Source organism: Mercenaria mercenaria, chromosome 18 (assembly GCF_021730395.1).
Source record: "Mercenaria mercenaria strain notata chromosome 18, MADL_Memer_1, whole genome shotgun sequence".
NCBI classification, from domain to species: Eukaryota; Metazoa; Mollusca; class Bivalvia; order Venerida; family Veneridae; genus Mercenaria; species Mercenaria mercenaria.
The window spans coordinates 32437250-32509338 of record NC_069378.1 but is presented as its reverse complement, the minus strand read 5'-3'; the positions used below and the strand labels follow the sequence as shown (position 1 = coordinate 32509338).

Here is a 72089-nt window from a genome sequence, read left to right as displayed (position 1 = left end):
TTGATAAACTAAATAGACATGGTCAAATTACAGAAATTGACAAGGATAAATCAGTTTTGTAGCTTTTATTTATTTATTGTTTTTAATGAACAAGTCTCTTATAATTCATGCTTCTCTTTTATGTTGTATACTGTGTACATGAATGAGACTGAAATAAGAAAATATATATATATATATATATATATATGAATTGATTTAACATTACCGAAAGGTGGCATAAGCTGCATATGCGGTGATTTCCGCTTTATATGTTGTCCTTTTCATCTCTATGCGGTACTTTTAACTGCATATGCGGTGATTTCCGCTTTTTATGTTGTCCTTTTCATCTCTATGCGGTACTTTTAACTGCATATGCGGTGATTTCCACTTGATATGTTGTCCTTTCTATTTCTATGCGGTACTTTAAACTGCATATGCGGCGATTTCCGCTTTATATGTTGTCCTTTCTATTTTCATGCGATGCTTTTAATAGCATATGCGGTTGTTTCAGCGTTCAGTGGCAATCCTTTCATTATGATTGTGTAGTAGTTCGAATTTCATATAGAAGACTTTCAACTATATTTGCAGAGTTTTCAAGTGTATATGCGGTTCAAAATTATTATTATTAGAATTATTATAAGATTTAGTTTATTACGGAAAATTACGAGCATCGCAGAAAACATCTGATACAAGATTTAACAGAGTGCACTCGAAACATATTCTACAGCGGATGTATCCGTTAACTTTCGTAGAATTTTGATTTCGTAATGTAGTTTGCTCATAATATTAATTGCACCGCAAATACAATTGAAAGCACCGGATACAAATATAAAAGTACAGCAAATGAAATTCAAAGAGCCATTAAACAGTTGAAAGTAACGTATACACAATACGATGCGTCACATAAAACGCTAAAAGCATTTAAGGAAATTCACATACAAGTGCAGGTACCTCATATACAGATATAAGTACCGCACATATAGCTGAAAGGACCGCATATAAAGTTGTAAACGCCACAAATACAGATAAAAGCATCACATATAAAGATTACACCATAACATGTCAAGTTAAAACCTTAAAAAACACACACAAAATTATTCGGAACACTGTACATTATATGCATTTGAAAGCACAACATATACAATTGCAAGTTCCGCATATTTGAAAGAACTTCATGTAAAGTTTAATAGACCGCAAATACATATGGAATCACCGCACATATCGTTGAAAGCACCACTTAGACAGTAAAAACGACAGTATACACAACTATTGTCACCACGAATACAGATGAAAGCACCAAAGTAAATTCTTCTTTTATTATGTATAATCACTACATATGGGTAGAGGTACATGTACTTTGTATTCCAGTATAAGAACAGCATAAATTGTTATAGCAACACTAGTAGACAACTGGGACGTTCCATAATTTGTTCTGCATTTTCCTATGACTGACTTTTTATTTGCATTTACTTGCAAAATCAAAAACGTTTTAGGTATATGGCCTCTTTAATAACACAAACTGTGTTTTATACTCCTTGTTTTTAGGAATTTAATAAAATAATATATATATATATATAATAATATAATAAAACGTTCACATTAAACAATTCGTTGGGGTTGACGGCAGACTTTAAAACCCCCCAAATATTTAGCTCTTACCAAGCAGTGGGATGAAAGAGTAGTTTCATGACCATTTTGTACGCATGCTTGTACTAATGTTGAACTGAAGTCAAACGTTTAGACAATATCACAATTAAAACATACTCTCAGGCGTATTAACTTTGTAAATGACAATATATTAAATATACACAGACAAATCTTCTTAATTGTTTTTGTTTCCATTATTTTTATATTACAACACACAGTCTTTATAAGATATTAGAAAAGCACGTTTTGGTAATTCTGGAGTTCCTTTTTGTGGTATTTTCTTGAATTTGACATTTAAATAATTGCCAAACCGATGACAGTTTGGTCTTTAAACGTTTCAATTAATGTCTTATTATTTGAGTTATTTATGGTTTGTTAATCTAAAAAGTAAATGTCTGAAGAATTATTCGATCTATTCCAGGAAGGTAGTTAAGCGCTCCTTTAAGATGATGAGAGATTTGTCACACCTGTGCAACGTTGAACGACAAATATGCCCCGTCTTGTTCTTTCCAAATTTGCAAAACACCAAACAGACGTTTTGTAAGAACATCTTATAATTAAAGCGTACGAAGACAAAATCTATCTGTCTATATCACTTAAAACAGTTCGTTGTAGGCCTTCAGGAATATTTCACTATATCTCTTGAATACTTTGATCAATTGACAAATATTAAACAAAAACAGATAATTAAATATTAAATCAATTTCTATGTACAATGTGTTTTTTTTTTCGTTTACCGTAATGATCAATGTAAGATAAGGCCACAATGGTTTGATCAATTCATATTTAAATGTGAAACATCATACCACTAATATGTCTTTATAGAACAATATCAATATAGACGTGTATTGAATGAAATAATATCAAATGTCATGCAAGAAATTTTATGGAAAAAAAATGAATGTACAAACACATTTGTGGCATAATTACGGCATGGTAGATTAAATAACTTTGCCATTATTCGCATAGTCGAATTCTTGTAGGAATTGCAAATTTAATCATTACATTCCTATCGTTTTGAAATACCGAACATTTCTGCGAAAGGGTTTGAAATTATTGTGCGCCAACACGCAAAAACAAAACCTTTGTTAATGGCGCGCTTTCCAACATCGTTCTGTTTGCATTCTGTAATTCATTATGTCACGGTTAGTTCTATTTTGCTGCGTTGGCGAGCGTACCAAACCGACATAGAAAACCTTCATTGTTTCGTTATGGCGATTTCTCCCGCGCACCAGGACGACACAACGAAATGCGCACGCCAGCACGAAATGTTATATATCAGCCAACAATCGTCTTCTGAAAGGGAATTTGTTAGGTGTACTAAAATGAGTAAGTAATTTAAGATAGCTTCTCTTCTTGTACTGTTTATATCATTCAAGTAGTCAATAAAAGGAGATGGAGAGTACAGTAAAGTAAAGCCTGTTTTAGGCCTAGATCTGAACAAAGTTCAGCTGTTAACTATGATTATATTAAATAATTCTATATCTTTACGTCTCAAATAACTAGAAGTATCGTATAACAAGAGCTGTCTTTTGACGGCGCGCTCGATTATTCGAACAATTGATGGAAGTATGGGGGTCAAAATATTACCAGAGATTTTCAGAGAAAAGAAGAAAAATAGATAAGACAAACAATGCACCTGTGGATGTGGATTTAGATAGGTCTTGCACTATATGGCAACGTGTGTCCATGTTTGTAAGCAAGTGTTCAAAGTTTCAAAGCCATATATCAAACAGTTTAGACAAAATATGGAATGGTATACCAAACTTAATTTTAATTTCTATTTCCAAAATGGACCATAACTGAGCTGAAGTCATTGTGCTAGTTATGTAGTCTTGCCTACATATGTAGACTATGATGGTAAACAAGTTGTCAAAGTTTCAAAGCCATATGACAAACAGGTTAGGCAAAATATGGACTGTTATGAAAAATTTAATTGATTTCCAAGTACAAAAAGGGCCATAATTCAGTCAAAATAATTCACAGAGCCATGTACTCTTGTCGACAGATAGAAATCATGATGATAAACACAAGTGTTCAAAGTTTCAAAGTCACATGTCAAATAGATTTGACAAAACTTTGACTTGTACAAAGACTGAGCCAATTTCCAAGTCAAAAAAGGTCCATAATTCAGCAAAAATACTTGACAGAGTTATGTACTCTTGCCTACAGAGGGAAATCATGATGATAAACAAGCGTTCAAAGTTTCAAAGCCGCAAGACACAACATGAACTTGTACGATCATTGTACTAATTTCCAAGTCAAGAAATGGCCATAATTCAGCCAAAATAGTTGACAGAGTTATGTAATCTTGCCTACATTTAGAGAATGTTATAATTAACAAGTGATAAAAATTTCAAAGCCATATGTCAAACAGTTTACACAAAATATGAACTGGTACGAAAAACATAACTTAGATTTGTAAGTTAAAAGGGGCATAATTCAGCCAAAATCCTTGATGGAGCTATGTTCTCTTGCCTAAAATTGGACATGGTGATTGTACGCAAGTGTTGAAAGTTCCAAACTTTATCTCAAAAGGTTTTGTCAAAATGTTGACTGGTATGAAAAACTTAACCAAGGTGTGACGGCGACGCCGGCACTTACGCCGACGCCGTGGTGAGTAGGATAGCTCTGCTTATTCTTCGGATAGTCGAGCTTAAAATAATGAAATATCAATTTAAGAAAAATGCATGCCTCATATCAAGACTAATATCTTTATATTAATATGATCAAAATAATTTTGGTCTGGAAAAAAATATGTCATAATTTCAAATGGCTTTCAGAGATATCATTAAGTAAGAAATGAATATGATCCTTTTGAAAAGGGGGTTGGTGATTTAATTAAATTTTTTCAAATGCAGTATGGAGGACGTATCGTAAGATTTATACAACTTAACCAAATCAACTTTGAAATATTAACACACTGTTTGTGTTAAGAGTTTAGGAGTGTCTTAATAATGTACAAGCCTCAGTCGAGAATTCAATATAATTTGAAACTCAAGCGAAATGTACAACGCACATGTACACGCACAGCTTCTGTTCTGAAACGGAAAACAATTAATTTGTTCGTTTTTAGCGATCTTATTTAAGTTTAGCGGTAATCTGTAATAATACCAGAATTAAATGTTGTTTGTGATATTGCAAACGTTTTATTGAGACAACAAATATCCAATATTGAATAATTGTACATATTTCGATGGAAGTTACACGTGTCAGAATTGATATTTGATGAAACTGCCTAGAATAATGAACATTATGAACTGTTATAAGAACAATTATGACAAAAGTAAATCTTAGTTAAGAAAAAGTAACACTACTACTGTTAACCTCCCCTTTCTGGTAGTATGAACATATGCGCATCAGTGAAAGATTGTTAAAAATAACGACAGTGAGATAACGGAAAGCAGTTAAAAGTGTTAGACATACAGACAAGAGCAGTAAAGTCAGGTCAAAAACACACTTTGCTAAAACTAATTGCATGGTTACTCATACTGCATACATGAAACGTGGATAGGAGAACAATTACAGACAAACCAAACCAAAATGCACTGCAGTAGTTAGGCAGCAAAGTTATTTTTTCTAAGAAAAGAAAGAGCAATTAAAACATCTGTTGTTAGGCACAATGCGCGCACAAAAAGTTTGATGGACATGTCGCTCTCACCAGACAAATGTTCATGGTTTTAGATACGAAATGTGGTGTTATTAAAGCACCATCGTTTTTTCATATTTTTCGTTTTACTTATCTTCGAGGAGACAATAAATTTGTCATTCAGATAGTACTAGTATCTGTCTATCTAGTGAAATATGTGTGCCTTTCTAAAATAAAGACAGCCGTGCTGGAATATGATACATAGTCTGTGCACATACTTCAGATGTTTAGTTTATCCCTTCAAAGTGTTCGACACTTCAGCAGTCGACAAATCCAAGAGGGGAACGCTGCAGAGTAGTCTCACCTTGGTATGGTCTTATATAACTGAAAAAATCCATTATCAAATGCTTTATTCGATAAATATTAGCACCCAGTCAACATCGTTTTTCAGCCTCGGATAGAGGGAAAAGTCACAGGCCTAAGGACTTAGATCTGGTGAATAAGCGGAGTGATTGATTTGTTCCACTTTTTCATTTTCAGAACTTTTGAACGATGTCACTTTTGTGAGACGTATCGTTGTCATGGATCAACTGGGGAACACAAAGACCAGTTTTTGGACGTATTTTGTTTTGTATTTTCGTTTATTTAATAACAATTTTCATCATTTTGTCTGTATAAAACTGTCAAGTGACTAACTTTCCTGACGGTGCAGGAATTTAAACAACAGAACCCATTGAGTAAATGAAGATGGCATACAAAACGTTTTTGACACTTTTAATTCTTTCTGCAATAACTGGTCTACGGTCACCTTTTCTAGCCATAGAATGGTGTCAACGCGACGATGCGGATCATAAAAGTATATCTGTGACTCATCTCCTTTTAGGCCTGTGACATTGTTTGATCATCTGAATGTAAGACTTCAGCACATTTGACCATATCAATATTCTGCTCCTCGGTAAAAATGTAAGGCACCCATGGGGCACAAACCTTCCTTTAACCCAAGTGCTTGGTAAGAATTGCATAAGTTGTCCTTGTTTACATACCAGGAAATGACCCTATCTCTGACACTGTGAATCTGGCGTCTTCAACAATCAGACGTCTTATAGCAACAATGTTCCTTGCGTCACAGCTGTATGAGCCTGCCTGACAAGCACTGTCTTTCAAAACTGCCTGACCATTCTTAAATTTACGTACCCACCTCTAAATAGTTTTCACTGATACTGCAGACTTCCTATATGCAGTTTACTGAATGTCCGTCTTCCAGGTATTTCTAAAGAAAAACGTACTTTAATGTACGCTCTAATTTCAGATTTTGTTCGCTTTTCATAGCCATATGAGCCGTGCCATGGGAAAACCAACATAGTGGGTATGCGACCAGCATGGATCCAGACTAGCCTGCGCATCCGCGCAGTCTGGTCAGGATCCATGCTGTTCGCTAACAGTTTCTCCAATTCCAATAGGCTTTAAAAGTGAACAGCATGGATCCTGACCAGACTGCGCGGATGCGCAGGCTGGTCTGGATCCATGCTGGTCGCAAAGCCACTGTGTTGGTTTTCCCATGGCACGGCTCATATGTATTTGGCTTACTGTATATAACTACACCTGATATAAACAAAATATCTGTGACACGGTACGATATTTTTCAATAAATGTTTGCATGATTATAAAAGAGTCATTCGTGTATTGTGAATTTCTAAACAATTGTAATTCAATAGTTCTTTAAACAAAACATCACAAAGAACAAAAACATTCATTTTAACGATATGAATAATTAAATCAGTCACCGGAAGTGGTATGCGCTATAACGTATATCTTAACAAAACCCATTTGAAAATGATTGGTTTATGTTAACAGTAGCTTTGTAAGGTAAAAAATGTTACCTGTCAATATTATATTTTACTACATGATAGCTTTTATACACGCCCGTTCATAGTGTCTGCTTTATGACTGGTCTAAATTTCAGCACCATATTTTTTTTTGGCTAAAGTCAAAACTTGAAAATATAACTTTTCAAAATGTATTTCGTACATCACGTAATAAATCACTTACTGGATGGCTTGCTGGTAAACAACCATAACTGTTGACGTTTGGTCCTGCAGACCACGGGTAATAGCTTTTACTATTAACGCCAAACCATTCAATAATTTTTTAACATCTGCTACCAGTGTCAGACTGTAGTTTGTTAAAAACGAACACAATCACTAACCGTTTTTCTTCTTACTTTTTTACATTCTTATTTGTTTCTCTTTTTATAACGGTATTAAATGAATCTCCCTTGCCGTGAAAATAAATATGTTTGGACATTTATAATTATATGTCATTGTTCGATTTAAATGACATTTGTATAAGAATCTTATTCATATATATTCTAGCAAAACTGGTTAATTATTTTCAGACAAGAGTATTTGTTAGAAAGGCTAAAAAGAATATCATCACGGCAACCGAATAGCAGCCACTCTGATTCTACCCTTTCAATTATAAGTCATAAGATCAAAATAAAGATAGGAATGTGTTTTGTTAACAAAGAATGAGTTCAGAAAAAGGTTATTATGTTCAGTTTTAGTTTTGAAGTTTATACAGTTAAGTTTGCTGTTGACATATGAGCCGTGCCATGAGAAAACCAACATAGTGGGTTTGCGACCAGCATGGATCCAGACCAGCCTGCGCATCCGCGCAGTCTGGTCAGATTCCATGCTGATCGCTAACAGTTTCTCTAATTGCAATAGACTTTGAAAGCAAACAGCATGGATCCTGACCAGACTGCGCGGATGCGCAGGCTGGTCTGGATCCTTGCTGGTCGCAAACCCACTATGTTGGTTTTCTCATGGCACGGCTCATATGTGTTACAAAACTAATGTCATCAAAACATAATTGATAAATGACATGAAATGCGTAATAATTATTTACTAACTTAAAGGAACTCTCTTGTCTGATCTCTAGATTTAAGTAAGTTTAGTTGAAAATATTATAAAATTTTAATATATCTGTTTTTGAGATATATTTACATATAAGTGCATTTCAACGATATTTACCTTCATATCTATGACATGGAAAAAAATAGGTCCTGTCTCTACTGGCAACCTTTTTCATAGATTTATATCGCCTACATAATAGGGTAATTTTAACATTACCCTGATCTATGTAGGTGTTTTCTCTGCTCGAGAAGATTGTGCTAAGTCTGGATCCCTCGAGGCGCTTCCACGCGAACCGAATGTATCATTGCAAAGCGAGGTACTGCCGTAATGACCTTTTTTATTACATATACCAATGTTTTGTGTTATATCTGCCAGAATTGAGTATGATTGAAAACCCGTTTGAAATGGTGAACTCTTTGACTCAAGGAACGTCGAGAGGTCATCATTACGTCAACTAAAAGCAAGTTCCAACATCGAATGGTTTTCCTTATCCAGTAGGAGTTGAAAATAGAGTTTTGTATTCATTAGTGAAAATACAGTCTGCATTTCAGACAGGAAATTCATAAGAATATAAAAAAAATATTGATATTTTGCATTCCAAAAACTATGACAGAAGGGATTTTTCTACTTAGCATTACTGAAATTACCCTCATTTGAATGAGGACATCTTATTATTTCACAGCTGGTTACAGCTGTCAATAAACTCTTTCAGCAAGACAACAATATTTTAGGTAAATATGCTTGTTTTGATTTTTTCATAGCAATGTGGATTATCTTCTTTACATAATAAACACTTTTATTGTTGTTGGTTCTATATACATTTTGTTGTTCAGTCCTGTTATAGCTGGACTCCTCTATTTCTTCTTTGATAGACGGGATAGGTGCTTTGAGCTTTTGTTTGTTGTTTAACATATGAGCCGTGCCACGGGAAAACCAACATAGTGGGTTTGCGACCAGCATGGATCCAGACCAGCCTACGCATCCGCGCAGTCTGGTCAGGCTCCATGCTGTTCGCTTTTAAAGCCTATTGGAATTGGAGAAACTGTTAGCGAACAGCATGGATCCTGACCAGACTGCGCGGATGCGCAGGCTGGTCTGGATCCATGCTGGTCGCAAACCCACTATGTTGGTTTTCTCATGGTACGGCTCATATATGAAAAATAGGAACGCAAGTTCAATTCCAAAGTTAAAAAATGAATTATCTCTTCTGTTCTGTTCTGTTTCATGTTTAGCAAATTCAAATTTACTAGTGGATCGCTCCTTTAATTATGATCGAAATTCAACAAATTAATTGATTCTGTTATAAGACAATGTGTAAAACACACTCTTTCAAAGTATAAAAGGCTCTTGGGATGGTTTTAAAATTACAACCATCGTTGTGTTAATTTGTTTGCTCAACACTAGTTAACAAGTACCACTGTAAGGAAGTTACTTTTTGTGCTAAGTCTACTATATCTCAATCAAATATAATATGCGCGCATGCGTGTGTATGCATGCATATATATGTGTGCGCGTGTGCGTGCTGTGTACGTACGTGCGTGCGTGCTGCGTGCGTGCGCCATTATCAGGACAATGTACACCAATTATGAGTTTTGTAAATGAAAACAGTTGATCACGTTATATAAAGTGATGTAAAAATAGTTATGTTCATCTTTTATCTTTGTTCATGCATAAATAAGGCGTTCGAAAATCTGATCATATATTAAGACCGGATGTTTTAACATAAGCAGACTCCCTCAGAATATTTTAAATGATTATGTTAAATGGCTCTTCAAGAGTTGTAAAATAAAATATGGTGGACTATTTGTATTTCAAACTGTCTTTTTGAAAAACGTTCTAAATAACAAAGTCGAGTAGAAAATGGACACCACTAAGTTGTTAGTGATGAACTGTGGCAGCACACTGGACGCATACACCCTAGTTTAATATTCATTTGGCAAATACATATTTACATGACAGTAGTAGCGAGATTGCTTTCATCTTATGAGACCCTACTCGTCTTATATCCAGACATGATTTCTTCACATTCACATAGTTTAGATAATAATTTGAGGAAGATCACGATATATTTTTTTTTGTATTTAATTTTCTAAGCTATGATGTGGGAATTTAATTAAATGTTTAATGATATCTTATATTCTTTATGATAAAAGAATATATATGACGTACCACATTTTCGGAAAATGAAAATAAAGTTAATGAACTTTGACATATTAGAATACGATTTATATTAGTGACAGCTGCGTCTCAATATTGCGCAAGATAAAGCTTTTAAATGAATAATCCTACCAGGCGTATCTAGCAATTGGTACCAAAGCAGGAAGATTCCATTAAAATACTTAGCGCAATTAAAACAAGCATTTGCTTAATTAATTATTGGAATTCGTCATCCAATTTAATTGAATAATATTTTAACACTGCGTCAGTTTTTAATCACAATTTGTTTAAAATTTACCCTCAAGATTTCACAAACAATGATTGGTAGAAATCTGTATACGTTTTCTGTGAGGGATTTGTTTTCAAAATTATTTCGAATTATTTAATTGTTCAACACTTTAATGACTGTGTATAAAAAAGCGAATAAAATGTGTCACTGAGAATGCAAGACAATACTTGTCATAAATTTGTAAAAATATTGAGCTGTTTTTTTTTTTTTTTGCAGAACCTTTAATCAATGGATATAAATGTTTTACTAATATGCTAAAACTTCTAAACGTAGCTAAATCATTATTCAACTTGTAGTGATTAATATATTGTTATCCAATGCAACATACTCACACAGGAAATACTTGTAGAAATTATTCTGTTTGTAACTGCGCCAGTGGAATATGGAAGTTTCAGAAAATCTTTTCGTGCACACGATTTACAAAATGCCGGGCTGAAACTATTCTTGAGATAAGCTAACTGTCCTATAAAGCTATAAAAGTTTTCATTAATAAAATAATAATCTTTACCTCAATGCAGAAATTTTAACAGATTACAACATGGTTATTATAACGTATGAGTGGATTTGCCAGACACTGGCCACACGAAACTAGCAAACTTTTTTTTATAAAGCAGATCTTTTTATAAAGATTTTCTTGTATTTTGCTTTTTTTCTGATGCTGATATTGTGTAGAGCACGAGTTAACTGTCGGGGAGGATATGTCGATTAGTCAATCCTGGCATCCCAACAAAAATAGCTATATTAAGTCATTTTTATGAGCAAATGGTCATTGAAGCTAGTGGTTGAACAATGTCAATGTAGATAGAATATTTTAAATGTCAAAATACTAAAATAAGTACCAAATTACTATAAGAAATGTTTTGCAACTTTCTAATTACAAACATAATTTATCGCAACGACAGCCATTAAAGTATATGCCACGCTATTTGACACCCATAAATATCTTGTCCAAATGTTCTTGTGCAAGTATTATTTGTTATATTTCAAGTCCTAGCTGCACGAGTTATGTCAATGGGCGGCGTTCTAGTGCCACAATTATAGATGGCAGAAGACCCTAAGTGCCACTCCACAGTGGCAGATTTACCGGCATTCCACAAGTCAGTTTGATGGGTTCGTCGTATTTCGACCAGTATTGGTTTTGAACACCCAGAGATGAGGAGCAAATAAGCAACCTCAACCACTAAACCTTGCAGCATTTGTATGCATAAACCTTAGAGGCATCAGTCTTAATCCCGATGGGATTCATACTCCGCGTTAGTCGACAACAATGCTTCTTGTTAAAATATATAGGTCTAAATTTGCTATTGTATTACGTTAAATTGCCGATATCAAGAGTTCATGCTTAGCATCTGTTATACACTTAAATACCCTTAAACTTAGTAGAAAACCCCAACATTTGCCATAACAGTTAAACAATAAATCTATCATTTTTGACCTTAAATACATAGAAATACCATATTTCTTCAAACAAAACATCAAAAAGAACATACATTTCTATACCATTAATAATTAAAGCAGTTAGCAGAATGGGTCTCTCATCAATTGAAATTTCATAGCAATTACCATATTCACTTGGCCATAAATTCATCTATTGTAGCTTGATAGCGTAAAAAAGTGAAGTCGTTCAATAATGTATTATGTTTAAAGGCGTACGCTAGAATTCCCTGTATATGAGATGGGCGAAAATTTTCCCAGTAACAGAATTTCTTTAAACTTCGGATATAGAAGGACAATCATCTAAGAAACAAAAAAATGCAATAAAAATCATAGGTCACCGGATTCGAAAAAGAGTTATCTGCCCTTGAAAACGTCATTTTTGAGGGAAATGCCGTTTTCAAGGGCAGATAACTCTTTGTCGATACCGGTGACCTATGATTTTTATTGCATTTTTTTGTTTCTTAGATGATTGTACTTCAATATCCAAAGTTTGAAGAAATTCTGTTATTGGGAAAACGTTCGCACCAAATTCTAGCATACGTCCTTAACACAAATGTCAAGTTGTAAATTTTGTATTTATGTTTACCAACATAACAATTGATCGCTGTTCTAATAATTTTTGTAAAGTAAGTATAATTGATTGGTGTTTTTATCGTCAAATGCATAAATGTTAAACTTCCAACACACCCTTTTAAGTCTAATAATCTAATGGTGATGACAATTTACAAATATATACTGTTCAGTGTTCATTATGATTGAAACGTTTCCTGCTCAATAAGAACATGTACAACGATAAGTATTAACACTGTCCTAGAATTTCGGGACATGGTGGGAATAAAAAGTGAGGGTTTGCGTACATATAACAGGTTAAAGCTCCATAGTGCCCGACTTGCGTCAATAATTTACCTAGCACAGGAGCTATTGTATTTAACGAAAGTCGTAATCACTTTTTGAAAAGGCATTTAAAAGAAGTCATATGTATCTGTGCGCAAATTGGTAAAATGTGAATGAACTTGTCTGGCACTAGAAAGTAGTTTTTTACGAAATAAGCAACCAGGATATGTTGACCTTGGTTCAATAGGAATTCAATTATGGCCGGGTTGATTCTTTTTGATATCACTCTTATCCGGCGCGATCGATATGGGTTGGAAGGTGCGCAGCTAGAGTTTGATTCTTTTACAGAATGGTTCTGACACCATACTAGAAGTATATGGATTTCTTAAATATATACTATAAATTGTTTCACAACAGTAATGTAGACAATATCAGTATATCGATATTGCTTGAACTATCATATTACTAGGTACCAGTATTTTATATATTAAATCTTTTTTTTTTCTGGTAGATTTAAGCTATTCTATATGGGACAGAGAAAATGCTTTGAAAGTAAAAAAAAAAATAAAAAATAAAAAACAAAATAGCGTCGACACTGTAAGACAGGGAGCAGGGAAATGTTTATTTGAGAACCACACGCGTCAAGAGATGTTAGCATTGTAGTGTTATGTTACCTTTATTAGTCATGGAGTAAATCTAAAAAATAACACGCCCAACCTGTTAGCATTGTCAGCAGATAAGGTATGACCGAACATTTGCAGGAAGTAATGGCACCAGTATCCTATGGACATACATGTTGCGGTATAATATGTCTAATAATAATAATAGTAGTAATAATAATAGTAATAATTGTTTCTACTAGTACTACTACTGCTACCACTACTACAACAACTACTACTACTGCTACTACTACTACTCTTATTATTATTAGTAGTAGTAGTATCAACAGCATCATCATCATTATTATTATTATTTTTATTATTATTATTATTATTATTATTATTATCATAATTATTATTATTAATATTATTATTGATATAATATAAAATCTAATTTCTTATGACTTCACAATCTCCTTATCGCAGTAAAATTTGTAAAAAGATTCTTTGAGAGATTGCAACCAAACAAAATAATGGCAGACACGGATATGAGCGGTAATGGAACACCCCTCACGACCCCTAGAACCGGCACAAGCGGGATACTATTATGGACTCCGTGATCCAAAAGGACCAAAAAAATTTAGCAACACGTGCATGGCGTATTACTACAACCAGACATTTCAAAAATATGTTTTTACAATTTGGCATAGCGTTCAGTAACATTTAATTTCGCTTTGTTTTAAATTAATCTTTTATGGCTAAATAAAGGCTGTGTGTTAATTTATTTTTTGTATTGTGTTCAATTTTCTCCAAAGGAGCTTCTAATGGGCATTTGATAGTTGTCACGATTTTCATAAATACACACAATCATTGACTAGTGTTTGCATATCTCTATTATGCGAAACACCCAGTAATTAGGAATAACCTTCAAGGTATTAGATACATTGCATGAGATACGCAAATAAAAATACGCTAACGTAATGAATAATCAATGGATCGTTCTAAATATACACATATGAGATCCCTTTTCCACTATGGAGGTTAGTATACCACAGCTTCGTCTTCCGGAGCAGTATTTGAAGCTTGCCGATATCATCTTATCATTGTAATGGTTTTATAATAGCTCGTCTGACATTAAATCTAATAGCCTTGTCTAAATATCATTCAAGCATACTAAGATGCATTTCCTTTTATATCATAAAAGTATATTTGGAAGCTGCCAGCGATTCCGTATTGCAACTGGGATACCAATCCTCACTAAAGAACGAAACAGATAATACTTGACGCGATGATCTTAAAGACGTGCTTGTAGCACGTCTTTTCACAATCTATATTCTAAAAAGAAGAGAAAACTTCCGCTTCCTCAAGGAGGCAGTATACTTTGTAACCAGGGTGGATTCAAATTATTGAACCGTGGTAACTTATTTCATTTCGTGTAATTTAATGTTCGTGTAATTTAATGTTTTAACTGCTACAATCTCAAGTTCGTTTATGTGGTATTATCCAAGTACAGTTTTTTTTTTCCACGTTTGATATACATGTTCCTCCAAAGTTATTTTATATTGAAAGAAGAATGAAAATACGGTTATTTAACACTTTTAAATGTATGTTGTTTTCACTGTTATCCGTAGAAGTCTGTGTAGTTGATATTCCTTTTAGAATGCGCGTTATCTTTCCAAATCAACCTTAAAATGTTTATGTCGCGGGGCTAGTTTTTCAACGGTAAACGCATTTTATCTCATTTTTATAGAACTATGTATGATAACGGGTCCTTCGACAACTTCAGTGCCATCCTCTTTATGACAAGAATGGAATATTAGGTGTATTTTATTAGCAGAACAGCAAACACTTTAACTGGTATACTATTTATCTTAACTTTTGAAGTAACCATGGTAACAGAGATGTTTAAAATATATTATGAATTATCTGGTTTTGTACCGTAGTTTCTTAGAAAAAATATCAGATAAATCTATCTTTCTAGTTTAATGTAGCTTCAAGGCATTTCATTTTCAAAGTAATTAATATGTTCGTTTTATTTGCATTTATTCAAACAAATATCAAATCTCTTGTTCTACGGAAAAATCTTTGTGCTTACAATTATTAGTCTTGTGAAAAGTGTTGAGACATAGATAAAAAGCTGAATTTGTGTTCCTTTCATAGACCAGTGTCAGCGCTTTTAAATTTTACTTTTAGATATATAGGTCACGAGCCTCGTTTCCATGGTAACATTAACTTGGTTCAAGATATCACTATTGTCTACTGAAATATGAACAATTTTTAGAGCATGGTTTTAGTATAATATAAGAACCAAATTATCAATGGACGCGGAAACATTATGTAGTACAAATAAACCGACCAAATCTTTATTTGAAAATAAGTAACCTTAGCATCCAGCTATTTTCCAAATAACATCAGTTATCATCCATTTTCTTACATTTGCTTACATTCTGCATGACATTTCAATATAAGTCCATGAAAGCCGCTAAATACTAATCATTATTCAAAGCAAAAGACTCATAAAAATATTTGAGCAAATAATAGCTGTTTTAGAATTAGCTCAAATAAAATAAAATGCTCAGAATTGCGTACTTTCAAGATAAAATGTATCAATTTTGCGCGGTATCTGACACGTAACGTCGTGACGTCGATGACGTCATTTTAGCGCAACAATGTTTTGTAGCGTTCCAGTGGTAATTAATTCATTATTTCAAAATTGTTTTACCATTAAGCATCAAAACGGACACAGGTTAATGATTTTGTTTCAGAAGAATGAATTTACAAACACATTGATTTTGTCGTAAACGTTGTCGTAAATCCTCACGTTGGTTTCCGTTTGGGCATGCTCACATACAAATATTAAGGTATACTACCTCCTAAAGTGATTCCATTATAAAACACATTTGTTGATACATACGTGAAGGTCTCACATCACTGAAAAAAATGTCGTTTAAAAATGTCGCTGCGTAAAAATGTTGTTGTAGTTACCTGTCAAAAGTAAGATGCAAAGTTTTGAAAAAAAATAAGAAAAAGAAAACAACTAAAAATGAAGTCCGACAAATTTTCATTTCACCATTGACTTAATAAAGCATGAGATAGTGTACCCTTTTTGTTTGCCCTCTATTTCGCCTTTATTTAAGTTGTATAAGTTGTATTTAGTTTTGTCTCTAGTTATATTACATCTGGATTACTGCAATGTCATACTGTATGGTGTAGTTACCGGTGAGGTGCTTAAGATGCAACCTTCACAAAACATTTGTGCAAAACTTGTACTTAACAGGAGGAAATTTGACAGTGTCAAACAAGCATTGCATGAATTACATTGGTTGCCGGTGAAAGCAATGATTGAATTTAAGATCCTTTCTTTCATGTATATCTGTCACATTGGCAGAGCACCTATGTATTTAACAGAAAAGCTTACAGAGTATGTTCCGAGTAGACAAGGTTTGAGCTCGTCAGAAAATTCTGAATGTCGTTATGTTGTTCCAAACATCAAGTGAAAAACATTCATTGATAGATGTTTCTGTGCTATTGGTCCAAAACTGTGGAATGAACTGCCGTTAATATTACGCAAAAGTGAATCACTTGATACATTCAAACAAGAAACTGTATTTTAGAGACTTTATGGCATTAGTTTAAATATTTTGATAATTGTTTTAAATGCGATAGCAGCAGGTGTTAGTTTTTAAATTTTTGCGAGTTATTTCATTTTTTCATTTATATTTTTAGGGCTTGTTAAAATGTACAACACCATTGAATATGTCATTGTATAGAAATAGGTGTTTAATCAAATTAATCAGTTTCAGTTATTATACAAAATGGCTTATTAAATGATAAAAGCGGAGATAATGACGATTTCATATTATATGTGTTGGAACAACATCCAATTTCACTTCTATCTCATAAAAGTATATCGTTATTTAAAACTTTGTCTGGAGTCTTGAATTACTTGATATAGTTACTAAAAGGCTTCCATATCTAATTGTATCAAAGTCAGTCTGTATTGTGTTATATGATCTTCGCTTTGAAGCATTTATTCTTTAGGTTTGGTAAAATGATAGCTAAGACAACAATTTGGCAAACAATATTACATTGAACATGTTAATAATGTGTCTGTCGAGACAATTATGCCATTCCTTGAAACCGAATCATCATAAAGGTCTATGCTTTATAGAGGATTCTTGCATAAAAACTACTTTTTTTCACTGGATCCGCCCATGTATTAACGGAAGAAAAGTGTTGTGCAAACAAGGCAATTCACGTGCTGTTAAAACACGATTTTTTTTTTTTGAAATGCTTTCCCAGTGACGTAAATGTATTTCTGCGCAGACTGACATCTGGTATCTGCGTCTTGTTTCTTTCATAAAAACCTCTTCTTAAAGCATAAAAGATGCAATCTAAGCCATAAAATGTTTTGTTGTATCGGTAACTAACGCCAAATGCGCTGCCCCCAACAATGTTCGTACTCGTTTCGTCCCTTGTTTACTCCCCTTTTAGAACTCGGCGTCGATTCAGATTTTGTAGACAACCGTGAATGTTAAAGAATCGCTTGTAACCTGTGCGATTCTTTGTTTTTAGGAATCATATTTATAATTTTGGTAAGTATTAGTCAGTATGTTTTTACCTAATTTCTCGAAGAATTTATATAAACAGCTTGGAAGCTTGACACTACGTTCTTACTCATCCGTACTCCAACTGTGTCCGTACTCAATATAACTCGAATTTAAAGTTATCATTCTTGAAATTGTGCTCGAATGCACCAAATTGTGAAGTGATATGAACAATTATTGGTAATTGTATGTTTGTAATAACGAGAGATAAAAAAATCGTTTAAAAACCTTCAGGATGTGCTTTTGATAGTGTTGTTTATTTCTGAGGGAACGGAAAAAACTGTTACGGAAATATTTAAAAAATGTTACCGTTTCTCAAGAAACAAACAAAATGGTAAATAAAAAATAGGCATACCGGGGTAAAAATCGTTCCAAGTCATATCCACATTTTAGTGAAAACACATTACATAAAATACGGTCGTTTTACTCTTCTATCTGTATGCAAGAATTTAGCGACAATTATAAAAGTTTGTTTTCGGTTTTTGTTTCATAACATCCCGCGGGACTTCTCGATTAATCAAAGAAATGTGTTATCCTATTGTTAGTGATGAAGTAACACAATCCCTTCTCATTCATGACGGTTTGTTGCTGGCAACTTTTTATTCTGTGTAAGGATTAAATTATTTAATACGCATGTCTCTTTTTGTATTACATTCGAAAGTGTGCAGTTGTTTTCTTTCTTGTTTTAGTGACCGTATGATAGTTCCGCGAGACACATCTTTCTCAAATAATGTGCTGTTATGTTGTTCGTCAAGAAGCAAATTCACAATTTCTTCATTTCAGACCGCTAATTTTTACATGTCTAAACTATTTTTATACTTCGATTTTTGTTACAGGAGTCAATGTGGTAAAATGTTTGTAGGGTATTTACTGACCGTTTGTCGTCTAATTCTGTAGACATTCGTTTTGTACAAATACTGTATGCACTTGTTTTTCTTAATAAACTAAAAGTAGAAAAGGGATTAGGTCGCTCACCCGACTCACAAATGTGAGGTGTTGGTTGGGTGTCGCGTAAGAAGTCACGGCCTTATATTGTCACCCTACATTAATAGACGCATTAGTGACTGCATTTATTCATAAGAAGCGGACACAGAAGTGATACAACTTTCTGTTCTTGACAGGGGGTCCTAAATAAAGTTTGTACATAATGCTAAACCTGGTTTTTAGAAGGGTTTTAGGTTTGGTGTTACAGCTTTGAGGCATAAAAGGGGATTAAACGCTAAAGGGAGTACTCTCCATGATTTTACCAGTTTGTCGATAATAAATAAAGAAAATAAATGATTGATTACGGACTGTAACAGGAAAACATGACTGCTGTGATAATTGAAGTGAATTACTTCAGCCTAAAACAAACCTCGTTATCATTGCTGGACACGATTTATTCTGCTTTTGCGACCAGTGTAGATCAAGATCTGCACTGTTCGCCATTCAGTCAATATCTTTTTGGTAAGCACCCCTTTTGACAGTACTGTTATTGGTACTATCCAAATTGAAAGATAGACAAGTTTATTATATAAATATAGCAGGGTAAGGGTTAACGCTGTGAACCCGTTAAGACAATTGTAATTTCCATGCAGTTGCATTCTCGTATTTGGCTTCGGCACACTTCGGACGTTCATGTAGATCATACGTCGAGCAGATGGCTTCCCTTTCTTGTCGTAAATGCCGAACTTGCCTACAGAGAAGAAGAAACCAAACGAAAATGTCCGACCGCTATTACGAATCCACAGACTTTAGTGGGAAAGGTGTTGGGATGTTGACGTTTAAACACAGAAAACACTTTTTCTTGCAAAATATTAAACAACAGATTATGATGCAATTTCAACTTAATAAGTAGTCACTGTTCAGAAATGTTTTATTTAAACGATTGTGAATCAACTAATACCCTTCTTTAAAAACATTCAACCGTGTCAGTCCATTAAACTTACTGTCGACAAATATTACGCCTAAATCATGCATGCCATATACGGCCCATTGTTAGGAAACATGATATACTGGATTTTTAAAGTTACTCGCAACAATAACGGGGACTTACGACTTTATAACTTATTAGAATTACATTTGCTGACAACAGCAGCGAAATACCTCTAAAGAGTAAACAAAATACATGAAAACACCTGGAACACTTTTCTTACGCTTAAATGTAGGATCTGTTGTTTCAGGCCTGTATGACAGAATCATTCTCATGAAACTTCATGTTTACAAACTTTGCCATAAAATGTTGGAGAATAATTTCTTATAACTTCTTCCTCGGTGTACATTGTAATGTAGAACATCGTATTCATGAAATCGTATTCAACGTTACCTTAAGCATTTGTCGTTAATATTTGTTTCGCTCATTCACAAACTGATGCATTGTGTCAGGCTAACTGATCGAACTTCAAAGCCAATTTTTTACCCTTTAACGGTTTAATATGTGTGTCTGGCCAAAATCGGTTTCTTCAAAATTCAAAAAAAAGCAGAGACAATTTAACATGATGTTCAACTATATCAATAATTATACCACTTACCATGTTGAACTTAATATGTATGTCCCATTAAGTAGTCCCATATTATACACAGTATGTCTGTTGTGGTAAGTATTAGCTAAGAACTAGAAATGATTTACATTTGTTGAAAAAGCAAATTGTTTGTAAGAGGGATCGAGCATTATTTTTGGCCTTAAGTTCTATATTTATTTCCAGTTAGATTCGGTCAAAAAACCACACCATGGTTATTTCTTCAATTTTCTAGTATGCAAAGAGGATTTCCGCCTGATAAAATGTATCACGACAAAAATGGATTAATGTACATATTTCAAATTGTTTAACATTTGTTTATTGTTTCAGCATCAATTTCTGCACCGAGAGACAAAAACGTGAACAAAATTAACTGTGTAGACAAAAATGAATATTTACCTTATCTTTTCCATAATGTTGACGTTCATGTTGTATAAACCGTAAAAGGAAAGGCGCAAACTGTACGATAACGCTTTTAAATAAATGGAAAGGAAATATAACGTAAACATAAAATTCGAAATTTTTTTCTCGCAGTTAATGCTAGCACAATTCATGGTTTTACCAATCATATTCCGTCATTCTTTTCAAAAAACACATGAATAATTTAATTTCCAATACATCTCCGTAACGAAGACATACATATTTTATGCTGGAACATAAGGCAATTTATGAAAATTAAATACATTTTATTGGTTAATTTGTGAAAAAGCCAATGCATTTTAAAATGCTATGTAAATGTATTTCCTATACGATTGCTTTCACTGTATTTAACGCACAATTCTTCTTGACAAGGCAAAGTAAGATTGGCTTAGAGTTGAAAGTATTACTGAAATGAGTTTACACATCTTTAGTTGTTTGATTAGCTACTTTGTCTTCAGATCTATGTCATTCCACGGCTTACCTTTCCGGTGGCGTGTCTAATTCTTCATTATCTTAGAGAAGGCTTTAACGGGAAAATATGATGGCTGTATTCTGTGACAACTTGACAATTATAATAACAGAATATGAATGGATATCGTTTTTCATTACCTGGATACCAAGGTAATTACGTCAGATACACAATTACAACAAACATTGTGAAATTTATTTTTGGAAAATATCTTTGTTTTATCTAACCTGCATTTTTTTTTCAAATATAGAAATATAGCCTCTCCCACTTCTGTAAAACTGTTAGGTTTGTTTCTAGTGCAAGTTCAATGTATACCGCAAAGCAATAGTGCACGAAGTATAAAATTCCAAGATGAAAATTCACTTGATTGGGAGTTAACAAAATGAATGAATACAGTAAATGATTCACAGACTAAGCTCTTTAGAAGTTGCTAAGCCCTCATTCTTTTGCGTTCTTAGTAGTAAGCAGAGTCATAATATTAATTAAATTATATTCAATCCAAAGAGGTGTATATGAATGGTTCTACCTTGTTATTGACGATTCGGAATCTCAATTATAAGAATGACACGGGATTTGATAAAATAAGACAAAACATGAAACATATTGTTCCCTCCAGTATGTTTTAGGCTATTTGTATAATCTTGTTAGTTTCATTTACAGAATGTTTAAAAAAATATACACACTATAATCAAAGTAGTAGTAAGTTCAGGGTTAGAATTATTAAGTAAATCAATATGAAATTAATGGTGGTTGTCATTTCAGAATGCCAGAAAGAATGGCAATAGATAGGTCAGTAACTAGAATTGACGAGAAACAAACACGACGAAATGTGCACAGGGACATTTTTAGATTAAAGATTAAAACCAATTTACTCTTGTTAAAATTAAAAGAGCATGTTTTTTAATTTGCGCTGTCTCTCAATATTGTTGAAAAAATTCGTGTAATGAATTTGATACACTTGGTAGTTCGTATGAAAAGAGCGCATCTGTATGACTCTGTGGAATTAAATCTGCCATTTATGATATTCACATTATTCTTAACACCCTGATATTGACTGTAGAGTCGCTTTTTTATTTCGTTATTGATTGAAATTGTTTTGGGGTTAATTGTATCATTTTCCCAAGAGACATATAACCTGTGAAATGAAGTGAAACAATCCTCAAATAAGATTTAGACAGGTTCAGTTACTTTGGTCGCAGTAATTAAAGATAAAATCGAAGCGAACACATGCCTTCTGAATCAGTGACACAATTATCTCCCTTCCCTTTAACTAGATTTTTTTAATCGCACAATAAAATGATACTTATATTATGTAACTCGTAACATTGCCATTGAACAACAAGAAAACATACTGCTAAAAAGAGTATGCAGATTAAACCAACAATTCTTTAATGTTTATATGTCCGGCTTCAGTAAGACTGGCATCAGTCATTAAAGTATTTTTAAAATGAACCAGTCTGCCATAAAATCCCCTTTACTTTCTGAACTTTTGTTCTCAATCTTTGTTGCGATAAGTCACAAAAAGGGGAAGCCACATATTGGGCATATTGATATATTTTTTATGAAGTGGAATGGAGCATGTTTAATCTCAATAGACTTTGTATAAGTTTAGGTTTTAGGTCAATATTTCATTTCTATACCATTACATATTGTTCGAGGGCAACTGTTCGAAACCTATGTCAAACACCACCAGTAAACGGAGTAAATTGTGTTTCCCGGAATTCTGCTTAAAGTGTTTTAGGACCTTTGGCTGCGTTTTGCCTCAATACATGGCTTGTAAGGACACGTTTTAGTGTATACACTCACAGTTGTGTTGAGCAGCTACCCAAGGGAGCAACAAGATTTTTGCATAAGGCCGGCTAATGCTTAAGGCAAGTTAAAATGGCTGTTTACGGGAAGCTGTGGACTAATACAGGTGACTTCTAAGGCATCTTTAACTGTAAGGCTTATCAGCAGTCACAACATAAATGCTGAATGTAAGTTAAAAGATGGTGTTTATTCCAAGACCAAGACGCTCTCAAATAAATGTGATTTCGTAAAAATGTACGATCTGTCAATTTAAAGCTAACAAACGTATATTCTGAAGAAATCTCTACTTGCGTCGTGGGGAGACTAAGTGACTTTATATTGAAAAAGGATACACATTGGATCGATTAGTGCTGATAACTTTCAATACTTCTATACAGAAACCTAGAGGAGACTGTAAATCTTACATTATCAAAACTTCTCCAGGGTGACAAGACGTGATATAAACCTTAATGCCCCCATTATTTAAAAAGAAAGCAACAACATATTGTTTCTCGTTTTACAATTGATCCTCCTTCAACGACTTGACAACAACAAAAAAAAAAAACACTTATAATAAATCTGGTCAATTCTTAATTGCCTTCTCGTTTATTTATGTTTATTTTCAGGTTCTTTTTTAAATAACGTAGGCAAAAGACGAATACTCAACGTGCATTTTGGTATGCTATAATTAATGATATGCCACACTGTCGCTGACTTAGCGGCCAACTCCAGCCAGTCTGTTGCATGTTAAAGTAATATTATATATATACCAGAACTCGTACGTTTTGTATAAAACAAGTATTGTCAATAAATTCTACTTTCTTTCAATTTGTGAATACTAGAACAAAGCACTGCGTTCGTTATTTTGAAAATCAAATATTGTCAATAATTGATTGCAATTTAATATCCTCAAAGGACAATTGTTCTAGGGAAGACATTGGATGCTGTTCATGCAATTTATAATGAATGACTTTAAACAACTGTACTTAAACATTAAAGTGTAGACTTTCAGTTTAGTAATCATTATTTTGTACCAGTTTACTAGTGCACTGGTTGTTCTAGCTTTTTGAAATTCGAAGAACCGCAAATAATGGTCGCAGTTTTTAACCTCTAACCTGCTAAATTTCTATAACGGACTGGTCCATCATTCAGTTTGGGCAGTACCATTTATTATTTGAAGGGGAGTTTACTGAAAATGTACTGACTCAATAGCGAACACTGCACTGGTCGCAAAGGCAAAAACACTTGCCGCCAGCAGGCTAAAGGTTAATCAACAACTGAATATAAAAGCTATGTAAAATGTTGGGTATTTAACCGCTTGGGATCATTTTCTTTATAATCGGAGGGTTTAAATATAAAATAAAAATAATTGTTTTCCCAATATATATGTTCTTTGTATTATCAGCCATAGCTCAAACTCACGTGAATCCTTTCTGTAATATTAAGCTTGTATTAATGGTAGAGGCATTTTTCTTTTTCTTTAATCCAAAACTTCTTTCTGCACTGTAAATTTATTGCACAAATGCATTATTGGTATCTGTTGTATACCGAAATTTCCTACATCTTCTTTCCTTTACCAAGGTATGTAGTTATTAATAGATATAATTATCTCAAACATTCCTTTATTACTGTTTATAGAATATAATTAAATGTAAAAAATACATACTGTTAGATAATTTTTGATAATTTAAAGAATATTCAAATTCTACAAAAGTAGGTATTCCTATTGGAAATGTGTCCTTGTTTTGAAAACTTGCGTCATCTTTGTCTCCCTTTAAAAATGTTAGGTCTTTAGAATATATTTCCTACTGTACATATTGTACTGGCGCCACCAAGGTGTACCAGAAGGAACATGAGACTTTATTTGTTGTGTACACTGTCATAAGATCATAAGATACATTTGTATGTATCAAATTCTCTATGGTGTCTACGACTCTTTGGGGGAATATTCACTAAAGGAGCTGTTGAACCAATGTTTATAGATTCCATAATAATTTGAAAATGAATATTGAAATATTTAACGTCTCCAAATGTTAAAACAATTAAATGTTGACTCAACTACATTAGTTTAACCGAAAAACATTTTTGTTCTTAATTCTTTTATTCAGTTCTGATTCTGTTTGATGTTGGAAATGTTTTATGTTGAAAAATTTTGAGTTGTTTTCTGAACGCCAAAACCACCATTTTTGTATGATATTTTTGTTTATGAATCCTACATATCAATTTAAAAAGCATTCTGAATCCGCTTGAGACAACCTAAAAGGAAACATCTTTATTACAAAAGGCACAGCTTTTATCTAGCCCTTTTTTAAATGGGAAACTGAACCAGTAATGTCCGAGACGTGACTCTAAATGTATCTTTTACAAGTTCTTATTCAAAGACAAACACTTGTTTTATGCTCTATTAAGAGCAAGAAATTCTGCATATAATCGCAAACAAATATTGTTGGAAATCCGAGGACAGTAACATGTTCTGGTGTACTCAAAAACACTCATGAAAATTAGAGAATTATTCGAAAAAACCCGCCTTTTCCCAGAATAAGAAAGACATTTTTAAAGTTTATTTACCAGCAAACACCTAAAATTGATATAAGCAGCACAACCAACTGAGAAATGAATATATGAAAATAAACGTCAGCCTTATTGAACTTGTCCATCTTCCAGTTTGATAGTACTATTATCTGTTTAAAGGGATGATTACCAAAAACATACTGACTAATAGTGAACAGTGAAGATCATGATCAGACTGCACGGATGTGCAAGCTGATCATGATCTACACTGGTCGCAAAGGCAGAACCAATCGTGTCCAGCATGGTAAGGGTTTAAGTGACATTATCAACTACATGTACATACCTACAATTGTAAACGAGCACATAACCAAATGCATATTGTTTAATATATCTAATAAAAAGACTAAGTAAAATCTCATTTACTACTACTACTACTGCTACTACTTATTAGTATTATTATATAAGTATTAATTATATTACTATTGTACTTCGATATTTATTTTGAAATATGAGCAGTCAAGACTTTTAAAAAAATACTTGAATTCCTATTTACAAAATATCATGTACCAGTAATTAACGTATTATTTGTGCGTTTTCAAAACGATTGCCAGTCTTTTTATAATTATCTTAATAAAGACATGGAAATTATTAAGCGTACAAGAAGACAATAGATCTATCGAAACGACAATTTTATCAAAAAAAAAAAAAAAGAAAAAAAAAAAAAAAAAAAAATCGGACAAAATTGAATTTTCCACTATCATTATTTGTTTGTTTGTTTGTTTTGGGTTTAACGCCGTTTTTCAACAGTATTTCAGTCATGTAACGGCGGGCAGCTAACCTAACCAGTGTTCCTGGATTCTGTACCAGTACAAACCTATTCTCCGCAAGTAACTGCCAACTTCCCCACATGAATCAGAGGTGGAGGACTAATGATTGTGTCTGAAATCATTAGTTTCTCATATGGTTGGAATCCATGTCCAAGATGAATCCGTGTCCAAGATGATGGACAAGGGACAATTTATTCGAAAGTCAACAAATGACGAAGTTTTCTTAATTGCAAAAAAATATACGACCCTTGATACGCGATTTAACATTATACCCAGTATTTTCCAAATTTAAGTAAACAAAACCATATCAAACTTAATTATCAGTGTATGTATATTGTACATTTATTATAAAAACTACCCTTAGGAATAATCTGCCCAAGACACGTCAGCAGATATGAGCTATCATCTAGATACACTTAAGTCTGTTTTAAATTGACTGAGTGTATATTTTGCACGAAATCACACACCAGTCTTTAAATAAGACTCTTAAGAGTCCTTTACGCTCAGGAAATTTTACAATCACATATTTGTGTACAAAAAGGATGAAGTAAAACAAAACCATAATTAAGAAATAATTTATAGCAAAAGAGTGTTTTAACACTATTTATGCACGATGGGCAGTTATACGTCGGGCGAAATAATTCCACGACAGCGCAGCCCGAGTGAAATTATTTGTACGACGTATTACCTCCAGAGTGTATAAATAGTGTTAAACACGGTTTTGCTATAAATTATTTCGATTCTAATATAGCCTTAATCTAAAACAGTAGATGAAATATAGTAGCGCTCTTTCTTGGTCACAACAAAAACATTGACGTCACCGCACGTTAACGTGACGTCATTCTAGCGTTTTAACAGAGACAAGTATATTAGAATATCTATTTTGAATCGCTTGAAATATATTCCATATCATCCTCGTGGGTTGTATTATTTATATAATATCTTGTAAGAAAAAAACAAACAAAAGAAACATTCTCATATAAAGATCGGGTTAAGCTCCCACCTTTCCAGCTCTAACTATTATGTTGGTTCTCTTTTATGGGAGGAAGTCTCAGAACTTTTTGAAAAGGCATCAAGTTCCCAGACAAATAAAATACTTTTGTATAGTTATTTTGTTAATTACTTGTTAATGCCCTAGTTTTATGAGTTTTGTAAGACAATCACATGAATTGTCTTGAAATAAACGCAATACCACTAAAGGTCTTTAAAATTGTCTCATAAATGGCAATTATTTCATTCTTGCAACCATTCTGAGTTCGTCGCAGGTACGAAAAAGGATTCGGCACTAATGACGGAATCCTGAAATTTGAGATGGCAATTACTTCATTCTTGCAACCATTCTGGGTTCGTCGCAAGTACGAAAAAGGATTCGGCACTAATGACGGAATCCTGAAATTTGAGACGGCAATAACTTCATTCTTGCAATCATTCTGAGTTCGTCGCAAGTACGAAAAAGGATTCGGCACTAATGACGGAGTCCTGAAATTTGAGACGACAGTTTTTTGCCGGATGATAACAGGAAATGAGACTAATGGATACATGGAAGAATAAAAGAATGAATGAATGAAAATATGATATGGAGTCTCCGTTTTCCTGTGGGGTTTGAGTCCAAGAATGTCAGCTTATCAAACCAGTGAATTTATCACTGAGCAATAGAGGACTCACATAAATTTTTGTTTACATCAATACTCTTATTTACACTAGCCATTATTAGGTAATGTGACATTTTATAATTATTTTCATTGCTTTTAAGTATTATTATACCAGATTTATATAGCGCCCTTTTCATAATAAACACGTTCAAAGGCACTTTCCTTTTAAGTCCTAATGCCGTTATACCTTGGGTATCCGAAGAGAATTAATTTCTGTTTACATCCTCTATCATACCGATAGGTTCATACCTCCGCAAGATATTCTCTTATATGGTACAGCACTCCTTGAGGTGTTTTGTAACCTATTCGTGATAGCTTCAAGTAGGCCTTGCGCTCCAACAACAGGTCCTAGGCAGCTGAAACGGTGTTTACAACCTTATACACTATCAAGTTTTACATTCAAGCAATTTATACAACAATTACCAAACATTACGAAGATCGGTAGCACTGATAAGCAGCTGATAGTAACAGATTTATGAATGGGAAATGAATCAGTATAAATAAATATAATTATAAAAAGGACCTCTGTCTTCCGTTAACTTTTTTGTTGTACATTAAGGAGGTAGGTTACCTTGTTACAAGGGTAAATTCAAGTTAGTTTAACCGCAACATGTTTTTGTATTTCGTGTAATATGATGTTTTAACTGCTACAATCTCAATTTCGTTTGTCTCTGTCCCTTCAAGTTCAATTTTTATCTAGGTTTGAAGAACATGACCCTCTAAAGATATTTCATATTAAAAAAAGAAGGAAAATACGGATATTTAACACTTTTCAGCGTATTTTAGTTTCATTGATATTCGTAGAAGTCTGCATAAATATTAATTTTCCTAGTATGCACGTTAGCTTTCTAATATAAGCTTTAAATGCATATGTCGCGGGGCTCGTGTTTCCATGGTAACGCATTTTCTCTCATTTTTAAACAACTATGTATAAAAATAGGGGTTTTCGACCGCCTAAGTGGCATTCTGTTAATGACTAACATGGAATATTTGGGAAATATTAGAAGCAACATACCATGCACTTTACATGGTACCCTAGTTTTCTTAAAGTTTACAGTAACCATGGCAACATAGATGTTTAAAATAGCTTATATCTTACTTTTTGTCGTAATTTCTTATAAAAAAAATATTGAATAAGATTATCTTTCTAGTTACTGTAGCTTTAAAACATATTATTTCTAACGTAAGTTATATTTTCTTGTTATTTGCATTTATTCAAACAAATTTTACAGCTTAGAATACATACGGCAGTACCCCTCGCCTGGCATTTTTCATGGAAAAATCGTTCAGCATGCTGATATTATTCTTATGGATATTGTTGAAATGAAAATAAAAAGCCGAAGTTGTGTTTCTTAAATAGACCAGTGTCAACGCTTTTGAATTTTACATTTAGATACATAGGTCACGGGCTTCGTTTCCATGGTAACATCAATTAAATTTAAGGAATCACATTTTTCTACTGAAAATTGAACAGTTTTAGATCTTATTTTTAATATATAAGTAACAAATTATCAATGGAACCTGAAAAATAGGTAATACAAATCAAACTGCTAGATTTTTTATTTGAAAATGGCCGTTACAAGTAACCTTTCATCCAACTATATTCCAAATAACATTGGTTACCATCATCCATTTTCTTACAATCCGCATAACGTTTCAATATAACTACATAAAAGAAGCAAAATATTGATGATTATTCAGAGCAAAAGATTCATAACAAATATTTCAGCAAATATTTGTTATTTGAAGATAGTTAAAATAAAGAAAATGCACAGAAATACGTACTTTCAAGATAAAAGCTATTAATTTTGCGCGGTAACTGACACGTAACGTCATGACGTCAATGACGTCATTTTAAGGCAACATTGTTTTGAAGCGTTTCTGCGGCGATTGATTCATTATTTCTGCATTATTAAACCATAAAGTAACAGATCGGAGGCAGGTTCATGATTTGTTTTCAGGAGAATGAATATACAAACACATTTAATTTGTCGTAAACGTCGTCGTAAATCGTCACGTTAACTTCCGGTTGGACATGCGCACATACAAATATGAAGGTAACCTACCTCCTTAAGTCATTGAGTCATCGTTTTTGGGTGGAATTATTTGACCCTCACTTTGAAAAACCTGTACAAACAGTTAATTAACCATGTTACATGTTAACTGCTTGTCTGATTTAGTATATCCGCCATTAAGGATAAAATAACTGTAGCAAAAATGATTTAGAAATGTATGGTACAGTTTGTCGTGTTTTTCTCCCGACCGCAGGCCGGTATTGATTTTTGGTTGCGGGTTTACCCGCTACCAAAGTTAAGTGTAATTCTGACAATCATATAGCATCTTTATTTGATTCCAAATGACATCCAAAGGATGTTCATGTGCTACACAAAATAGTCCCATTCATGAACAATGCAAATTAATTATCAATGATCAAGCAGTTCTGATTCAATCTGTATCCATTCATAGATTGTTGAAGATTATATAAGATCTATCAATGATAAGGTTTTCCAGCCCATAGTTACACTACAAGCTAGGTCAGACAGAGTTTATCTTAGATATGAGGCACATTTGTATTTGTTTTTCATTCATGTATATTTATAGGTTGCTATTTAAATAGAAAATAAATCTAACAAAACCCGCAACCACCAGACATCTCAAGGCTTTGATTTCTTTACTGTTTATATCTGTGGTGGAGGTCATTTAACATCTGATTAAACTGTACATTTTGATTGGTGGATGAAATATTCCACAGGTTTCCGAATGGAATAGATAATATTTTCTTAAGGGGTGTGCAGGTGCTCTGAGCTGTATTGTTAGACACTACAATCTGTTGCAAGGCTCCTGTGGAAATAGCGTGTAAAACGTCATAAACCTGAATCCCCTGCGGCAGAGTTCTGATATGGAGTGATCTCCCGTAAACGATTTACAGTTAACTCGTCCCCTAGTCAACTCGTCCCATTTTGGTCATTTCGTATCCCTTGACGATTTCAAAAATGGTCATTTCGCCCCCCACTGTTCCGCCCTTCCTCATTAGTCTTATTTTGTTGTCAAAGTTTCGTTCAATGCACATTTCAAGCTACGAAACGTGCATGCACTCTTACACAGATCAGGTAATTATAAAGCGAAACAAAATGTAGTTTTTAAAGTAAAACTATCTTGTTTATTATGTAGAACATATTTTACAGATAACATATTTTACGTCATAATTAAATAAATCATAATCTAGGAAAAGAAGACTAAAATGGAGGGACCGAAAAGTGGGGACGAAATGACCATTATTGAAATCGTTAAGGGATACAAAATGACCAAAATGTGGACGAGTTGACTTGGGGACGAGTTGACTAGGGAACGAGTTGACTGTAAATCGTTTACGGGAGATCACTCCGTATCAGAGTGGCAAATTTGGCAGGTTTGTAGTTTCACTACCGAGGGGTTCAGGTTTATGATGTAAGCTATTTTCACAGGAGTCTTGCAACGGATTATACTGTTTATCAATACAGCTCAGAGCACCTGCACACCCCTTAAGAAAATATTATCTAGGTTAAAGGGCAGTTATTCAAATCCTTCTTTGTTTCATATAAAAAACGACAACTTCAGATCGTCTTTACGTATCTTTAGAGAACATCACTTTTTCCTACACCTATTTTTCATGGAAGTTCTATCACAAATTAACGAAAAAATGAAAAGAAAATAGGGGGTTATGTAGTTCCTAGTGAAATGCCAGTCAGTTGTGGTCTGCTACCCTAAAAATGGCGCATATTTGCTCTCGTCCGCGCAATAAACACCTACTTCCGGTTTCGATCTGCAAAACTTGCCATGTGGGGTGTATGAACATGAAAACCGTCTCATTTCATGCAGAATGTATTCTAGTAGTGAAAAATGGTGATTAAAGCACTCGTTCTACACGAATTTGCGCAAAAAATGGGAAAATTAGGATCTATTTATCATGGACTTCTTTCGACTACACCACGGAAGCACATTTTCGACGGAATTACTGACCTTATTCCTCTATCCAATTCAAAAACCTGTGGATTTTTTCATCCACCAATCAAAATGTACAGATTTAATCAGCTGTTAAATGGCCTTCACCCCATATATTTACAAGAAGTATACGTGAAATTAATACCAGCATGCGGCAGGGAAAAAACGGGAAAATAGCAAATAAACTGCCAATGAACAGCATGTGAAATCAAAGCATTGTAAATACCGGAGGACGGATTGTCTTGAAATCTATTAATTCTGTCAGGTCCGAGATCAGCAATGTCCCTTTTCTATTGTGAGTGTTAAACTAGTAAATGTCTTTTTCGGTTGTTATTTTTTTACAACAGTGTAACCATTTCCTTGCCAAATTTCTATGTTAATTGTGATTTTAATGACTAAATATGAACAATGCAGACTATCATGATCAGACTGCACGGCTGTACATGTAGACACATACACACATTTACAAAACAATCGTACATTTTCTAATAACTATTGGGCAAATATACATCAAACTATAATAACATAGGGGACAGAACTGAAACACATTTTAAGGTCACTAATTATAGCAGGGACGATCATACTTTTAAGGAATACACATATAACTGATTACCGTGTTGCAAATTAAAATAGACTGTAATAGCCAAATCATTTGAGCATGAAATATTTTGTTTTTGCTTTTACATATTTACCGAGAGCTAAGTAATATTCTATTCGGCAATATAATAAATTCCTTTCTCAATAAATTTCCAAGTATCATAGATCATTGGAAAAGTCTTTTACTTTAGTCTTCTGATTATCAAAGTTCTCTCATTCTATTTCACTTTTTGTGGTGATTAAAAATAACAAATATCCGAGCTTTTACTTCCCCTAAATTCTGAATTTTTAGTACAGCTAATTTATTTGCGTATTCCATTGATGAAAATCTTCAATGAAAAATCCGTCATCCAGTGATAAGAACACTGTCTCGTATATAAAGCGTGCTTAGTTTATTGATCAGCGGGCACATCGTCTGCTCGCGTGTATACTACACTAATCGTCTGCATTCACTTAAAGTGCGCAGTGAAGCGTGGTAATTTCAGTTGTTCTATGTGCTGCCATTTGAGAACTATTTTCTTTCGGTGAAGTGTGAAATCCATGGTAGTTATCAAAAAATCGATTAAGCCGAATTTCATATAATATGTATTATTGTGGTTCCACTGGACGGAATTGTCTTCGACAATCCGTCGAAAAATTAAATTCATCTTTGAAACAGGGTATACTGCAACAAATGACTTTGCCTCTGCGTACAGATACCCGACGATTAAAATTTAAAATGGGCGGAAATTGCTGATAGTACAATGGGGAATCAGCTTTGTTGAAAGAAGAGGTGGTAGACAAAAATAAAACAATCAAAACAAAACAACTTAGTCTAGAGTTCTGAGTATGACTGATGGGATGCTTGGTCCGTTTTAAAGCAATTGGTGTCTAGAGGTTTTGAGAGGCATGGAAACGGGAAGTGCATAACGCTTAACATTTCAAGCATACTCAAATTTGTGTTTTACCGTAGCGGTCATCAAAGGGAAACTTTGCGTAACAATATTTTACAAACAGAAACTGTCACGACTACGAGGGCATTAAATCGTAGGTATTGGGAATAACATGAAAAATAATCGACATCAAATCACGAGGTATTCACAGTAATTTAACACGGCATTTAGGAATACACTCAGAAAATAACAATAGAATGTTTCAGAATGCTAATTCTACAAGAAGTTAATTTTGAACATATAGCAGCGACCGTCATTACTGTCAACCACATATAGGGTGATGGAAATCCTTCCTCAAGATACTCACCTGATGCTAAATACACTTTCTATGACCGAGGAACCCATCACAAAAGAACATGCGACATTAATAAATCGCTGGTTCATTTAAAGTTGTCGTTGTACAGTTGTATACAGTTTAAATTTCCCGTGATTTCAGATATTCCTCGCAGCAATTTGAAGACGGATAAAAAATTCTATATTGTTGCGCCTAACGTGTTTCGCCACTCACATGTATCGGACCAAAGTAAAAACTCAAAAATATTTTTTTTGCAAAATCATTTTTGATAAAATCATTTTTTCAAAAATTAGTGTATTGGAAATAGACAAACTATACAGGTGTACAAGACAAATGCAATCGGACGTCAATAAAAATGATTTATTCCAAGAGTCTACGATTTATTAGGACAACCTTCGAAGTACATTAATCAAAGCATCGTATGAATAACCATATAAAACATGTTTCTGGTTTGGTTAATATTATAAATCTTCAATATATCGATATTACAAAACATCAAAAAGAATTCGATTCTTCCACATGAATAATTAACACTATTTTCGGAATAAATGTATAGTGCAACGAATCTCTCAACAGTGAAACTTTTCTAACAAATTGGCACTTAGTGCGTTAAATGTCTTTAAACAGGGCGAAGAAAAGATAGCTCTCAATATCGTATTTAATTTGATTTTCCAAGCTGTGTATTTTGTATTTGTGATTCATGTTTGACAAAAACAAACCTGACAGTAGATTGGTATTTTTATTATTCATGTAGACCTTGATACTTTTGATCTAAATATGGAGAAATATAGTTCTTGTCACCGATCTTCATACAATAGGTTTAATCAGTCAATGGGGAATAGTAGTTTTCAAATAGCATGTAAATAAGTACACAATAAGGTCACAGGGGCCAGAACAACGAAAACGGTTACCAATCCATAACTTGAGAACCACTTGACCCAGAACGTTGAAACTTCATGGGATGATTTGAAATGCCGAATAGATTATCCCTATTGCATTTCAGGCACTAAACCAACCGTCAGTGTCTCTTTGACTTCCGCCCCTGTCTTCCTCTGTCGACTTCTTGCTTATTACTACTATGCTTTTCTACAAAAACATCTTCTCGTTGTCAGACAATATCTACCAAACTGAATATCATAATCATGAAAAATGATATACCGGAGAGAGTGACTCTACCTTCTGTTTATATATATATTTATTTACAAAAAAAAATGTAAACCGATTTTAAAATGAATGTGCAGTCACTTTTATTGGAATATATCACATAGGGGGATAAAATCAAATTATTGTGTTTTGTCTATACTTACTTACATCATATTTTAATTGTAGATATACCATCAGGAGGCCCTGTAGGTGGAGCTGGTGGAGGTCCTACCATGGGTGCTGGAGATTTACTCACACCACTTAGTGCCCTCAATATAGAGAATACATTACCAGCTACAAATACTGCTACAGCCTCTTGTCAAATGTAAGTATTTTATTTCACTTAACATGAATCAATATCTTGTTTATGTTGATCATACTTTCAGATCGTTTCAAACATTTTAGATTTTTGGAATCTAAATTTCATTCATTTGACAAATTGAATGCTATCCATCTGAGTCAATGAAGATTGATGGTTCTATCAAGGTGCCTTAAGTATGGTCTGTAGGCTCCTTCAAAAAACATCAACACTTGACACTGTAGACAAAAATTGCCATCAAACCTTCGTGAATTCTGTAAATATTTAATGATAATGTAGTCAATCCTTTCTGTAAAGACCAGCCTTGGGCAATGAAAAACATGTGTTTTTGTTGACAGGTAAATTCTCAGCACAAGTAAATTTATTATTAAACTGTAAGAGACAATAACGGCCTTAATAAGTAGGTTTTACAGTAGTGGCCTTTATTCGGGATAATATATATTGTTCTTTAGTACAAATTTTACTGTAGTGATATTATTTTTTGTCTCTTACATGAAGCTTGATTGTAATATATGAAAAAATAGGTACATGTATATAATCAGCAACTCTTAGTCCTTCTCAAGTTTGGATACAGTGATGAAAATCATATACATGTAAGACTTTCACATGTTACTCAGACAAACTTTCCTATTCGCCTATTGTGGTGGCCATTTCGTTTGTATATGCGTGTTTATTTTAGAATGTCTATATAGATAACAAAACTAATGTTTCATTTCCAGTTTGCCCCTGTGCAAATTCAAAGCAAGTCAAGGAAGTTACTGAACACTTGGCCGGAAATGGTCTCAGCGTAACATACAAGTTTACACGCACAATATCAATATTCTCTTCTAAAATGGTGTCCATAGAACTTTCCTTTATCAACGGTAGTGATAAAACTTTGTCTGGCATAAAAATTGGACAAAAGGTATGTAACATTTAAAAGACACATTTTGACCTTTTTGAAAAATGTGGTACATTTATTTACAATATGTTTACTTGTTCAAGTGTCAAATTATCTTAAAATTATCCTCAACGTCAAATATTTATTAGCAGTAATTCTAAACCTGTCTTTTTCTTTTCTTTCAAGTATCCAATATAGTTGAACTTCAGTGTTAGAACTAGTACACAATCTCATTTCGTAACATGTTATTAAAATCATCGGGAACTAGGTAGATGATGAGCTGATCAATGTACATGGTAACCAGAAAGAGAAATAGTGTTCTCATTCTTTTTATGTTTAAAATTTAAAATCAAAACATTCCTGTTTCTTTGGATAAAACAATAAACTTACACTGACAGAATAAATGGATTTCACATAGAATACAGATTTGCCTTTAGTGTATTCCAGTAATGCACATTGAAAAATGTATGATTGAAAATTAAAGTGTTTCAGAATATTTTAGACGATGACGTTCTTGTCAAAGTTTATGTTTAATCCCCATCCTTTATATACTGATGCTTTTGTTTGTTTAGTTTTGCAGAAAATACAGTCTTGTATGGAGACACATGATTTCCCAGAAATAGGTTTGTTTTGTTTTTGTCAGATGTTTTGTGACTTGCTTGTTTTACCACCTTAAATCTTGTCTAAAATGAAATTTCTTAAAGACCAAAAATATTTTAGTATTTAAATATAGATATCAAATCTAGAACTTGTCTCGATTATTATATTCCTTTTGATAGTTCCTTTTTCTGTTAAGTATAAATAAAACGTTATTTTTTGGTAGAGTTGATTTTCAACAATAACGATAAATATTTTATTCTAGCGAGTTGTATGACTCCTTTAAATGGTTTATCTAAATGTTTAAATGTCAGTATTGTAGAAGAAGGCAATCATGTTAGGTATTTTTTTACATTTCAACGCTTGTGACATACTTCCAGTTGATAAAAAGTCAAACCTCAGGCATATATATATGTGCATTTACGTATGAAACGAATAGCCTTGAAAATGGCAGCTAGACATTAATAGTCCAAAAAGATCTATTTTTACAGCACAGGAATGTACAGGAGCTTAAAGTCTGTCAAATACTAACTCTTTGTTGGGTTTTACGTCACACCGACACAATTACAGATCGTACGGCGAGTTCTTAGCTATTACAGGTAAAAGAAGAACACATGAGCCATTCAGAGCATTATTTCAACTCGGGTATACACCTGGGTAGAACCACCGGCCTTTCGTAAGCCAGCGGGATGGTATGGTTGCACATAAAAGAATTCTACACACTGAGTGTGCTAGTGAGGGGCAAGTGATTCGAAAATAGCGACCATAATACTCAGTCACTGAGGACACCTTAACCACTTGGCCATGGAGGAAATCTGACCCATTCGGTCACTGAGGCTGCAACACCAGATATTTACCGTGCGTATTTGAAAATAATGCAAATAGTTTGAAGTCTTTCATACAAATCACCACATGTAATTTGTAAATAACTCGTCTCCATTAGCTAATTAGACTTTCAAAGTAAGTGACAAGTGTTTCATGTTTACACTGAGCGCTACCAGAGAATCAATTAATTCTTAATTTACAACAAAATAATCAAAAGAGCGATCCATTATCGTGTTTGAATTTGTCAAACATGAAACACAAATACAAAATTCACAGCTTGACACTTGCCGTAAATATAACACAATATTGAACGAAATCACGTTTTGTCCTATCAAACTTCAATAAATGAAAACATTGCCAACTGAATACGGTAACTGGTATGAAATTTCAATGGTAAAGAGATTTGTAATATTGCATACACGTTCTGTTGGCTATTCTAATAATTAAAGGTACAGAAACTCACGATTTGTTCTTCTTTGATGTTTTGATTGACGAAATATTGGATTCCAGTTTATGAGACAATCACACAATGTTAAAGGTCAGATAACTTAAGTTTCAATTGTTATTCTAATGACAAATATCTTTTCAATGCTCAATTGTGACAGACTTTGCTTATTTCGCGCTTCCAATTTGCATTTTTACGGGTATATACAATTGTAAAACAATGTTTCGTCTAAGTAATCGACACAAAACATATATTTCTTTATTGCACACTTTGATGTTGACTAATTCAGTATCGAACACCTCCTAATATGATATAGTACGTGGGCTTACATTAATTCCACATTTAGACAAATAAGAAATTACTACGCAATGATATAATTTCAAAAAGATATTTTTTAAACTGATTATATGCATTGAAGTTGATTTAATCATTTCGATTGTATATGAGCAATTTGACTAAAGTACTCCATCTTCCTAAATATAGCGTAAATAGGAGATGATTATTAGGGTATCTAATTGACAATTCATACTCCTTGTGTTAGCGCAATTTATCATAGGTGGTTCCGCTAGCGTAAAGTTATGTTTTGAGACTGATAAACCCTTTGGTGAAGTGTCTTTTTGCCTTGTTTTGAAAATATTCAGTACTTCTATGCGTTATTGCTTTGAATGTTCAAAAATAAGTGACAGATCTCAATTTTGTCCTTTGTATATCTATTATCGGCTGTCATGTCAATAACTTCACGTTATTATTCGATGAGGGCAAATTCAACTTCAGTTTTAATCTTATTTATACCATTATACAATGCCTTAAATTTTCATTAGTAGTAGTTTTAGAAACAGAAATACAACAGTCTGAGCATATTTGGAGATTGAATGAATTGACTGATTCTGATGTCTAATTAAAGGCAGATAAATAGGAAATGTAAAAGAGAAAATCAAGCATACGTTAATTAGTTCTGTTTCAGTTACTCACAAAAAAGCGAAACCTTAATACAAAATTCTGGATATTAAGTCTCAAATATATTGCAAGCATAATCTATCAACAATTAAAAATATCTGGGGTGCGATTGGGCGGGTGGAAGGGTAGACTGGCATCAGTCGTTAGAGTCTTTAAATATAAAGCACCTAGCCATAAAATCAATCCTCTCTGATACCACGTTCTAAAAAATTTACAATATCTCTTGCCTCTGTCTATATGAGCCTAGAGAGAAAATGTTTTTCTGAGAAAACAGCAATGTCAGTATAAAGAAATTAATATTATTACAGATTATTTGATCTCAACAGACTTTGCAAGTCTAGTGGAGGAGCGGCAAGCGACATTATTATTGAATTTGTTAGTGACCCTAAATGGAAATATGGGAGGGGTGTAGTATGATAAATGGGATGCGGGGCGTAATCATAGTCCCCATATTTATCATACTGACCCAACATACTTCCGGTGACAGTTTAAAATTATCGACCACTTATTTTAACCTAGAACGGTATTTAAATCTACTGACCCTCCACAGAAATGTTGGGGTCACCACGTGACCACCGTTTAACCAATGAAAATGCTAGAACTTTATGCGAGGTAAAACAGGGAAGTATAGACTCAGTATTGCTTGAAATTACGTCATGCTGGAGCGCAAGTGGTCTCTCCATCCGTATTAGCCTACTAATTAATAGCAGATATATGATTTTGCATTGTTCATTTTGCTTGTTTACATGTATAATATTTGTAAATACCTATATTTACGTAAAAATTCGGCCAGTATTGAAAAGAAGATGAAGATGCTTCTCATGTACTAAAGTCTGAACTTTATTACAATCCATATTTCATCCGGTAAACCTGTCCTTTCTAATGTCTAATTTGCTCTTCTACAAGTTCTTGCTTATTGATTGATACAGTGACGTTATTTCAAAACTTCCTTTTTTTGACGTCTCATTCAGTCTGACATAAATATCAGGCTTTACGTTACGTCATCCTAGTCTACCTGTCGATCTGTTAACCTGTCGGCCCTGTCTTCCTGTCAACCCTGACGACCATGTAAGCCCTGTCAACTTGTCAAATATTTCATACATGCTAACCTGTTAACCTGTCTGGGCACTCAGCCTGTCAACCCTGTCAGTTATTTAGTCTACGCGCTACCCTATATATCTGTCATCCCTGTCCATTTTTTACCCCAGTCAACCTGTTAACCCATTTCAAATCCGTTTACCTATCAAACCTGATGGCCTGTCTACCTGTCAACACTGTTAGTTATGAAACCGTGTCAGCCAAATATGAAAGCTTGTTTGTTTGTTTTGTTTGATTTAATTTCACAACGACACAATTATAATTTAAATATATGGTGCCTATCAAGCTTTATATGGTGGATGAAGACCCCAGGTGCCCCTCCGTGCATTATTTAATCACGAGCTGTTTCCTGGGTAGAATAAGCCAGTTGAATGACTTCCCCACATGTATATGTCAACGTCCCAAGCGAGACTCGAACTCACATTGATTCGAACCGTCTCGGTAGCCTAGTGGTAGAGCGTCCGCTTCGAGTGCGAGAGGTCCTGGGTTCGATCCCCGGCCGCGCCATACCAAAGACGTAAAAAATGGTACTAGTAGCTTCCTCGCTTGGCGCTCAGCATTAATAGAGTAGTGCTAGGACTGGTCATCCCGGTGTCAGTATAATGTAACTGGGTGGGGTATTATGTCACGTGTCTACGGCGTGATATTCCAGTGAGGCAGCACTATAAAGCTGGGCATTGTGCTCACTGCTAGAAGTAGACACAGTCGTTTATATGACTAAAAAATTGTTGAAAATACGTTAAACCCGAACACACACACACACACACACATTGATGCGAGGAAAGTGATTTGAAGTCAGCGACTTTAACCACTCGGCCACGGAGGCCCCGCTGGTATGGAAGAGGTATAAGATAAGGCAATAGAAATGCCCAGTCGTAGAATGTAATTAACACCTCAAGACTACAAAATTACCAGCATTAACTATCATTCATTGTATTTGCAACAGTAATTTACTTATACAATAGTTCCAGACATCTATTACCCGATGATAAACAAATAACTTGCTTACTTATATAGCAAATATAACAGACTGATATAGTTTTACAATAAACTTAAGCAAATGTTTTAAATCACAAAATATCCGCTTAGTCCTTTCAGGAGGTATTATATGTGATGAACATTTTTATTTCTTATCCTGTGTGATTTAGGGCTTTACATACTCAATAACACAAAGTCTACTATCCTGTTTACTTGTTACGTTTAATGTTTCAAAAGAATTTTCGTACATATGTGTCTGGATATACAGCATGTCTAAACAACAATTCTAATACGCTTGTCTCTGTTAAAACACACTTACGCTAGACTGACGTCACGTCAACGTGCGGTGACGTGAAAGTTTTTGTTGCGACTAAGAAAGAGCGCTATCATATTTCATCTACTGTTTTAGATTAAGGGCATATTAGAATCGAAATAATTTATAGCAAAAGAGTGTCTTAATACTATTTATACACTCGTGAAATTATTACGCTCGACGTATAACCGCCCATCGTGCATAAATAGTGTTAAAACACTCTTTTGCTATAAATTATTTCTTAATTAGAACAACGCAGTTAATATATATATATATATATAAATTGCATAGAACAAGATAGGATTCTTTCATGTGAGAAGGTCATTCAACTGCCTAACGGACGACCAGTGGTGCTATCAAGGTGTCCGATAGTTTACCGAATCGCTAACAAAGTATTTAAACTCGTTTATTTCATGCGTAACGATTCCGTAAAAGTAAAATCCGTTGACGCTATGTTTTTAATTCATCTTTTTGTTATCAAAAACCAATTAACTGTCAAAATGATAGTTCAAGTTGTTTTTAACAATTGCAAAATTGTGACTCCAATCATTTGAATTTTGAAGTTTGAATGGATTTTGTTTTAATTCATAAGACCTTTTGGATTAAAGAGCTATGCTTTTTGACATTCTGTTGTTGTCTAGACATCTGTATCATGATTGTCTCACATTTAAACAAAATGTAAAAGTACTACTGTGAAATTGTATTTGGTTAGGGGCTGCCATGGTCTGGGATGTAAAATCGTGAATCATGATCTTTGAACGTGATATGAATGAGGTTGCGATTTAATTGCAGGGATTGACATAAAAAAAGATATCCACGAAAACTAGTCCCCACGAATATCAATGATGATACTTATCTGCAGTCGGATGATAAACTCTTCTTGTGTAAAGTTTTTAGTATGATAATATGCAAAGCCAGGACCTTTCTTAACCCTTAGTCTGCTAAATTTCTAAAATGGACTGGTCTTTCATTCAATTTGGGCAATACCATTTATCATTTGAAGGGGTGTTCACTGAAAATTTACTGACTGAATAGCGAACAGTGCAGACCATGATCAGACTGCACGGATGTGCAGGCTGATCTTGGTCTGCACTGGTCGCAAAGGCAGAATCACTTGCCGCTAGCAGGCTAAGGGTTAAGTGATCGTGCTTTATACAATGTGCGTTTGAATGTAAAGCACATGTATGCTTTTCTGACAGGCGTTCACACATTGTGACCTATACACGGACAATTTTGGTGGAACAGAGAGGCAGTTTTGCGGGTCAAATATTTTACGGTTGTCTTCCAATGTGGTACATTTCCCAAGTCAGTTCACCAGCAGTTTAAAACCGTTCTTGGAAATTATTGCTAGTTTCTGATGAAAACAATGACACATTTTAAAATTTTGTTGGATAATAACAAAATAACAGGCTTGATATCTTGGTTTCTTGCTGCTTGCAGTTAACTTGTTTATGCTATTTTATTATAAAATCATTTCATACAGCTTAATAATTATTTTTATATATTAGCTTTTTGCGTATTTAAGTATTTATGTAAATGTTAACATTTTTGCTGTGATAAGCGTTTGTGCACTATATTATCCTTCGCGGGGTGATGCCACTTTTTCGGTGTTGCCTTTTCGTATGGGGAATGATTATATTCATTATGTCAGAATTTGCCTTGAATGTTCTACGCTAGATGATAATATATTTCATTAACATCCCCGCACGAAACATCACCGAGGGTAATTTAATAAAACAGTTAATTTTAGTTGACAGAAAGCATTTTATCTAATCATTATTTTATATCAATATTTAACAACAGAACCTGATACGGGCATCATATTATATTTGAAAATATTGTATTACAATTTAGAGAAGTGTTTTATTTAAACAAGAAATGTTATGTAAATGACAATTATAGGTATTTACCAAAGCTCGTGTGCAATAAAAGAACATTTAACTATTTTAAATCACCACCCCCACCCCTAATATAATAATACGCCAATTCTGTTCGAAACAGTACAAGGGACATTTACATTTTGTTATAACTTACCTTATATTTTGAAATTGTAACAACCTTTTGTTCACTAGGGAAATCTTATGAAAGCATGGCTATTTGAATCTAAGCACATATATACTCTCAGATATTCTTGCGAAATCTCTTCATCACCTGTATTTCTATATTCATCTGCAACTGACAGAGATTGCAACTGGCTTACACGCTCGATGTTTATCCCTGCCTAATAGTTGTCATGTTTTATGTCTATACACTTAATCTTCTTAGAGAAAGCAACACTTAGATTTTGGCCAAATTCTAAATTACTTGAGTTACACTGTTGAAATTTTATACACTACACTGTTGAAATTTTATACACATTTAGAAAACAAATACTTCATAATCACAGCAAAACAAATCATGCAATCGGGTTTTAATTCTAATACCTCAATCAATTTTACAGTGTCGCAAAGTAGAAATTAATAAGTTGCGGTTACTAATGTAACTCGCACAAAATTTCATGGTACATTGTCAGAAACATTTGTATGTAGAAGTTACTGAATTCATGAGCACTGGTTACCAGTTACCCGCCGTTACATAACTGAAATAATGTTGAAAGATGCGCTAAACCAAGAACAAACAAAAAACGAAGTTATTGCAAAAGCTGATGGAAAGTTTCGGAAATATAATTCATAGTCTCGGAGACACTAGAAAAATTAAGTATTGCGTTTAACTTACTATATATATATTATGTGTATGTACTAGATTTATGATAAACAGAAACATTTGCGCAGTAATTTAATAATTCATCCTTTTTTATTATCTGGCAAAAATACAAAAAATCTAATAATAACACACAAACAAAAAATAAAGAAATAAACCTTCAGCAATAATTTTAGAGTAAAAATAAGAAAAGTCTAATGGGTCTAGTTCATTTATCAATTTATGAGAAAACTGTTAAATATCAATTCTAAAACTGACTTGGATATAATATCTTTAAGAACAATCACTCGCGATTGTGACACCAAGGCAGCTGCTCCTCAAGTAGAATTGCAGATAAATAAGAAAGTTCTTTTTTAAGTAATATTGATTTCTGTCACTATTCATCTTCTCTTAAGGGGCATCCGTGGCCGAGTAGTTAAAAGCTCTGGCTCCGAATCACTTACCCATCACCCAGATTTGGTTGCTTTGGATGTAGAAGCTAGGAAGGTCGGTTTTCATACACAGGCCTGAAACAATAATTGGAGGGGCACCTTTGTTCTTCTTCCACCATCAAAGTATGGAAAAGTCGTCTGTGTTGGTGTTACACTAAACCCAACAAAACAAACAAACAAATATTCGTGTACTTGTTTCGCCCTCTATAACGTGGTTGCCATAACATATTCTCGTCGGGTTTTCCACATTTCGTGATTTGCTTGACATTTTAACTCCTACTTAATTAAACATCAAGCATATCAAATAGCAGACGTGCATTAAAATGCTGGATAGTTTAATAGGTAGGAATGAAGTCTGGTCATCTCATGGAATACACTTTGTAATCCATAAAATGATCTGGACATTTGAACTTTGGTCCTTTGTTTCAAATTCTTAGGCAATGACGTTGTCACGAAGGTTGATACTACAAAAATGGAATTACATAAAAGTTATGGCGATGGATTCGGTCACAGTGTTGTCCATATAACAGAAAATAGGAAAAGGTAGTTACTGTTAATATTATATAGATCTAATAAATTTATTTTCGTCCCTTTTGATCTTTACAGTACAAAGCGAAATCACTCAAACTCATTTGTACAGTTTTGTGTCAATAATTTCAAATAAGAGATAATTCAATCAATCGGCTCAATACCCCTCAGCAATACATAACACCACTGAGCGGGACATGTAATATTTCTGCAATAAATATGACAAAAGGTTAATGGCCTGAAGTGACATGGATGCTCTGCTTTAAGTGTTTCATGATTAACGATTTATATTTTATAAAAGAAAAACAGACACATTTACTTCTTCAGAATATCTGTTTTTATTTAACAATGACACCAGTTTTTTGTGTAGTAATCTACACTTACTTTGAATCCGTAGGCCTAAATTGGACAATAACGTAAAATTTTCATTAGGGTCAGCCCGGTATTTACAAGCTACATATTCAAAATACATTCCTAAGAAGTTCCTATATCTAATGCAACTAATTACAAATCGCGGACACATTACATTTTGTCATGTTATATAAATTTACAAGTACCATAACTATGGTAATGAAAAGAATAATAATCTATGATCTGTTTACAGGAGCTTTGTAGTAATTTCAGCTCATACATAAAATACGAAATGTAAGAAACTGGTCTCGAAGTTCTTTACCATTTAGACTGCCGGCGGCAAGTCATCTTGCCTTTGCGACCAGTGCGGACTAAATTCAGCCTGCACGTCCGAAAATTTCCAGAGAACAACCCTTTGAATAATAAGATAAGTGGTACTGCCAAAATTGTCCATTTTAGAGATGAAGCGATGTAAATGTAAATTTTATTGAAGAGATGAACTGCCTAATAAAATGTATCCTGTTTCCATTAAATTGAACGTCATTGCATGTTTCAGCTTACAAAAAATGATATTCATTGTTTAATATTTGATTTATTGAAATATGCTTTTAAATTAGCGTTTGATATTTGAGATAAGTATTTATTATTGATACAGTTTTTGGTTACGGACGTTGCACACGAGTCAGACGATAAAACCGCCGTTTTTATTTTGTTCTATGGCATTCAAATGAGCGTATCAATTATTCAATATGTGTCTCTCATTCTGGTTATTTAGTAAAATGACATTTAAAACATATTACACCACCAATGCTTGCCATACAATGCAAAAAACAGTGGTTCCAAGTACGAGGCAAGTAACAGTTTCCAATCCAATTACGTATAATAAACCACGGAATAGCTACTCATCTAATAAAATTTTGTCCCAAAAAACAGTTACAGGTACCCATCTTATGAATTCTTTAATAAAAACAAGTTACAACTACCTAGTTAGACTCGTGACTAGAACGAATATTGTTCGATATTTACATTTCCCGTTACCAGTTACCCAGTTAATTATTGGCTTGCTAGAATAACGAAAAGACCAATCAATACTTGTGTTTGAATTTGTCAAACATCAACCGTAAATACAAACTGATAGCTTGACATTGGTAGTAAATTAAATATATTTGTAGATCATTGACAAAAAAGGTTTACGCCATAGAAGAAAAATCACAAAACCCTTGTACATTTGAAATGTTAATTGATAAGAAGGGTCAGTTGATTTTGTATATTTGATGTATTAATAACATCACACACAAGCACAGATAGTGTTTGATTCCATTTTCATTCTATCATTGCAGTTATTATAATAGTTGACTTGCTGTTAATAATAGGATTTAATTTATTTATGATAGTTTGGCAGCAGCCCTTAAAAGTCGACCGTAAAAAGTCTCTCTTTGACTTGAACACAGTTTTATCATATTTTCTAGTTCTTTTTGGACCATGAAGTCCACTCAATTTATTCTACTTTAATATAACTCCTCTTAAGCCTGTGCAAAGGGGCATAAAGGGTGTTGCAAATTTCTTTACCTCTCATAAACACATTCAGTAAAATCGAGCCTGTCATTTAGTTGCTTGGTTGTGTTATATACATCTAAAGTAATGTCTTTAAGAATACATAATTAATATATAAATGTACAGCCACATAATTGATAACTGGCTTATGAAAACTAGCATAACGAAGTCAGGATCAACATCAATAATAAAGTGTAATATAGAGTAAAATGTATATCATCGGCCGCAGACGCCGTTGTTTGAGATTTATTTGCGGCTGTGGTTGTAACAGAACTGTCTTTGCTACCTTCATGTTGAACACGCATACTTACGACTTGCTTCTTGAAAACGATTGGATCGTTTAAGCGTACTTCAAGTTGTCCTGCCTTTATACCGCTTATTGTTACTTTTAATCGACGTGGCAGCTTGACAGCAAATATCGAGACAGTGTCATTGTGAACGTCGATATTAACAACAACCCCGTTGTAATGAATCCCTTTCAGACGCCAAGAAGTAGTAGTAGGTATTGATTTAGGATTTATTTCCAAACGGTCTGAATGTAACCGAAGGCCTCCGTATCCGAAAACTATTGATTGCAGAAGCCCCCCTGCCCCTGTGATAAAATTGACACAGCCTCCATATGATTCCTTGGTTACAGGTTTTTCGCTGAAAACCTAAAACAGTTTTGTTTTTGGTTTAAGTACAAAGTGTTTGATGTACATTAAGTGGCAAAAGGTCAGTTCAAATACAATTTGCTGTAAATTTCTACAAAATTAATGTAAAATACATACACACCAACAAACGTACAGTTTGAGAGCTCTACCATTGTAGGGAATTTGGAAAGAACGTAGCGGTCCGGAAAAAGTATTATTCATTTTTATTGATATTTATCTTAAAAGAAAGTATTAAGTATTTTCAATGTAACTGCTTTTCTATTAAGAGGCGCAAATTATATCGATCAGGTGCAGATTTCATCAGGTAGTGTTAAGGCAAAAAGAAAAATTAAAATGTTTGTCCTGATTTAGGAATGAAGTCGTTTATCTATAGTTACCTATGAGGTTTTAGATAGCCGAGTTTTCCAGTCCAATTTGACATGCAACACAATTAACAATAACAACATAAGTAATTATGTCAATTAAAATGATAATCAAAATAATAATACACACCTTGAATGGTTCGTTTATGTTTCTGAACATCATACGGAAGTTTTTATATGCTTTTTCGTCTTCCCCAAGTTCAAGCCAACCTACTGTATGCATAGACCAGGTCCCAGTATCGGGCCCTTGAGCATCAGTTATCTGAAATTGAGGCACGCAATTCAGTATACATTGACTAGGGCCAGTGGTCATTTATTTAAATCTAAGTACCGAAATAAGTAAACATAGACCAGAGCACGGTATCCGATCCATGAGCTTTACAAATGTAAAATCAAACGTCTAAATGCAGCAGGCGTAGATCAGGTCCTAAATTCATTATACATTGAACAGGACTCAGTATTTTGTTCTCAAACATAAGCCTGCATTCTTGTAAATTTGAAATATTTTTCATATATATTTATTTTATCTCAAAATAATGATGTTTTTTTTCTTACTTTTCTAGCAAGTATTATCACCTCTGCATTAAACTTAATAAAGGGTCTTAAACTATGAATATTGACACACGCACCTGCTCAGAAATGTATGTTTCTGAGGAAGTCCAGCAAGACAATCAGTTAGAGATCAGGATGGAAAAGTAAAAAGCATTAATACTTTCTAACAACTGAAGGAAAGAACAAGCTGACTGTCTTCTGTAATTTATCTAAACAAACTATGGAATTATCTGCCAATGATACAAGTATCAATTTACGTAAATAGAAATTGTATCTTTTAAAATATTACTCACTGTACCTTTTTATGTTCAACGTAACAGATCTAGTTAGATGGAGATCAGTTTAATAGTCTGAAACTTAGTTTCTTAGATAATAAGAAGTATAAAGATTTAAGAAATGATAACAGCAAGTGACTTAATTTTGTAAATGTTCAAAATAAGATTATGTTTCGTCGCTCTGCATATCCATTTATTAACAGGTCTTATCACCTTTGATGGAGATCCGAAGTGATATTAGTTCAGTGTTCAAAACCAAACTTCACATTTGTTATTTACCTAAACTAAGGCAAAACTAAAACAATTACACAATAAAGCCAATTTCTGAATTTCAAGTAGAAGTTAAAGTATAGGAAAGAGTTGGAAATGCAAAATCACGAAAAGAGTATAATGAAAATGTATATGGATATTCAATACCTTTTCATATAGTTCCAAGTCATTACGCCGGACATGTCTGTCCATTGGCATCATTAAAGGATATCCCAACAACACAACATCTGATTGCTTGATGGAACCTACAAAAAGCCCAGATGCAAGTAAAGAAATTTTACCACACTGTTACACAGTATGAGAGAAGTTGTACACCCTGTAACATCGTAAGATTACATATCTGATGACTTGATAGGATTTACAAGGAATGTCATATCATCATATCATTGTATCATTGCAACATAGCATTACATATCAATAAAATCCCTTAATCCAGTCAAATCAATGCATTAAGTAGCATGCAATGCCCTTCAAAGCTAAGGTCACAGTTGTGTTTTAAAAGTTTTGTTATGAAGGGACGAATGGACGTAACAAACTAAAGTGATTCATATGGTTGAGATGTAATACAAACGCAAGATTAATTTTTTTTTCTGTAGTCAAATGAGACAAAATGATATATCATATGTTATTATTTCACAGTGAAATTTCATTGTAACTGTAATTTCATTTCATTAGTACAGAACTGCTCTTGGATGCAGAAGAATATGAAAAGTATATAATCGGAAATTCTTATACTACATACTTTATTAAACATACTGAAGTACTAGTACACCGTTTCTTAAAGAACGAAATGATATATGCATCCTCACATATTGCCCGAAACTAATACATCGATCCCATTTCATTCAGCAGAAAAATACCATTATTCTGAATAATAAAGTAACTATGAATGTATCATTAATGACGAGACAATATTTTACAAAAGGTGCTAAGTCTCATAGTAAGACATTTTTCTTAAACTACAAGAAAAACAAGACAAGTATAACAAGATAAGACTGTAATTTTTCAAATACTTGGAATATTTTGGTAAGAATAATGATTTTATAGACATATCTATTAATATCGAAATCTTCTAGAAGTCAGGGGGAAAATGACGTATTTATTTTATGGACTTGATCTAAATACTGTTATCAACCTGCCGTCATGTCATAACAGGTATTTTTTAAGATTTTTGATGACAAAAGAATCAGAAACATTTTCTCGAAAGGTCCAAAATATAGAATTCCTTCGTCTTTAAACTTTGAAACATGTCTCTCTGAAATACCTCAATCTATTGATGAATATGCTTAAACTGGTGTCGGGAAGAAAATGCAGACCCGAACGCCCTTACTGAAAGAATATTTTTAAAATCATAAAAACTGGAATAAAATACTATGAATCAAACCCTTCCTTATTACCTACTTAACCCAAGTTTTTACTTCAAAATTTAAAGACAGGTATATCTAAGTTACACACGAATTTTGCAGACAAAGTTTCAAATAATGATATTATATGACGCATGTACTACACGAACTACATGAAACTCCCTACTCTTCATTGGATCTATAAACTACACAAAACCCCATTTGACCTCTTTTCTAACTGCAATAAAAGACCACGTGCGGCAGTATCGCTCCAAGGTAAATGAGAACTCTGGGGTTAATATGTTTTTGTCCATCAAGATTTCTGGTGATGTTATCAAAAAGCTATTAAACAAACACTACAAATGTTCGACTAAAAGAACTTTTGAATTTTCTACTTTTTACTAATTTAGCACATAATCTCATAAAAGAAAAACTGGAAGCTTTCAGTGAGAAAACATTTGCAAGAGAAGGCATGTAATGAAACTAGAGCATTTTTTCCCACAATAAATTTAACAGATACACCCTATGGAGGTTTCTGTTAGACAACATATTTATAACACTTGGCAATTAAACTCATAGACAAGTAACTGGTATCCCCATGGAGACTAACTGCGCCCAACTCATTGCTAATATTTACTTATACTATTATCATGAAAGAGATTTCATACTCAGTTTATCCATTGAGACACAATTTGACACTTGTGAAGCTTTTAATGGAACCTCGAGTTACCTTGATGTTATTTTAAATATGAATATCCTATATTTTTCAGAAATGGTTAAACACACTTATCCAAAGAGTTACAGCTTAACAAGGCTAATACCTCAGATTAAGAAGCGTCATTTTTTAACTTAAATTTAGCAAGTGTGAATAGTAATCTAGAAATCTATATTTCATTCCTTAATATATCGTAAAAGTCACGATTTTGAAATTGTCAACTTCCCCCACCTTGATGGAGATGTACCTCGAGCGATATCATACGGTTTCTATATTTCGCAACTTAATTGTTTTGCAAGAGCTTGCTCAAAGTAAGAGGATTTTAATGATCACCAAACATTATTACACTACGGAAGGCTTTCACTAAATTTTATTACAGATCGTCCGAACTTTTAAAAAAATATAACACAAACCTTAAAACACTTTTTAAAACTTGGTCTTACATACCCGGTATACTATGGAGATGTTAAGTTTATAAAACTCGGAAAATTAAACATAATACTTATTTTAATCAAGAATTTGTAAAATGTGTTAAAAATTTAGCAAAAGAGGATACAATGCGGAAATCGTTAAGCACAGTGCATGTTTGGTGAATGACCCCTCTGCAATTAGTCGCTACGCTTTCCTATTTAATTGTGTGATCACTAATAAAGTGTAAGACTCCTTGTTGCTTTTCTCCTTAATCCTACAAAAACGGACGGGGAGAGAATTTTTATCTTGCAGCTTGCTAAGTCGTGCCCTTAAAAGCTAGGCTATTTGTGCTTTGACCTCAGACAAGTTGTTGAGTACATTGGTGTAATTATACCTTAGATTGACCCTATTTTATGTTTTACTTTATATGATATGGTATTTTGTCATAAATGTTAGAACGTTTCTCAGCGGGGAGTGATGTTATTTACACTGTCTGGTCTAACTGTTGAAAATAGGGTAAGTGCGAGGTTGGCATGCCCTAAACGCTTTTAAACCTCCAGTTTTCTTTATACGTTGTCGGTCTACTTTGCGATGCACGGCTCTGTTGCTGTGTTTGGGGTGTTCTGTGCTTCCGTGAGATTTACCCTTACCTTTTATCTTGATGCCTTCCCACACAAACTTTGCTGGACTGAAACCAATTTGGCATACAGAGAATTTTGAAAGTGCCTTTTCTGCAAATATTTTGTTCATCTGGTAGAAACTTACAACATTCCGTATCTCTACATTTTGGTATGCCAATGATTAAAAAAGTATAAAGAAAGATATGCTTTTGTGTCTTTTCTAAAAATAATCAAAATATGACATGCCACGCCTACTTCTTGCACTCGTCAACAATAGGTTAAAATTCTCCATGACGCCATTGTTTGATCAATAGTAACATGACACTAGAAAACATATAATACTTCAAAGTCTTCGTGAAACAATAATGATTCTAGTTATCAATATTTTTTCAGTTAACCAAAAACAATATCCTCTTCATTTCAAAACAATTTTGTCTTCAACATATGATCAAAAGACGAATCTTGAGAAAGGCTTTTATCTTTGTACTTTTGTATTACGAATTAAAGATAGATTAAGATTCACAACAAGGAGCCTGACTGGTTTTCAGCTGGTGAATTTCTAAGGTTGAAATATATATATTTATGAAAGGGGTGTTCATTAGATACAAGAAAAACTGTTTTCGTGTTTTCGAATGACTGTCATAAAAATTGACGAAACTGATTTATAATGAAGCTGAGGAAATGTTAATTTGATTCCGAAAATACGTAGCAAGTAAATACTAGTACAATTCCATGCACCATAAATTAATCATTACTTGCTGCTTATAATTTTCCAAGTTCCTGTTTCAAATATTAAGAGAAAATTAAGCGTATCTTTAATGCCACCAAATCCTAAAATCATCAACATATGAATGATTGCATACAATTTCTGTTATCCATTGACAGAGATCAGAGTTAAAGGGATATAATTCATTAAAAATATAGACAGATGACCATAGTGTGCGTATGGTACATTGGAGAATGTAATGAAGAAAAACACAATTCTATCGGTGGAATAAAAGATTATAAAATGACAAGTAGAATAAAGTGGACGATCCTCGAATCAGATATCAGATTCTGAAAGTAATAACGTTCAAAGTAAAAACCTTTCTGATAACTATGAGCACATTTACAATTCATTAGTTAACACCACAATTATGTCGTATGAACAATTATTACTTTTTGAAGAAAGATGTAGAAACTCAATTTAATGGCAAAGGACATTGAATTACTGGATATTTCGTGTAACCCTAGTGAAAGAAAACCCATAACTGACACAATACGCATTCTCCGTATGCGATTTCGGCATTTTCCGTATACGATTTCGGCATTTTCCGTATACGATTTCGACATTTTCCGTATGCGATTTCGGCATTTTCCGTATACGATTTCGGCATTCTCCGTGTACGATTTTGACATTTTCCGTATGCGATTTCGGCATTTTCCGTATGCGATTTCGGCATTCTCCGTATGCGATTTTGGCATTTTCCCGCTTTATAAAAAGTTGGGCTACGTTATGCCCGAAGTCTAACGAACTGCCAGACTATAATACGTAATCACACGGAAATTGCCGAATGTCATTACGGACCCATTACCTTAATTACATTTGATACTTAAGAACCTTATCGATATTTCGCGGGTATTCCACAGTAATGTTGACTTACAACATGATGTAAAGTTAAGTTCTAGCATTTAAAGTTATTGCTATCGCTCGATGAATTCAAATCTTTCATATTTTCAAATTTCAGGAAATTAGGTTAATCCTTTTCAAGAATATTAATCTGGGTATTTTTAACATCCCTCGTACTTGTAAGAAAATATCTGTAAATATCCTAAAGTATCCCACAAATAACACGAATCACGACATGAACATGTATACCGTTTTGAATATTAGCCGAAAGGATCCCAGCAGTATAACAGTATATCATGAAGTAAATATATAATACATGTTTTGCAAACGTAGTAGGTTAATAACGATGTTCAAACTTGACATCATATTGAGATATGTAATAAACTGCAAGAACACGTATGCATTCCGGTACTTGTTAACCTCTTATCTCAATTCTGTAAATTAATTGTCCGATACGCTTGAAACAGGCTATCACATGTAAGGCTGTTTTGTTTCACATCAGGCATTTCAAAGTATCTTCGATTCGTTTTTTTGTTGGGTTTAACGTCACACCGACACAATTACAGATCATATGGCGAGCTTCCAGATTTTGACGATGGAGGAGGACCCCCACAGGTGACCGTCCAGGCATTATTTCATTACGGGCGAGCACCTAGGTAGAACCATCTACCTTCCGTTAGTCAGCTAGATGGTTTCCTCACATGAAGAATTTTAGCTCCCAAGCAAAGCTCGAACCAAGCTCTGTGAGGGGCAATTGATTCAAAGCCAGTTACCTTAACCGCTCGGCCACGAAGGCCCGCACTGTTTTTTCAAGTTTCAAATTAAGACAATATTAGATTAACCTGATAAGTTGAAATTCTCATACTGTGGATGATACTGGCGTCTTTTGTCAAACAATATAAGCATTTTGTTCGCCTTTGCTTCAAATTCTATTACTTCGGCTGCAATAGTTTCATTAACACTTCTGAAATAGAATTTTTCAAATAAAATAGTTCCGTTCTGTGTCTTCATTAGAAAACTCAGTTAATTCATAGAAAGGAAAGAAATTACACCACCAAACACAATTATGCAATAACAGCTGCGATTCGACATTTTTCAGATCGTGTAAATATGTCACAATTCGTTCAATTTGAAAGTTTTTCATCACGCAATATCTTGTAAGGTAGAGAAAAATTCAAACACGTCATGCATATGTGTATGTGTATGTTAAGTCATGTAAACAATTATCAACGTTGTTTCTGCTGTAAATGGTAAGTGTTTCTGGCACAAGACAAAAATAATAAAACGTCAAAATCGTGCGTGAGAGTGTCCCTGACTGAAATAATAATTTCCAGATCAAGAGGTTACATCAAAGGAGGACAAAACTGCCTGTTAATGTTTGCTTAATATTTAATTCAAACTGATGAAAATACAAACGACTGTACTCAACAAAAGGTACTTTTTTATTTAATATTCAAAAAGTAGGGTGTACTTTTAAACAGTGAAATAATATTTTTATCGGAATTGTAGGCATTACACAAATAGCGGCTTACAGTAAAAACACGTGTCAATAAATCTAGAAACATATAACTAAAGCTCAAAGTTCTACTTACACATTATAGCGGCCAATGATAAAACCTGGTAGTTGGAGACTTAGTTTCGCATTGTAGTTGGTAAATACCGAGTTGTTAACATTAAAATGATATTCATCCGGACCCATCACACCTATTTTATAACAGAAAAGAAACAACTTAGTTACACAGTACACATTGTGACATTAATTACTCATGATCGCAACGTTAGATATTTTCGAAATTACGTACTAGTACATTGTAATCTATGCAATAATCCGTTGAATTAATCTTCATTATTGTTACATTTTTGTAATTTCTACGTATCATTAACCTATTGAAATGATGTCTGCATGGTTTATGACGTAAATTAGAAAAATCAGGCTTCATATTTAGCCGAAAAAATGCAAGAAAATATTGCATTCATATTTCAACGATCAATCCAGTAATATACCAAGTATTTCAACGGTATTGTTATCCGTTTCTGTAACTCTGCTGTACCAAAATCTCGCTATTTCTATGGCCATCTCCAGGCCACGAGCTTCCGTTATTATACTGACGTCATTCCCTGCGTATAAATATTGTCGCAGTCCGTAGGCAATATCTGCAGTCACGTGGATTTCATAAAGTGACATATTTCCAGCCCATCTAGGCGTCGCCTCTATTCCTGTTGTAAAAGTATTATATTGTTTTCACATGCGGCTCCATAAAAACAAAGCAAAAACATATCTTAATAAGGGTTACTGAAGTTTTTTTGCAGTATCAAATTTAGTTTTAATTAGATAAGGGCCGTTCCATAAGAAAACTTGTATAAAGTGAAATGATACAATTACTAGTATTGTATAATAAATAGTTTCAAATACTACAAAGTCATTGTTTTTCTTATGTCTATGCAGAAGGAAAATCAAATTCTACAATATTTTACAAATAAATGTAATTTGTGTTGTCATGGCAACTGAAATTCCAAAGCACCAGTGCATCATGAAAGTAAAAAGCCTCGTGCTGAAACCAAACAATATACGGTTAAATTAGTTTTAAATAAAATCATTCTAAACTGTTCTTAAATATTCAAATGTATGATGTTTAGTAAGTGATATGCATTGTCTGTTGCATCAATTATTTCACGTCACAAAATGCCTTCGGATACTTACTTCAAACCATGTTATCTCTTGAAATAGCGGAGATTTTCAGATTTGATAGATAAAATAATGTTCTTCATGAATATTTTGTTATCTCAATTTTTATTGTTTTATCACTAATACAGGTTTTCTTATGGTATGGCCCATATATTATGATGAACAAGGATTAAGGGTTTAATAGAGGTGTGCAATCTGACTACCTATTCAAGACTAGATCTAAAACTAAAACTTGTCCTGTTTTTCTGCAAGATCTTGTTTGCTTAAATGTTGTTCTATTCTTTTCATCAGAAAAAAGGAAATATACGAAAGAAACGAGGAAGGAACATAGAAACTATATCACAATGCCCTTTTGTTTACTACAGTATAAACTCCACACCTGTAGATGCCTGCTCCCAAGGAAATTTGGCACCTGTATATCCATCTCTTTCTGCATTCTTCTTTGCCTGATCTAAAACACGTGTACGAGCTCCCAACATACGACTGGCCATAGCAGGATGAAACATCATGATTGGTGGCATTATCCACGTGTCCATATCCCAAAATACATGACCAGCATAGTCATTACGGCCACCACCTGGCCTTTCAGGATATAGTAATCCGCCTCTTGACAAACCGCCTGAAGTAAAGCAAACCGAAATAGTTACCTGTCAAGCAAAATCTGATAAAGGTCTTATGAGCAAATAGGATACTATTTGCGCCAAACGCGGACCGATTAAAACTTCGTTTGACCGACGGGGGGATTTCCAACTATATCAAGTAAATTATGTTAAAATGACAAGATGTAATAAATCATTCTGTCCATTTGCACGTTTTTAAACATATTTAAACTTATTCCAGGTAAAGGAACAATGGAAAGTCTCTATCACCTCTTCCTGATTATTAGTTTACACCTGTTTTGAACCTTCTTGTAATTAGATAATATTATGTTAATTGTAAAATGGGGCGGGGGGGGGGGGTAGTTACCTTATGTAGTGCGGAAAAGTGTAAAGCAGCTTCGGTTGGTTTTCAAACGTGCAGTTTAAGTTATAAAATCACACTGATTACAACTTACTAACGGAATACTTAACGTCTTACCAGGTCCAAGACCATAAAAGGGCGTGACAGGATCGTCTTTAGTAGGCAGTGAACTTAGTATGTTGTAAAATGCAGCAGCTATGTTAGTAGCCAATATTTTGTTTCCGTAGATATCTATTCTTCCATCTTCCCACAATTTATTCCATTCCTAAAATTGAAATGAGCCGTGCCATGTGAAAACCAACATAGTGGCTTTGCGACCAGCATGGATCCAGACCAGCCTGCGCATCCGCGCAGTCTGGTCAGGATCCATGCTGTTCGCTTTCAAAGCTTAATGGAATTAGAGAAACCAATAGCGAACAGCATGGATCCTGACCAGACTGCGCGGAGGCGCAGGCTGGTCTGGATCCATGCTGGTCGCAAACCCACTATGTTGGTTTTCTCATGGCACGGCTCAAATAAGAAAAATATACCATTTAATGCATTTAATGTTGCAAAGTACTGAACGTTTCTTGAACATTGCTGTTACAGCGAGTACGTTCATAAACTAATTCGTTTTACTTAAATTGTGTTAAATAAGAGCTAAATTAAATGCAGAAACTTTAAAACAAACTACAAAATGCATGTACTTCCAAATATTCCTCATTAACATTAGACTTAACACCATGTTTGTTTACAGCTTTAATTTTCCAGATACTGTATAAATTTGATAGATAATAAAAATATGCAAAATAAATATTTGTTTGAATTGTGAGTTTAGCATCTGGCTATTTTTAAACAAACTAAGATATTCGACGATTCGAACTATTCTAAACAATTCTGAAAGTCTCGTGGGTCTAATATTGCAATCATTAATTTTGAGAGTCAAGCTCTGCAATGTGCTCAATACATCAAATCGTAACGGACACAGATATTTCCTAATACGTATTCACACCTGCTTGTGCGATGTGAGTAGATGATTCCCAAGACGAAGTGCATTTCGATAAGCACGATGTGCGTCTTCTTGGTCGTTGCTGTGGGATGCAATATATGTTAATGTCATTGACTCTGTGCCAGATGGTAGTGTTAAAGTGTCTGGGACCACTGTATGGTAAACGTGTAACTTTGATGGAGTAGCGTCGGGTAACTCTGGTTCTCGTATTTGTCCATAATGGTACCTTTAGAAAAGTGTGGTATGATACTGGTGAAATGCACATGGGTTATTCCAGTCCGCATTTTCAAGATATTTCTGATTTAAAAAACCACTCTTTAACTATAAAAAAATCGGCCAAACTAGTTTCGTACGCTATACTGGAATATTTCTTTGCATTTACTTAGTGATATATCTCTATTACATGTTGAAAATTAATCGACGAATTAATTTAATAATTTCGAGTTCAACTAAGCAATACCTGCTTTCGATTTCCTTAACACTACACTTTACCAGTCTAAGGGATAATTTTGGTAAATATATTGAATAAATCATACAAATACGCTAGGGAGAGCATGAATTACTTCCCGTAACTTAATTTTTACATTAGCGATTGATTGTGCTTAAGGGTTTTTTAAAAATTCCAAAACTAACCGAACTCAAAATAATGAAAACTATACAGAACAATTACATTATCTCACAAAGTCTTGCTTATTTCTTACATTGACGTCTGGTTGTCTGACTCACTTTCGTTCAGCTTCTGATGCTTCCATATCAAATCAGAAGAATCTTTTCCATAATTACCAGACAAATAAACAGTGATATTGTCTTCCAGATTATCATATCGTATGATATTCACTTGTGTAACAAGAAGATTAAAGAGGCTCCGATGAGCAAAAGAGGTAATTGTAACGTTCAGTTTTGATGTTTGTAAATATTTGAGAAACACACCTGCAAATAAAAGAAAGAACTTAATATCCCTGTGTTTCGAGACTGTCTCGTCGTTTTGTTGACTTAATAACTATATACAAACTTATATATACCAATATTACACTTCCATTAAAGTTAAGATACCTCTGTCAAAAACACGTGGTATCATTCAATAGAAGATAACAATCTCTTAATCAAAAGAATAGATACAAGCTTGTACATCAAAGGACGGTGTCTTTGATACCAGATGATAGAGGTAATTGAGTTAGTACGAAAGTATTTCATGCCAGGAGTGAAGAGATATAAAATAAACAAGAAAACACATTCTCTACTAGTTTCAACTTTTTCTTCAGAAATAGAAACGTACAATATAAAAGATGGAGTAAACAAGCTTTAGAGGTGTCTTCCAGATTCTGAAGGTCAGTGATACTACCATGATACTTGTGTATGCAATAATGCGCACAGGAGCAACTAGTTCTTCCTCATCAAAGCTATGACCTAAACCGCGTCAATGAGATGAACCCCAAACAAAACAAGTCACCATGTTTTAACAATTGTGTAACATCCGAATGATGTTGAGATACACACCATCAGTTACTTCTCTTTTCTGATAAGAGCATCTTTATCGTAAACACCATCGATTAAGAATCTATTTTACAATATCTAGTGCTCCTTCATTTATTATTATCATTATTATTATTATACCAGATTTATATAGCGCCCTTTTCATGATAAACAATTCAAAGGCGCTTTACATAGCGCAAACGCAGCCACACAGGGCGCGAAATTCATCCTCTACTAGTACAGATACAGAGCGATTTGACCAGAGGGACAGAGTGAGATAAAGCCCCTAGAACAAATAGAGAGAAATTCTTTTTAGGTACACGCCTGTCCGGCTAACTTAGCCTAGCTCTTTGCGAATAGACAGTCTGGTTCTTTAACGTGCCCGGTGTATAGCACCGATACACGCGAAGCCGACTTTCCTGGGAATAACCAGTACAGGCCTCTAAGTTAGGTGGGAGACTCTCAAAAGCATCTCAGAAATTTCCAGTGCCTGGACCGGGATTCGAACCCCGGACCTCTGGATTGACAGTCAAGCGTGTTACCACTAGACCACCGGTCCACCTTTTACACTTAAGGATGTAGGAACGAAGTTTTTGTAACGTTAAGATTTTTTTCATACTATGTGAGCTTGAAGAACATTAGTTTCCAAGACAAACAAGAGAAGAAAAACCCCAGGTCACCGAAATCGTTTTAATCTTATAGGGCATTTTCTCCACCCACTGTTAAAGCATTTCTGAAATTTTGTAAAATTGAAAAAAAATGGTGGTACTTTATAAAACATAATATTATATTAATATCCCACTTAATGTTATAGGGATTTCAGGTCTTACAGTTTAATATGAATACAAGGTGATGTCAATATTATATAAGCATAAATGTCACTAACAAATCTCTTTCATTTTTACATGTTGACATAATTACCCCACTCACTTTATTTTCAATGGAAAAACGTACTAGTATTTAGATCTACATAAAAAAAATCCGCCGTTACGATTTTCAAAATATTTTGCAGCTTTAATGACACACAAAATTGCTTCAAAATGCAAAGAAAAAAGTTGGGGTCACCGTGCATCTACAAATGTAAGAGATTTATTAAGAAAAACAACTGTTAAAAAGTGATGACTTTTGATATTTTTTATTCTTTTTTGTTCTTTATTTTCTAGATAATATAAAGTGCTATCTTGAAAACTTTTATTTCAATTATAGCTTATCATTATATGTATCAGTCAGAAAAATATCAAAACTAGACCTGATCTACATTTTTAGATATTTGAAATTACCTACCCCTACCCCATTGTAAATCTTACGTCAATTTTAGGCAAATGCCAGCCAAAAATATGGGTGATTTTTTTTTTTTTTTCGCAAAAAGTAGAATCTATTTGGTTAAATGGTACATTATTAGCCATATTTTAATTGTTTACCATTAATTTTTGGCAAAACTTTTGTTAGAAAGCAATATTCGAAGGAACATTTTTCAAAACGGCGGATATCCTGGGAAAAAAAACGCTCGTACATCCTGAAATATTTTATACCAAAATCTTATAAACAAAATTAAACTCCTCTTAAAGATAGACCCTAAAATTTTCAATGATAGTAATACATTAAATGAAATCTAGAAATTGATTTCCAAGTCCTTGAAATAACCAAAAATGATTTCACAAATGTGAAGTTTATGATAGTTTTGTTAATATCAATATAAGAAGATTTAATTTTTAATTTAAAGTTGTGATCCACAAAGAATGACAACTCTTGCCTTGGGCTAGTACTTATAAGCAGAGATATCTATTAGTTTACTTCCCTTGCAATTACAATGAAAACTGTTTTAGACACAATATCATACTTTTTTGCACAACAAAAACATTAAGGATTTATTCATTTGTGTTTGATTTACCCCTCAAAACATGGTTCCTATGATTCTGTCAACTTGCACATGGTAAAAAATTAACTTTTAACAAGCCAATAATAAAATGAAGTACCAGTAAGTAACCAATAATGCAGATAATACAGTTTTGCTTGTATCAAAATGTCACAATAGAATCACTTTTGTAATACAGAACACCTGGTAGGATTAGTAAAGGTGCAATTATATTGATCTCTTTTTCCTATGCCTACTCCTTTATGATATAACGTATTGCCAGATAATCATAATTAGTTTCAATTTAATCTTTGTTTCGCTAACAGTCTAACATCACTGAAAATATCTATCAAAAGCTAACGTAATGTTTTTTCTTTTATTTGAAATATTCAAAAACATTTAAATGTATCAAAAAGGTGTTTACTGTGACAAATCATTTAGTTTTACAGTTATACGTTGCAATGTTTATGTCAGATCGATCTACTGATAGAGACCAAACAAAAAGTGTTACTATATTTGATCTACTATATAACATATCACATGGTAGAGTGGAAATTAAACAAATCTGTATTGCTGGGTTTAACGCCACATAGACACACTTATAGGTCATATTGCGGCTTTCAGCTTTTGATGGTGGAGTAAGACCCCAGGGTCCCTCCAGGCATTATTTAATCACCCGCATAGTATTACCGACCTTCCGTCATCCAGCTCGATGGCTTCCTCACATGAAAGAATTCTACAGTTAAGGCGAGGTTTATATCACACAGATGCAAGGTGCGGGTGATTCGAAGCCAGTTACCTTAAATACTCGGTTATACGCCCATGTAAAAGTTATTCTACAGAAAGTAAATGTATAACATCTTTGTCGTTTCATATTCTAAGCACTTCTTCAATATAATTAATTTTTTTTTACATTTTCTACGATTTCCATTTATGTCAAAAGTCTTATATTTCAGGTGTTTTCCAACAACTGATGACTTGTATAACTATACAGAAATGTAATAAAAGATGATATTAAGCAAACAAGAGGAGAAATATTCATATAATGAGAAGTAAATCGTGATTTGATATAAGACCATAACATGAAACAGTTTATGAATTTCTGAAAAAGATCGTTTTCACTAATCTCCCAGTCACAGGAAAATTATCAAACAGCAAAATTGTCACGTTTTGTTTCTTTATTTTTGTATTGCAAAATGTTAGTACTATTGACAGTATCTAGGAGTGGCTTAAGTTCGAATTGTGTTCGTTTAAACTTGGCTTTAGTTGTAAAATAACTTCATGTGAAGAAGCCATCGAGGCGGATGACGGAATGTCGGCGATTATACGGAGGTGCCCGTCTGTGGTTAAATCAAGCCCGGAGGGACACTTGGTGTTTTCTTCAACCATTAAAAGCTAAACGTCAGTCGTCATTATTATATTATAATTAGTGCGTAAGTTAGGTCAAAGAGGATTGGTCTCATATACCAAGCGCATAAAAGATAGAAAAATTCCAACGCACAAAAGATAGAATGATCCAAGACGTTTGTTTGGTGTGCATGTTTCAAATAATATCAAATAAAAACCAAAACTTCTGACAATTTTTCTGAAAGGTAGAATATTGAATATTATATTGCAATACAATTATATTATTCTCTTAATGACAAGAAAATACTTATTTAATTGTGTACCAAATGACACGAAAATACACTCCTACCATCATTAATTTGAATTTTATTTTTATTTGCTTTTTGGCAGGGATGTTATATAAATTTCAAATGTATGATTAATGAAATATTGCTTTTATGTTACCACGCGATATCTCAGTTGCACATTTATTATTGATACAGTAATAGGTTACTGAAATTTCAAGCGTGCCTTCTGACAGCCACGTTAAATGGCCGAAAAGCGCGTGAATTATGCAATCACTGGGTCTGTTTAGACAGGTTAGTTTTATCGTATCTTATTTGCTCTTTGCATATTTACAGTCTGGATAATTACCAAACAGAATATAAACACAATACAAAGAAATCAAAGCAAAACATGTTGGACAATAATTTCATTAGTGAATGCCCTCCCCTAATGAAAATGTTTTGAGATAAGTTTAAACCTATAGTATAATACTAAGAATTATTTACTAATAGAAACGTAATACAAGAGCTCATCTTTACAAAACATTTCAGTCATAGCGGAGTTTGATAATGAAACTTTATTTGTCATTTATATTTGATTTACATGCGTAAAATGAAATGTTAAGTTCGGCATCTATGGTTGGTCTCAAATGGAATTTAATCTTGAAACTCTAATACAATTTGCTTTCAAACTTCCAATCTCAAACTCGATTCTGACCGCCAATTTGTTGTAAACATTGGACCACTCCTACATATTCAATTCAATTTAAATACTTTTTTCTCTAACATGTAAATTGTGGCCTCCGTGGCCGAGTGGTTAAGGTCAAATCACTTGCCCCTCATCGATGTGGGTTTGAGCCTCACTCGGGAAGTTGAGTTCTGCATGTGAGGAAGCGATCCAGTTGGCTTACGGAAGGTTGGTGGTTCTACCCAGGTGCCCGCTCGTGATAAAAAAAATGCACGGAGGGACACCTGGGATCTTTCTCCACCAACAAAGCTGGATAGTTGCCATATGACCTATAATTGTGTCGGTGCAACCTTAAAACCCAACAAAGTAAATAAATAAAACATGTAAATTATAAAGTGGACATATAATTTTTAAGATTCTCAACTTGCATTATAAGTGTGAGCAGCGTCGTCTCCTGTATTGTCATTATACACGGATCTTTTTAAACAACATTCAACAGTTTATAGTAGTCTTGCATTAGTTGTTCTTATATACATATATACGCTGCTGTTAAACGAAATTAATTTTTTTTAGTTTAACATGTTACTTGTCTCTCCCACAATAAGCAATTTCTGCGATATTGATACTTAGTGATTTTGGGTGTTTGTACTTACAGGGTATTTAATCGGAAATGTTTTGCGATCTTGCCATGATTTTGATATAAACTGGATACATGTCTTTATAAGATTTTATGCATAATAAAGGTTCTTCTTCTTCTATAACGGTATAAGTTACACGAAATTCCAGATAAAAGGTAACAAAGATGTAGAGCCTGTGTACGTATTTGCTAAACACCCCATGAATCTTATGACAAGAAATTACTTCACATGAAGCAAAATTAGCATTTATAAAGTGCGAGGTTCTTTTTCTTTATGAATAAAACACAAGGTGCAACTAAGAATCTTATTTACTTTGACCGGTCATATTTTTGCTCCCTATCTTTCGAAAGAGAAACTCACCGTTATACATATCTAGTATAAATTTCTGTTTTAATAAGACGTCATTTGTCATATTAATGTCAAAAGCGACGTATGCTGGTATCCTAGCTCTACTGCTCTTGTCCTCAAGTCCGTTGTATAAACCATTCATGTATACTGTATCCGTAAATACGTTAGTGGCGACGTGTCCATTCCCTATAGGCGGCCGAAACCTGACGTCCTCAGGCAATCTATATTGTACAAATATTTTATAAACATTTCTACTATCAACCATTTGCAGTTGCTTATCTGACCTGAAGATATTAACATCCAGTAAATAATTCTATTTCAACTTCTGCATTTAATTTGTCGTTATCATGTCCATCAACAATATTTTGACTTGTGAACGTGTATATGTCTAATATTTGTTTCATCACAAATGCAGCATAAATAAAGTGAATTAAAAAAAAATGTATTATTACGATTAAAGTTCACATTCAACGCTTTATGAAATTGCACTCGCTTTTCATCAGACAATTGTATATAAAGCTATACATTTTTGGAAAGGTATTGTAAATGTGCAAACGGATAAAAAATTACTGTCAGTTCTAATGACTATGAAACGATATTAGTCTTTAAGGGGAATAAAATGTCTAAATGTCTTAAATTGAATTATTCATTTATTAAAAGAAATAATAAGAACATACGTACCTCAGTTCTGTGTACTAATTCTTTAATGTTTTGATATTTCTTAATATGACTATAACTATGCATTGTATTAACAGTTATGGATAAAAAGAAACATATAATCTAGCAACTTACGTATCTGATGCTATTTTATAATCTTCCTCATGAAGTGCAGCGAGTCCACTTGTCATAAAGAGTACGAACACAAGAGAGCTGATCGTCGGCATAGTGGTCAAATTAGATCACTTTTGTTTTACGATTTTTCTAGTCCTTTACTGAAATAGAACAACAATATACCAATTATTTCATTGTAGAATTATCGAATAACAATTCATCGATATGGCACTTGAGAGAAGGGAGGAATATGAATTATAGATATTAGAAAATTCTTATCAAATTTTACATGAAGTTCTAAAAAGACATAACGTCGAACCTTCGACAAAATAAACTGTGTTAACATTTTCGGAAACTTGAAATACAAGAAAGACATAGAAGAACATAATGTCTTACAAGACTATAAAACAGATGGAACTCTTTAATCTTTTCTTGATAAAAGCTGTTACGTCATGTTGTTGTGCGTTATGTCGCGCACATAATCTGCAATTTTGTTAAACCATTACATAACATATAATTAAAAGAATTTTAATTTTCCTGAGATGTAAGACTATGCCATTTGTTAATTTTGGACAACAATATCCACATTTTCACTCAGTGCGGCGTCATAATAATATGGTTGTTCAAATAATTCGTTGACGCTAGCTATAACTTCAAATATAATACATGCAGACATATGTAATACTTATTACTTGCTTTTTAGTGAATTATTAAAGTATAGCTATATTAAAGTGAAATATATCTGATATTTTCACAGTGAAAAATATCATATCTATTTTTCACTGGTAAGAAACTATATAGATTGGGTAAATCTAGTCAAAACATGAAACAAAAAGAAAATCTGTTTGTTTTACATGTAAGATCAAAATATCTTTCACTCATGCCACTCTTGAAAATTATGCATCTGGTGTTCACTCGTGAAAAATATTTCAATCTAACATCCGAAAAACAAATATCCTAAATGTACTAAATTGGAAAGTGTAAGTTAGCTTTATATTTGATTTTGGAACATGTATTTAACTGAAGATACAACGTACTCAGGAAGTTGAATTTGTTATTGCTATTTTTCAATTTAGTTTTACACACTGTAGAAAATAAACTATAACATATTTGTTACAGGAAAATAGAATATCCTTGAAAAATCCAAATATTAGTTCTGATGTAAATATCAACATCTGATCACGCAAAAATATATCATACCGATACATATCAAAATAAGATATGTTGACTTATTTCTCTATAAAATCATTAAATAAAATATTCATTGATGTACTCTTCCTTATCCAGCTATCAAAAGTGTGTCTAAAATATAAAAGCTTTTGTCTTTTTTCAATAAACGTATTTGCCAGTGTGATTTGTTCATCCTTTATTGTTAGACTAGATTTCTAGAAGTTTTGATATCTGTGCAAAGGTGACTGCCCTAGAGAATACGTTGTTTGTTTCAGACTGTTAATAACGATTGTTGTTAAAGTTTCAGGACATGTCACTTGCACATATGAAAGACGTTAATGGAGTTATAGAAATATTATACTACAAATATGTACTTGCAGCCTTTGATGCTATTACATTTAAGACTTATTTTAAACCGCCACCTACGTTGATAGCGCATTGTTATGGTTATAATATAACCTTTTATTCTGTATTATGTAATGAGGACGGCCGTGCCCGAGTGGTCAAGGTCGCTGATTTCAGGTCATGTGCCTCTAACTGCTATGGGTTCGAAAAATGCTTCAGTTTTGTTATATTTTCTAGTCCTTTGGGATCATTGTGTCCATTCAACATATGTGTAATAGAGTTCCGCCTCAGCCGGTGCTAGGGGGCGTGGGAAGTGTTGCACATTTCATTACCTCTCATGAACAGACTCATCAAACCGAGTCTGCTATTATTCTTCTTGATTGCATACTTTGCCCTCAAAGCATCTTTTTACAGATTTTATTAACTATCACAACAGCAATCTCTAAGTGCCGCGTGGCGGCTGTAAAAAGTCTCCCCATACTTAGATTCAGTGTTGTTACATATTCTGGTCCTTTGGGATCATGGAGTCCATTCAACCTATGTGTAATAGAGTTCCGCTTAAGCCGGTGCTAGGGGGCGAGAGAGGTGTTGCACATTTCATTACCTCTCATGAACTGACTCAATCAAACTGAGTCTGTATTATTCTTCTTGGTTGCATTCTTTGCCCTCAAATGATCTTTTACAGATACTTTTACAGAAAAAGCTGACAAAGTCACCATATGACCTAAATAGGTTTAGTTTTAGTCTAAACCCAGCAAATATAAAAAATACAAGGTCATTACAAAAAATTTTTGTCTGTAGAGTTGTTAGCAGAAATGGTTACGAGTTACAACGGTAAAAATTTCACTACAAAGCTAAAGCGAACGAACCTGTAAAGTCATTCTATACATTTTTTTTAACACTCCTTAGGTAGTGTATGGTATTCAATCAGTAGAATATATATTGATCTAGCACCAAAACAAACACCAATTCCCTGTTTGATTAATTTCGATCATTGTTTTAAAAGTCAGTTATATCATGAAGTCATCTCTTAGCCCAAGAACCAAGTAAGTCTTCTAGTCCGAGACCAGAACAAGTTTAGTCCAAAATATTAGACGTGTACATGCTCATTTTACCTTCAACATTCATTATTTTATTATTTTACATTTTACTTTCAATCTGCATTGTAACGTCTAAAAGGGCCCTAATCAGTAGAATGTAGCATTTTCTCACACGAAAAATATACGATATACGCAGGTTTAGACAGTCCAGCCTACCGTTATTTATCATATTCTAGTAATATCTCGTTTAAATTTACCTTTAAAAGCCCTCATATCCAATATATGTCAATTGTGTACAGTTTTCAATACACATTCCGCCATTTTTCAAGCATATTCAGCAGGTTATAATATATTTAGAATCGACTTAGACGAAAACAATTTTCCACGTGAACTATTTGCCAGTTGATCCAGAGGGAAAATATTTCGTCTAAAATTGATTCTCAAAATAAACTGTGTTTACACAACATTCGGAATAGACCGGCAATGTTGCACACCATAATACAGATACACGGCAATACATACAGTGGAAAGAAACAACTCGATATTTATATATGAAAAGTAACTTTTATTTTAAAATTATTCAATGTGCAGTTGAAAAAAGGATTATTTTCGGTGTAAGTAGTATTCTTTCACTTCGGATTGGGTTATGTTGTTCATAATTTGAAGATTAGAGGCGACATGAAGTGTGTTCGCTTCTCACTACATGTTATACATGGCGATCCGATAAGACCTGACATAACCGATAGACGTCAAAATGTTAAAATATGTTATGTCAGGTCTTATTGATAGGACTAAGAACAAGTTATAATATCATTTTCTTTATGTTATTGTTTATAGTAATGTGTGGCTCATGCCTTATTCCACAGTTATTTCAAGAAATCCAAAACTTCCTAGTACGCTTGGCAAACATATTTATACGATTCGAAGAGAACACAAATGTACTAGTAAAGAGTTTTTAAATGAACAATGAACAATAGAAAATAATAATTAAACATAACTTACCATATACCAATATATAGCTTCAAGTACTTACTAATTAAATATTTACTTCTCTTCCTTAACCTAACGTCATTTAGCAGTCCATTATCACTTAATATATATTTAGAAACATTTGGACTACCTACATTACCAAGCTACGAGTTAAATGCATGGTATGCACTGTAATGTACGCACAACTTAAATGAAATTGTTTAATCATTTTAGCATCCAAACAATTTAATGACCATCAGTTCATTTAGATTTAGTAATAGGGTTGTTATAAGAGTATCTTGATCTGCAATAATATATTCTGCTCGAGTGGATTTTGCCATGCCACAGATCCCACAAGGCGCTTGCGCCGAGTGTAATCTGGTCTGGTAAAATCCACGAATGCACCATTGCAGATCAAGGCACTGCTTTAATGACCTTTTATATTATATACATGTACCTTTTCTACTGTTACATTAACCAAAATGAACTACAATTTTAGACAAATAGTTCTGAAATCTCATTATAAACGGTGAACTTTTTTTACGCATGGAAAGTCTCAATTAAAACAAGTAGTCTCAACTTTGAATATTTCACCGTATCCGTCGAGAGTTCAATTCAGGGTTTTGTATTCCTTAGTGAAATACACAATGAGACGGAACGTTCGTAGGTATATAATAAAAATAGATTCCCCTGAAAAAGTGTGCACCTCAACCTCATTCACTGAAAAAAACAAGGGTATGGATCATATGTCTGTCAAGGAGCCGCGAGACCAAAATTCTCGAATGTGGAAGTTATGAGCAATTTCTTCATACAGTTAATATAAACAACAAGTTCATGTGTATTTACAGTACTATGCATAAACTTTAAACTAGTATTGACTTGATAAATGTTGAGCTAAACACAGTATAAATTTGACTACCACTGAAAGCTCGAAGTATATTTACAAATGTATGTAATTGCATTGCATCTAATAACAAATGCAACTGATTTATATATCTAGGGGAGTCAAATATGTTTGGTGAGGACTTTCTACATTTGAAGTAAATACCTAAAAATAAAATAGTTTAGTGCAAAATTGGCCATTGGATATTTTTAACATTTACATATCAATATAAATGTGTGTGTAATACCCCAGTCACACATACGGTGCGGATAACTACGTCTAGCCACGGATAGAAACGTAGTAATCCGTATCGATCCGTACCTGAGCCGTACGGATTGATACGGATTACTACTTTAAGGTACGGCTCAGGTACGGATCGATACGGATTACTACGTTTCTATCCGTGGCTAGACGTAGCTATCCGCGCCGTATGTGTGACTGGGGTATAAAGGGCAAATAGGTATGGTAACACTACGGACATACTAAAAAACAGTCGTACAGACAGAAAGCAAGTAAATCATATCTTTTACAGTAATATTTTTTGTTCATAATTCATTAATTTTATTTGCCAACAAAATCAAAAGAAAGAGAAGTATCCTATATCAAAGAATCTTAATAATTTACAATCCATTTGCTAATGAGGAAACATATGATGATGCAAAACGGCGCTCAATGTAATTTATTTGAGGTAATGAATTTAAACACGAAAATAAATGTTAAAATTATCATTTTATAACTAACCAATAAGATGATCATTGTAAGGTAGTAATAAAAAAATATATACTAGTATTTTTAAATTATACTTCAAGTAGCCTATAACAATAAAATTAATTTTGACAAAGTTTTCTAATAATATTGTGTTTCTAATAATATTGAAAATGATGATAATTATGATGATAATAAAAAAAAAACATTTCGAGTGCGGGAGGTCATGAGCTAGAACCCTGCCGCGTCATACCAAAGACGTGAAAAATGGTACCAGTAACTCCCTTGCTTGACGCTCAGCATTAAAACACGCCATGTACCCGGATAATCTTAACTATGTTCAGCGACCCTAACTCAGTGCCAACATGGCGGATGTAAAGCCGATACAACCTTGCTTTCTGTGTAATTACGATGTATAAAGGAATGTTTCTGTTGTTATATCTATCACCATTAATCAAGTGTATATTTATTTCAAAATGTATCATGTTAAATATATCAACCTTTGTGTATTCAGGTAGAAAAACGACGAACAAGGCAACTTTTTCAATGAAAACTTTTACAAAAAATCTTTAAAAATACTTCTATGCTTTTGATGCCTCGACTATTTTGTTGTTTGAAAGCAAAGATATACTGCTTTATAGGCCCCTTTACACTATGTTGGTAACCCACTACATGTTGACACAATACATGTTCACATGCACTGACAGCGAGAAAAGGGATAAAAACCTAACTTTGATTTGATAAAAACCGAACTCAGTTTACATGAAGAATGGATAAAAACCTAACTTACACGAAATTATGTGACGGATAAACACCTAACTGACTAGTATTCTATAGAAATGAATGAGTTGACATGTACATGGTCTGATTATTGTAAACATTACTTTATAAGCGGTATTGTCTTCAAACTTTGTCATTAATTTTAAGATGTTACATGTATGCCCACTACAGTCAAATATTTTTTCATAATTTTAATATTATGCAAATAGCAATGTTTGGAAAAATCTG

General features: G+C 33.5%; 1 protein-coding gene across 1 annotated transcript; it reads right to left on the bottom strand.

The window, feature by feature from the left end:
• Positions 1-45314: 45314 nt before the first annotated feature.
• Positions 45315-69600, bottom strand: LOC123539149 (protein-glucosylgalactosylhydroxylysine glucosidase-like). The gene is made up of 13 exons (XM_045323640.2): positions 69527-69600; positions 65991-66130; positions 65211-65419; positions 59288-59516; positions 58590-58812; positions 57716-57863; positions 57018-57257; positions 55957-56169; positions 55545-55656; positions 54795-54916; positions 49402-49499; positions 48288-48419; positions 45315-47795 (listed from the first exon to the last, which is right to left on the bottom strand). The coding sequence occupies exons 2-13, from the start codon at positions 66080-66082 to the stop codon at positions 47298-47300; spliced, it is 2316 nt and encodes a 771-aa protein (XP_045179575.2). The 5' UTR covers positions 66083-66130; positions 69527-69600; the 3' UTR covers positions 45315-47297.
• Between the last annotated feature and the right edge of the window lie 2489 nt (positions 69601-72089).

Coding starts and splice junctions, on each gene's coding strand:
- LOC123539149 (XM_045323640.2), bottom strand. CDS start 66,082: ATGCCGACGATCAGCTCTCTTGTGTTCGTACTCTTTATGACAAGTGGA. Junction 59,517..65,210: donor TATACTAGATATGTATAACG/GTGAGTTTCTCT, acceptor TTTTATTTGCAG/GTGTGTTTCTCAAATATTTA. Junction 57,258..57,715: donor CTTTTATGGTCTTGGACCTG/GTAAGACGTTAA, acceptor GCTTTACTTCAG/GCGGTTTGTCAAGAGGCGGA.